At 44.5% G+C, this 70133-nt stretch overlaps 5 protein-coding genes across 7 annotated transcripts in view; 2 read left to right on the top strand and 3 right to left on the bottom strand.

Moving 5' to 3' along the window:
- The window catches only part of LOC101756996 (multiple organellar RNA editing factor 1, mitochondrial), a 4272-nt gene extending 1051 nt beyond the window's left edge, over nucleotides 1-3221 (bottom strand). The window contains exons 1-4 of the mRNA XM_004979043.4: nucleotides 2821-3221; nucleotides 956-1053; nucleotides 793-858; nucleotides 1-581 (exon numbers count right to left, since the gene is read on the bottom strand). The exon at nucleotides 1-581 is cut by the window's left edge and continues 102 nt beyond it. Coding sequence (XP_004979100.1) covers nucleotides 1-581; nucleotides 793-858; nucleotides 956-1053; nucleotides 2821-3173 — 1098 coding nt within the window. The 5' untranslated portion in view covers nucleotides 3174-3221. The remainder of the gene's footprint in view (nucleotides 582-792; nucleotides 859-955; nucleotides 1054-2820) is intronic.
- Nucleotides 3222-4872: 1651 nt separating this feature from the next.
- Nucleotides 4873-9348, top strand: LOC101756579 (methylthioribose-1-phosphate isomerase). The gene is made up of 9 exons (XM_004979042.4): nucleotides 4873-5096; nucleotides 5217-5272; nucleotides 6598-6753; nucleotides 6878-6977; nucleotides 7766-7908; nucleotides 8008-8113; nucleotides 8403-8541; nucleotides 8624-8892; nucleotides 9000-9348. Exons 1-9 carry the CDS (start codon nucleotides 5031-5033, stop codon nucleotides 9066-9068), a joined length of 1104 nt encoding a protein of 367 aa, XP_004979099.1. The 5' UTR covers nucleotides 4873-5030; the 3' UTR covers nucleotides 9069-9348.
- A 2480-nt stretch (nucleotides 9349-11828) lies between these two features.
- Nucleotides 11829-20799, bottom strand: LOC101755911 (mRNA-capping enzyme). Of its 3 annotated transcripts, none has more exons than XM_004979040.2 (18): nucleotides 20560-20799; nucleotides 19914-20097; nucleotides 19434-19566; nucleotides 19124-19275; nucleotides 17566-17649; nucleotides 17433-17495; nucleotides 16707-16844; nucleotides 16421-16630; nucleotides 16124-16237; nucleotides 15487-15536; nucleotides 14688-14853; nucleotides 14486-14608; nucleotides 13967-14095; nucleotides 13772-13870; nucleotides 13164-13253; nucleotides 12978-13062; nucleotides 12630-12760; nucleotides 11829-12367 (listed from the first exon to the last, which is right to left on the bottom strand). In XM_004979040.2, exons 2-18 carry the CDS (start codon nucleotides 20043-20045, stop codon nucleotides 12233-12235), a joined length of 2034 nt encoding a protein of 677 aa, XP_004979097.1. In that variant the 5' UTR covers nucleotides 20046-20097; nucleotides 20560-20799; the 3' UTR covers nucleotides 11829-12232. The 3 variants fall into 3 exon arrangements, with proteins under 3 accessions (XP_004979097.1, XP_004979098.1, XP_012704022.1); XM_004979041.2 differs by having other exon boundaries at nucleotides 14694-14853; XM_012848568.3 differs by lacking the exon at nucleotides 20560-20799 and adding an exon at nucleotides 20400-20522.
- A 17931-nt stretch (nucleotides 20800-38730) lies between these two features.
- LOC101755230 (uncharacterized protein At4g06598) lies at nucleotides 38731-42924 on the top strand. The gene is made up of 5 exons (XM_004979038.2): nucleotides 38731-38902; nucleotides 39317-40011; nucleotides 40782-40857; nucleotides 40946-41072; nucleotides 42236-42924. Exons 2-5 carry the CDS (start codon nucleotides 39335-39337, stop codon nucleotides 42427-42429), a joined length of 1074 nt encoding a protein of 357 aa, XP_004979095.1. The 5' UTR covers nucleotides 38731-38902; nucleotides 39317-39334; the 3' UTR covers nucleotides 42430-42924.
- A 412-nt stretch (nucleotides 42925-43336) lies between these two features.
- Nucleotides 43337-46101, bottom strand: LOC101754829 (DNA-directed RNA polymerases I and III subunit RPAC2). The gene is made up of 4 exons (XM_004979037.3): nucleotides 45970-46101; nucleotides 45738-45868; nucleotides 44194-44270; nucleotides 43337-43704 (listed from the first exon to the last, which is right to left on the bottom strand). Exons 2-4 carry the CDS (start codon nucleotides 45836-45838, stop codon nucleotides 43562-43564), a joined length of 321 nt encoding a protein of 106 aa, XP_004979094.1. The 5' UTR covers nucleotides 45839-45868; nucleotides 45970-46101; the 3' UTR covers nucleotides 43337-43561.
- Nucleotides 46102-70133: the final 24032 nt, after the last annotated feature.

The raw sequence follows: 70133 nt of genomic DNA, 5'->3' as shown, positions 1-70133 counted from the left end.
ATCATAACTAGGGTTCACACCAGGAACTCTGTTACCGCCAGGATACGCTGATGGAGGTGCCTGACCATAGTTTCCAGGCACCGATGGTTGGCCATAAGATCCAGGTGTTGATGGTTGGCCATAAGATCCAGGTGCTGAAGGGCCACCAGTCCTAAAACCTCCTCCCTGCCCTTGCGAGAAGTTCCTGTGCTCTTGGGGGTTGTTGTAACCTTGACCTTGACCAGCTGGATTTACATGCCCTTGGTACTGAGGTGCTTGACCTTGGAAGCCACCAGGTGGTCCATTGTACCCTGAACGGTCTGCATAATCATTCCTCCCAAAACCTCTAGCATCTTGTCCACTTTGTGCATAATTCTGCTGTGGGGCATAGCCTCTTCCATCTTGCTGCGAGCGGTACGTCTGGAAGTTTCCTTGCTGTGGTGGACTATTATGATAACCTCCTTGCGGAGGAGGGCGGTTCGGGTAATTTCCTTGCTGGGGAGGGCCATCCCGGTAGTTACGATTCCTGTCAGTCCTTGATGGTTTGCTATAATGAACAGGCGGTTGTCTTGGAGTGATGACACCATCTTCATATTTGTCTCCTGGTGAAATCAATACATAGTCAGAATTACATAGTCAGAATGAATTTCTAACAAGTATCATGTGCTAGATACAGTAAAATATTAAATCGTGGAATAATTACAAACTCAAGGAAATGTAAAGATCACTAATTCACTAACAAGGCACAGAATAAAATCAGGTGTTTCAAGTTAATAACTGGCAAATTAAAGAAAGAGTGAGAATTGAACAGACCTCCGTACTCTTTTGTCTCTGGATACAGGTATGAATCAGGTAAAATGAAAACTACTCCAGGCAAACCTGACCAAATACCAAAACAAGCAGGGTAAGTACTATGCAAGTCATAATCATATCAGTTGCAAGAAAACAGAAATTTAATTAGCTATAATGCACTCACCGCGGAATTTTTCTGACATTTCCTCAGTCATTACAGCCTGAAAACCATTATAGGTTGTTGTACTAAAAGCATACATCCTCTTCTTAGCCTCCTCATAACTAAAAAAATTCAAAGCTCAGCAAATGAGGTAAATTATATTATAAATGGTGATTGATTGAAATTATCTTTTTATCTCATAACAAAAGACTACACGCTTATAACAGCAACAAGTCAAAGACTTTAGTAAAGAGCTATGCCACTAAAGATATACAATAATGGCCTTGGGTATAAAAAAATAATTTGACAATTCAAATTTAAATCAATATTGCATGGGGGCACAATTAATCAAAAAAAAAGATCACTGGCATAAAGATTCCAGCTAGTAAAATGCAGAGTAATATGAGCATAAGGCTGCAGAAACTAGAGAAACACCGAGTCAAAGGCAAGAACATAGACTGTGTACACGGTTTGACAGTGGACGACCATACATCTTCGTTAACTGAAATTTATTTTCAAAAAAAACAAGATAATAATTACAAGTCCTCCAAAATGGAATCCATCCCTTCCCGTTAACTATAACTATTCCAAGGTATGACAGAAAGCAAACCGTTCCTTAAAAAAAAGAGCAATGCAACAGTTCAGATGTACTCCCTCCGTTTCAAATTGTAGGTCGTTTTGGCTTTTCTAGATACATAGGTTTTGCTATGTATCTAGACATAAGCTATATGTAGATGCATAGTAAAAGATATTTATCTAGAAAAGCCAAAACGACCTACAATTTGGGACAGAGGGAGTACACATTAGTTTCAGGTGGGCCCTTATATAATACTTTCTGGTTTCAACATAAACTCTCATGTGGACCTATGCTATTTTATGACCCCAAACTAAACCTGGTAGTATTTGAACTAATGAAGTCAAAGACTGTAAACAGGAAAAGACGTTGGATTGTTTTGACGCTATGGGGCAACTTTTTAATCCCACATTAACACAAACTAATATGTTCATGTAACCACTCCTGATGTGTATGTTCATTAAAGTTAGATTGTTTTGATGCTATGGGGCAACTTTTTAATCCTACATAAACAAAAACTAATATGTTCATGTAACCACTTCTGATGTGTATGTTCATTGCAACTCTAGGAAAAACTTGCGTACACATTGTCCCTCAAGTCACCCATGTGCAATGTACACCCTCCACAATTTAGTCCAATAAGACCTCCTTAAATTCCCCTATCATACCAGAAGTAAATGGTATTACTTCATCTGAATGGAACACACTTTAACATCATTGACAGTTACAGTATCTGATCTCCAGCACAAGCACAACAGCATGTCTTGCGAATTGACATGGTCTAAAAGGCAAATCATGGTCCCTTATTGTATTTCATATTAGTAAAACTCAAATTTTCAACATGAACTTATCATATCATCTTTTATAAATTGACACGCAGTTCTCCTATGTTGTTCGAGAAAAAAAATATTTCATATTTTATATGATGGCCAGTAAAAGATGAAGTTGACAATCTTAACTGTCCTCAAAAGAAAATATTAACCTGGAGCATTCTGACACATCGACACGTCGCTTATTTTCAACTGGAGCTAGTAAATACTAAGCGCTAAACAAAATAACAGGACTATCAGTTCCCTTTCAGCACCGCAAGGATGCCAACATGTGCAGCACTTTAGATCAAACACCTGACTCATCCCCTGCCACCAACAAGCCATAGCACAACGAGATGAAGCAATCGCACAATTCAGAATCACATTTGACCACCCAAAAGGACCAATTCAGTGCCGACAACGCGGCACCAAGCCCAATCCGTAACGAAGCCACGCATTCCGTAACGAAATCGAAATGAAAACGGGGAATATGCAGCGCGTCATACCTCCCGACGACCTTGGCGAGGGTCTGAAGGTAGGTCTCGATCATCTCCTCGCGGGATGGCTTGGGGTCCGGGAACTCCATGGTGATGAGCCAGTGGTTGTAGTCGCAGCCCTCGAAGAGGATCTCGTCGGGGGAGATCTTGCTGTCGTCCGCCCCGTAGTCCGCCCCACCCCGCGCCGCCGCCGCGGCCGTCGACCGAAACCCGGCGGCGCCGCCGGGGAGGAGCGGCGCCGCCGGGGAGGCGGAGGGAGGCGCGAGCGGGAGGGACCTGGAGACGGAGGCGGACGGGCGGAGGAGGGGCGCCGCGGTGGAGGCGGCAGCGAGGGCCCGCCGGAGGCGCAGCGCGAGGGCCATGGCGGGGGGCTAGGGTTGCGGCGGCGGGGGCAGGAGAAGGTTCTGGGGTTTAGGGGTTTATGTGGGGGGGTGGGGGAAATGGAGGATTAGTAGGCTAGTGGTTGTAACTCCGCGCCACTGACAGGTGGGTCCCGCCATGTTTGGGTGCGGCGACCCAGTTCGATTTTCCTGGCTGCGATTACTGTGAGTGCGACCGTCGGAGGCTGCCGGGTGGGCCTAGAGAATGAGGCTGGCCATAAAGATCCCTGGCAGGTGGGGCCAGAATAATGGGTGTCGCATTCCTAATTTTGTCGAAGAAAAACTTTGGAAAATTCAAAAGTAAATGAAAAGGAGATGGTAAACAATTAATCAAGTGGTTTTGCTTTACGTTTTATCTTCAAAATATTACAACCTTAACCACAATGCGCCGATTTATTCGACTATGATCCGGGACATACCAATGTTTGACCATGTGTTTTTGCGAGTCACTCACCGAGCTAGAGTCAAAAATTGAAAAGTTTCCCAAAAGTAAAATAGTTTTGAGCTAACACTTGGGATCCAAGAGTTCATAAGCACAACTCGTGTACTTTAATAAGGTGCATCAAGAAAGGAAGTGATTATTCCAATGGGGTGTTAAGTGGCAATTTGAAAGGGATGGATAATGTGGCATGATTTTAGAGTGCTAAAGCACCATCCACGCAAATACATTTAGTTATACTTACCTTGATTAGGATCTGTTTGGCATGATTCGTGTCGGTTTCAATTTCACGTTGTAGCACCATGGCTTCAGATCAAAGAAGACACTCCCAATTTATTTTTTTTGTCGTTTTGAAAAAAAATAGCTCACTTCTATTGTGGGTGATACATGTACGAGGTGGAACCGAAGCCAACCGTGTCGGTTCCAAACAGACTATCTATGAAGATTCTGGACTTTCGAAGCATGAGCCGTGTGAGGTGGGGTAATTCTCACTGAACTTTATGTGGGTTTTGAAAAACATTAATTTCCCTTGAAATAGTTCATCAAATTCATTCATGGATCTAGATCCTGAATTTTGCAAATGTTCCTGCCTTGGAGTTGAGGTGCGTGGATGGAAACGTGGACTGCAACACGTATGACCCGCGTTACAGTAAACCTCACCTTTCCAACTCATCTTTCCACCCTGCATGTGTGACATTATCCGAATCCAATTCTCTGCTCTTCTCGTGTCATGCCATCCACTTAGAAAAGAATGCTCTCTGTTCTGATGCCTGTCCGGTTCATGCATCTTCCACGATCTCACGTCACTATGCAATCGGATAATTGATCGAACGAGCACGGGCAACGAGCTGGCCTCACAGAGTCACAGGTAACGAGCGCAAAGAGGTAAAAAAAAAATAAGAAGAATTTGTAATTTGTACGCGTTTTGCATATTGGCCCTCCAGGTCCCCAACATATTGCCTAGTTCCCAGGCATGGCATGACTCGTGCCGCCGACTTAGGTTCCAAATCCATCACGAAAAAAAAAAAGCGGTAGACAAATCCAAATCCATCATGTTTCGTGCCGCCACGTCACACCTACGACGGCTGCGTCGGCGTAGCCCGGCGTCGACTACGTTTGACCGCGCCCGGTATGGACCGACGCGTAAAACAAAATACTGTATGAGGGCCTCAGTGCAAAACCGCGGCGAGACATTCCTTTCCTTCTTTTAGCCCGGGCCCCGGGCGCCAGGCCCCCCATCCGGCCATCCCGATGCGCGCAAACGAACAAGGCAACAGTTCACGGGCTCACTGAACGAGCCAAGCCAGCCGCCTCCCCTCCCCCTGCTCTGCTCCTGCGAATCTTTTTCCTCTTCCCCAATTCACGGACGCCGGGTTGGTTCCTTTCTCCCCCTTGCAAGAATGGTGGGATCCGACGCGCTGCAGTCCATCGTCTACGCCCGCGGGTCGCTCCGCCTCCTCGATCAGGTTCGGTTGTTTGTTCCGTCGATTTTCTTTTCTTTTCTTTTTCCTTTCTGCTTCGTGTGAAGTGAGGATGAGCTCTTGGTTGGGTTTGATTCATTCTGGGTTGGTGTTGATTCGGTGCAGAGGAAGCTGCCGCTCGAGGTGGACTACATCGACGTCAAGGATTCCGCCGATGGCTGGTGAGACTTGGATTCCCTCTCTTCTCGGTTCATCTCCTTGTTCTTCATTGTCATGGGTGTGCTGTGCAGAGCAACTGTTTGCTTTATCAGACGCGTTCTAGCTGGTTATATCGTCATCCTGGCCCTGTCCTCCCGCCTGGGTATCTGACGGTTAGGAGGGGAGGACGGTGGTTTCGGGTTCGGAATCTCTTTTTTTTAAAAAAAATAAAAAAGATCCGCACGCTGTATGCTGTTATTTTACTGAACCTGAAAAGCTCAGTGGTGTCCTGCAGAAGCATGAGAGACTTTCAGTGGTCGACGCCAAAAGTTTCCTTTTTAAATTGGAGGATGCTACTAAAGCTCCGAGCTTTTGGGTTATTAGCCTTCCACTTGAAATTGTGGCTTTTCAACTCTTTGGACTAGTCGATAAGTGAACTATAGGTGACCTGACAAAGTAGAGGAGGAAATTGTTGTGGATGCACAATTTATGTTGTCTGATAAAGAAACTGAACAGTGTGAAGTACTGGAGGGATTATATGAGTCACCGGAAATGATAATGAAGTAATGAACCCATATCCGTTTACAGTAATGAAATCTATCTGAATTTAATTGCTGGTCATCGTTAGACAAGAATTTGTTTGTTTACGAATCATCAGCGGGCACGATCTGTCATGCATGTATTTGTGTTCTTCAGTGTCTATGACTCTATGTCATGTCTGTAAATATTTTATCTCGAGCAGCCTTTAATTTTAGCAGTTGCTGGAAGTCAAAATCCATCAATGTTATTGCCATGGTCAAATTCCAGATCATTTTTCACCCTTCTTTTCTTCTTTTGCAACTGTAACTTCTATAGCAAATAAATTTGTGTACATTTTAACTAGTTTGGTGGAGGTCATTATCACTGATAAGTATGCTCCTGATGCTTACAATGCAAAAGTGAATTCTGCTTCTTTGTGATTATCAAAGTGAGTTACTTGTGGTAATTTCATCAATAGAGCTGTACAATGCTATCATACTGAATCTGTGATCAGTGAAAGTCCTGGTCTTCTGAATAAACATTGATGGAATTAGAGAGTACATTCCAGTAATTTTGCTTTATGCTCTCTTGGTTTCATGCCTACTGCCTCATTGAAATGTAACCAGTGATGCTTGTTTTATGCTCTCCTAGTTGCAAGCTTACTACCTCATTGAAATGTAACCAGTGATGCATATCTCAGGATAAGATTATAGATGCCAACTCCTGTGAATCTTTTCTCCTTTTTTAGTTAATAATGCTTTCTTTTATTATTCCTTCAAAAAATGCTTATTTTATTATACCGGGCCTTAAACTCCACAATGTTATCCAGGAATGCAATCAGAGACATGGTTGTCCGTGGTGCTCCAGCAATAGCCATAGCAGCAGCATTAGCGTTAGCTGTGGAAGTTTCTGGTTTAGATTTCACTGGTACGCCTGCAGGAGCAGCTTCTTTTGTTTCCAAGAAACTGGAATACCTTGTATCCAGGTAAGCATAGTTCAACTGATCTCTTTCCTACTTGCGTATGACAAGCATAGTTATCTTTTTTTAGCAGGATGCATACTTCTACCATGCATATCTAATCTAATTTTATTATATATTTCTGTATCAGCCGCCCAACTGCTGTGAACCTATCTGATGCTGCTACAAAGCTTCAGACTTTGGTGTCAAAGACAGCTGAAACTGCGAAAGATGCCAAGGCTATATTTCAGGTGCCAAGATAGATATGAAATTTTTGTACATCCTTCTGCTTGTGAATAGTTAAAAACATGCAGAAATAATCCACTATGAATACACTCTGTTTATGTGGTGAACAAAAATACTGTCTACCTAATCTGTCCTTCAACTTGTATTTTCTTAATCTAAAGATAGAAGTAACCAACCTGATGAAGTGACGTTAGGAGATGGCACCAATGTAAAGCGAGAAATTGTTGGGAATCACTCCCTCACTTTCTAGGTGTCTATCACAGACACTCTAGTTTTCCTCTATGGTGGACTCACACACAAGCGAAAGTAGCTTTTTTGGTGATGCTGGCCACACTGCCTTCGTCATTTTCTCACATATATATAGCTGGTACAAGGCTGCAACCTGCCCATGATACCCTCCTAATTAATGCAGTCAATGCCCACATGATCTGCATATTATTCTCTTTTCTCTTTTAACTAGAAGCTGAAATCTAGCTAGCACTAATAGCAATGAACCTAGACACTAGGTGAACCTGGACACACACAGAAATTATTTCCAACAGAAATTACTTGTATGGACCCACACTTTTTGGAGCTGTGGCACTTCAAATTTTCCCTCAAACTTTCACATGGAACCATAGAGTCAAAAGAAAAGGCTTAAAATTATCAAGCTGTAACATGTCTATTATAGAATGCGATGCATTGGTTCACATGACTCACTCGAACAATGAGGGAAAAAACCCCAAACTTTCCTATTTGGTGAGGCTTGGGCGGACTACTTGCTAACCTGTTTTGTATTCCTTTCAACAATTAGGTCTACATTGAGGCTGCAGAAACCATGCTTATTGATGATGTGGCAGATAATAAAGCTATTGGCTCACATGGAGCTGAATTTCTTCAAAAGCAGCTTGGAAATTCAAAAAACATCTCTGTTCTAACCCATTGTAATACGGGCAGGTAAATGCTAACCCGAGATGCATCTTTTTTTTCCTTTCTATGTGTGATGCCCAAATTCCTTATGCAATTATACTTAATTTGGCTTTCTCTCTAATCCAGTCTTGCAACTGCTGGTTACGGAACTGCTCTTGGGGTTATTCGCGCTCTTCATTCTGGTGGAGTTTTAGAGAAGGCATTTTGCACTGAAACTCGTCCATTTAACCAGGTAGATGTTCTTTTATTACATTACCATTAAACTATAACTAAACATGTCAGTTTTTGCCCCGAGATGTGCATTTTGTTTAGAGCTATTACATCTCTGGCATAAACTCAAATGATTAGATCACTGAATATCAATTTAGTTCAGTCAAACATTCCAACAGGGGTAACTAATTATTCTGGCAATGGACGTATATGTGCCAATGGGGGAAACTGCTTACAACCTTTTCAGCATCTATTTTTAAGATAAATCTTTTCAATGTTGTTCTATAAGCTGATTTGGTGTCAATTTCCAGGGATCCAGGCTTACCGCCTTTGAGTTGGTTCATGAGAAAATACCTGCAACACTGATAGCAGATTCTGCTGCTGCTGCACTGATGAAACAAGGGCGTGTTCAGGCAGTTATTGTCGGTGCTGATCGTATAGCAGCAAATGGTAAATATCCACATCATTTCTCAAATCATTGTAAAACTAAAAATTTCTACTGTTGACTGTGTTTCCTTTATAAAATTTCAAGGTGACACGGCCAACAAGATTGGCACATACAACCTTGCCATTTCTGCAAAGCATCATGGTGTCCAGTTCTATGTGGCAGCGCCAGTAACCTCCATCGATCTCACCCTCCCATCTGGGGAAGAAATTGTCATAGAGGAAAGGTCACCAAAGGAGTTGCTGAACTCTGAAGGTGGTCTTGGAAAGCAAGTTGCCGCATCCGGTATTTCAGTCTGGAACCCAGCTTTCGATGTTACTCCAGCAAATCTGATTACTGCCATCATAACAGAAAAGGTACGCTTCTTCCCATTTATGAAATGTTTCTTTGTGTCCAGCAATGTTGCAGAGAATATTGGTTGGTATGCTTAGGGCTGACTGAGGTTTTTTCGAATGATTTGCAGGGTGTGATCACAAAAACTGATGGTGATGGAGCTTTCGACATCAAAGGTTTCATTCAGTCTGCGAAATAATGCTCACTAGCGACTAGCGAGGCTCATTTTTGCATGACGCAAATGCATGGAGCACCTCATGTTGCACTCTATACAATAAAATTGCTCTGGTGAGGCTCATGTTGTAACAAGGGTGTGTCCATGCGTATTTGGGAGTAATAAAGCCTTTCTTGAGAAATCCATGCTTTCCAATAAGACTTGGATCTTTCTCGTTCTTTAGGCAAATGATAGTTATGCTCATCCATTAAAGATAAAATAGATAATGCATCACATGCCCTGGATGGGTACTCCCTCCGTCCCAAATTATAGGTCGTTTTAGTATTTTTAGATTCATAACTTTTGTTATGTATCTAGATATAATATATATTTAGGCTTAGAAATGTTAAAACAACCTTCAATTTGAGACGGAGGGATTACAACACAAGGGAAAAACTGCCAATGTATATAATACGGATTACAACACAAGGGAAGAACTGCCAATGTATATAATACTTCAGTCAAGGACTTACTTTTTTATTTTTTTAGACACAATTGAATCAAGTAATTACAAAACTAACCTCAGGATTGACGGAAATATGAGCAATAAATATAATCACCAAATTAAAGTACAAAATACGTTCTCACCAAACCATATATGGAAACGACAAAAATATCTAAGTTTCGCTATATGGTTTGGCGAAAATTAGTCCATCCTCTGGTGATTTTGAAGAAACCATACTTTTCATATAATTTCGGAGAAAACAATCTTCATGTGAAAATTGTAGCACTCAATGCGACCTAAAATTTTGCAGTTGACAGCTTTTTAATTAAGGATCTGTTTGGCAGCACTCCACCTCATAAAAACCAGCTCCACTCCACCAGCTCCACACTTTCCCAGCTCCACTCCACCAACTCTAGAAAAATATGGAACTGTTGTACGTGTTTGGCAGATTGTGACGCTCCGGCTCCAGAAATATAAAGATTTGGTGTGCATTGTCTATTATACCTTGTGTTGTGGGACCCACGCGTCAATGTCTATTGGAGTTCTTCCCGCGGGCAAAGGCGCACCCCCTTCCCTTCCATGCTCGATCCCGTGAATGGTGCCGGCGCCGCTGCCCCAAGCTACCACGTCCGCCGGAGCCTAGGCCACTAGCGCCATCTTCCTGGCCCCTCCGTCGCCGTCCATTTCCTGGCCCCTGAATGATTCCTTTCCGTTCCTCGAATTCGTTCCGTAGGTTCCCAAAAGCACAGCAGAATGATGGCGGGCACGTAGCTTGCAAGCAGAGAGCTGAAGACTCAAGTGAACCATCATGTAGCTACGTAGGTACACAAGAATCTACCTCAAATGCAATGTCACCAAGTGTCATTGCGTTTGTTCTGCTGCTCCTATGCACTGCTATGGACGGCGCGTCAGTCAAGCTAGCACATTAGCACAACTGAAACGAACTGAACAGCTGCACGAACTCAGTCTTCATGTTGCTGATGGTTGTTGAGTGATGCAGATTATTGGATGAAGACTGAGCTCGAACGGGGAGGAGCGGAGCCAGCGCTTCGCCGACACCGAGGACCGGTCCTGGCACTCGCACTCCCGGCAGGGCTCCGCCTCCACGCCCGCGTCCATCGGCTGCAATGCCGGCACCAGTGCTGGCGGCCCCGTGGCGCGGACTGCTGCGGCGGAATTGGCGGATGAAGATCTTCCACCGTGGGCCAGCCACCAGCTCCGACCAGCTCCACGGAGGAAGCTGCCCACAGCGGCGCCCAGAAGCAGCCGCAGTAGCGGTGCTCGCGCGGGGAGAAGAAGGCGGCATCCGCCTCGTCGAGGCCGCCCACCAAGACGGCGCCTCCTGCTCGCCCCGCCGGCGGCGGAATCCAGCAGTCCGGTCGGCGGCGCGTCCCCTGCGGAGGAGCTCCTGTTCGCCCGGCCGGCGGCGGAATCCAGCAGCCCGGTCGGCGGGACGGGATGGGAGTCTTTTAACTTTTAACTCCATGAGGAGATCTGAAGAGGGGGTTTTTGGAGCACCTCTTGAGGTACTTCAAAAAAACGTGGATCTACCCCGTGCTCCACCTTTTTCCTGAAGCCAGAATTGCTGGAGTTGGACGCATTTGGCTGCAAAATTTTTGGAGTTGGTGAAGTGGAGCAATTTTTTATGGAGTGGAGTGCTCCCAAACAGGCCTAAATATGTCCTTAATCCTAGCACTAGCTGTTTTAAATTGATACTGGTGGAACAAAACAAGTCTAGCCGCAAGACAAATTTGAGGTGCAATAGTAAACTGAAACCCCATGATTGAATGAGATGCAATAGTAACTCAAAACCCATGATTTGATGAGACGGATGCAATTTGCTACGAGGCCATTCAAAGTTATTATCGTTACCCAGTGCCGTACTCAGAACAATACACAAACACTAGTGTAAACAATCTGCCGAAAATGGCCTGTTTTGTTGGATAGTCCATCCAACGAGGTGCCAGCACCCAGCCACGCTAGACTTCACTCTAAATATGCTGCGCTGGCGCTGTTGCAAGCGCAAGCGGCGACTTCCCCGGAGTTTGCAACAGCGACTTCCCCGGAGAGGTAAAACATGGAGCACAAATGCTACGCCGGACAATACATGCTGCCAACCTTGCGAGTGAAAAAGCACCATCCCGTATGTCATTCGTATTTACCAAAGCACATTTATTTTAATCAACCGAAAAGAATGATAGGATAGGATGCACAAAAGACGTCAGAGAGCAGCATCCTGATCTCTATAATGCGCATGAACCACATGATATCGCCAGAAAGAAAAAACATGACGCAGCACGAGATGGCAACCCAGTACACCCTACATTTATTCTAGCACAAGGCAACACCAAGAGAGATGGTAAAGCATACACTAATATACCTAGACTAGAACAAACACTCCCTCTTGTTGAACGCTATTCTACACCCATGAAAAATAAAACCATAGGAGAGAATATAGAACATAGAATACACGATTTACATGCAACTACTCTGCGGCGACGCCTATACAGGTGGGCGGGGAGGAAGCACAAATGCGGAGGTGCAAAGAATTAGTTGGCTGGCCAGACCCAGCCAGCCATCATCATAGGGGCCCTACAGAAACCTCTACTAATTACACAGCTATGGGGACCAGCCGCTGGCCAGAGGCGGTCAGAGAGCTCTCCAGCACTATCACAACAAGACTAGCACTCTAATCTGGCGTTCTTCATCTCCGCCGATGTTGTGCCATCTTCGCATGAGCCTGCGCTATCCTATCTGCATACATCGGGAGGCGCCTGATCTCGTCAATCTCTTCAAGAAGCTTCTCCTCAGTGATGTTATCGGTGATGCTCCTCATCACCTGTGGGTATCGCAAATAAATTATGAGAATAGTGCAATAGTTCTACTTTCTCATCCCAAATGAACCCAATGGCAAAATATGATGCTCAAGTACCAACAGAACAACACAGGTCCAGTTTTAACTCTGATGGATGAGTTCGAGTGTTTTCATATTCTGGAACAACTATATAGACTTTTCAACAAGGATCAGCCCAGATTCACATGCAGCAATATCTGAAGGAAATAAATTAGCAAAAGATGTAATAAAGTATATGAGAACATGCCTTTCGGTATGTGTTGATGTCATTTGGTGTCGATTTATCTGCTCGAATACGCATGCAGACCCAACACTGCTCTTCCTTATTCCAAGAACACTCAACAATCCTCCCAGCAACAGAGGGAGGATCTATTTCTTCTGCATGAGTTTCACACAATACGCAGTAAATATACAACACATAAAGTAGAATACTTTGAATAACATAAAAAGGAAATTCATGAGAAAGAATAAGAAAAAGAAATGTTGTTAAAGGATAATACACCTAAAATTTTGTTTAACTTTGTTGAAAAGAACATCATTCCAGCAACTTAAGCTGACAACATAAAGTCATCGTGAAAGTTGAAGTGCATGCTACCTGGAAACGATATCCGAGCATGGTCCATAAGTTTCTTTTTTCCTCTCTCATAAAGGAAAACCAGCTGACGATTATCATTCGTAAGCTGCAACAGTTAGATATGACAAAACAAACCCCAATATCAAAAAATATCTTCATTGTGACTGATATCATTAAAAACAAGATAGTTAAAAACGTCATAAGAACCTCAAACAAAAAATCAACTGAATTCATCTCAGGGTATTTCCACTTTAGAAGACCCTCATGAGTACGAGTTACATATGGATCATCCCAGCCCTGCAAGAACAATTGGAGCATATCAGCCAAGTAAAAGCAAAATGTAGTCGAAAAAAAACTCTGAAAATAAGTGTTAACAAACCACGAAATAAATAAATAGTTAACAAAGGATGTTCGAGGGTGAAGATAGGGAGAGCTGTTCCATAAAATTTGGTCCAGGTTTCTACACATCCAAAACAAAGTGTTCTACCTAAGACTAGTATACCACTAAATGAGTGGACACAAACATGAAAGAACTCCGATTGAAACCACTTGTAAGCGGGAAAGAAGTTTAACAGATGCATCTTGTTTAAGAGACCACAGATGAATCGTTTCAACTTTCTAGGTGCGAACAACAAAATAAAAAGTAACACAAAGTCGAACAGAGGCATCTTGACCACGGAAAGTTAAACAGATGCATCTTGTTTAAAAGACCACAGATTACACCAGCCTCTATGGAAAAACATGATACATGAATACAGACCACAAGCTGACAAATTTACCATCTCCTTAGTAAACAAACAGAAGACAAACCTTACCTGAAATATTAGGCCATCAGCATCATGGCAAAGTTTTGGAATAAACTCCTTAAGCAACTTTTTTACTGTGGAGAGCAGCCAAAAATCCTTCCTCCTAACCTGGTAGCATCACATAATAAAAAAAAAATGAAAATTTGCTTCATAAGACTCACGAAAATTGAACATTTATAACTCGGATGTTTTAGAATCTGGTACCGAAAATAATTCCATGTCATATTTGTACAACGGATTGCTCTTGGCACCACTCTCAAACTGCTTTTTCTCATGATAACGTGGCCGTATAATTTCGTCTTCCAGCATTCTCCACCTTTCAGAAAATGGCAACTGCATACACAAATTTCCAAAGTTCAACAAAGATAATCCCAACAAGCAATAATAATTTGTGTTTTTACGACCCTACTGTACAATAGGAGCTCACATATGGAAGTTACAGTGTAAAAAATAATTTAAACTTCATTACAGTTTATGGATTGTATGGTAACATGAACATTGTAGTCCCATCTGCCGATATGGAGGATAAAAGTGACTAAGCAAAGACGATTATGACGAAGATAAGAGCAAAACATGGATGGTGGACATATCGGTCAGCTTTCAAGGAATAACTCAAGAAGGATATCTCTTTTCTTTACTTTGAAGTCTGACAACATAGTCTGATAGATAAACAAGCAAGTCAAAAACAACAAACTTTATGTGTAATATTAATGCCATATTTACCTTGGTTTTGGACACTGCATCAAGTGCCATCAGATCATACGCCAAGTACCTTCTCTTCAGTCCTGAATCTGGTACTGTGTCTATAATCATTTCTCCATCAATCAAGGTCGTATCATGCAGACCCTTTATAACAAAGAAATAATGTTAAAATATTTGCAGAAAAAGTCATGCTCAATGATTGTTTTGTCAGCACAATGGAAACCTTTACTTCGAGGCTCTTGTGGGGAAAGCGCATCTGGACTCTTCTAAAGCAGAAATTCCGATCAATCAAGAAACAGCCATATCTCATTATAAGCATCATATAACGTGTTCCGTCAGCTTTCCATGTAGCATAGTAGTATCGTTGTCTAAGTAGCTGTAGATTTTCGCTGAACAAAGCAAAAGGAGCATTTATAGATTAAAAAAAGGAAACATATTGGTTGCATGTACACTAAAATTTGGGCCCATAATGCTCCGAATAGAAATTTTGTAATAAGCTGTTATATGTGGTAAAAGGACTACTGACTATGCTGGCAGAAAAAAACTTTATTGAGCTCATGAGCTCAGTACAGGATTGATCTGATTATGTTTGTCTGGTTGAAAATCAATATGATTTGATTTCAAATGACGACTCAAGTATGTTACTATGTTAGTCTACTCATCAAGCTAGAAAAACTCTATAAAAAGGTCTGAAACTATAAGAAAGATGATACTAAACAAAAAAAATCAATTTCAAATGGATACTGTTTTCAAATGCTCAATAGCCAGCCCCAAAGATGACATCAAACAGCATTTAATTACAGGAATTTATAACAAGTGTGTGAGAGAGAATCCCCAAAACCCCTGCACTATGCAATACTTTAAGCTTATTTAATGTATCTGCCTATCCCCTAGGACCATTTATTAATTTGCATGATCTAATAGTGCCTTACAAGAATTTGTATTTACAACAGGAATAAAGAATATCGGACTGCACAAAAAAAGATGTAAGAGAAATTTGAGTTACTGTTAATGATACTCACCTGTTAAGAGAGACTGGATGTGAACCTGGAAATTGTGTGTGCCCTCTTACCTATAATCAAATAAAGGCGATCAGAGCACCCTAAGTTTAAAAAAGAATGTAAAAATAAAAAAACACTACTTGTTTGGGAGCAGCAACACATGCATAAACTTCCAGAAATTGAAGTTACAAAGCATGCACCAACACACACTGAAACAAGTTTAATCACATCGTATTGAACACCAAATATATAAGTTCCCTGCGTTTCCAAAAGACTGTAACTACATAAATGAGCTTAACTTGTCATAATTCCAGATCATGTTGGAACACATCATTAATATCCTGCCATGTAATTTAGTATGAAGCTAACACGTATCTTGCCAGCATGTCACACTGTCACATTCTCCATGTGAAATGAGCAAATTATTATTGCATTTCAATTGCATGACATGAACAAACTGTACATATTCATGGATCTTCTCAATGCCAACTTTTAACTTAGTATCTGGAGATCAAAATAGCTAGTGAAGATGGAATTGCTGGTATTGGAAAGATATTGGTAATCCTTCATGTTATCATTGTAATAACTTGTATAACATTATCAATATGAAGAGCTGAAAATTAAGACATTAGGCAGGAGTAGAAACGATAATACTTACAAGGGGCATTTCAAGCAACCGATAACATAGGACACGCAAAGCTTCTTGTTGGTCATACGGCACGGCGTCCCCTAACACATCGTCATTAGTGATGACTTTCTCCTCGGTTTCATTCTACAGCATACCAGGCGTCAAGATAGTAAGAAATAAAAGTTCAAAATAATGCAAAAATTGTTGCTTAGTAATGAAGCCAAACAGTAAGTTAATATCAAGGACACAATAAATATTTAACTCTAGGGAATTCCATAAACCTGAAGTAGAAACAAATTCTTTAGAAACTTTGAAGAAAACACATACATTTGGTGGTTCAATATCACCATTGTCATCGTCGTCGTCCTGCTTAGCTTCGCCATTTAAATCAAGATCATCAGGTCTCTTCCATTCTGGTGTTGGAGGGCATCCTATCATCATATTTTCAGGGACCTCATGGTAAAATGAATACAGCGCTTCAATGTAGTCCCTCTTGTATATGCCAGGTGGCCGCCTTTGAGCAAATATATTTATTGCCTAGAAAAAAGAAGTGGTCAAGAAACACTGATGAATTAAATCAAGTGAAATAACATTCAGGATCTAGTTTCCCTACCTCAGCAACACAAGAGACATGTGTGCGCATAAGGTAATGAATAATCATGAAACCTGTACGATTATGACCATGGGTACAGTGAACCAGGATATATTTAGGATTCTTCGATTGCTTCTGTCGATCAAGGAACATCATCGCCTGAAAGGACAGCAAAATTTGTTCAGAGATGGCTTACAGGAAGCTCTTTCAAACTGACCTAAATATGTATCAATCTTTCAAGCAGAATAAAGGGGGCTAACCATAGATATTGGTGACAATTGGGAGACTTATCTATTCCATTTGCGTGTTTTAGGGCAAAAGAAATGTGGTAACTGATATGCAGCGTCCAAATCAATTTGGCAGAGGATCCAACAATATGAAAATGAAAAAAAAAAGGTGCACACCCTGTTGAAGTTCGTAACATGATGAGCATGGAGCAGAAAACGGAAAAGTGGCACGCGTTAACAACACACACAACCTGATTAATCATCCACAATGCTATAAGCAAAAAGGAATTAAATAATGTACAATAACTGAACCAGCTTGGAGAACATAAACTAATGGTGCCCAAGAACAACAGGAAGAAATATTTGGCTCTGAAAAAGGAAAGAAATATTTGTGACAATTAAGCAACCCCCCCCCCAAAAAAAAAAAAAGACCCCGAAAAAGAGGGGGCGCAAATATATGTAAACATCCTGAGTATTTATACTGCTTCTAGAGAGGTATGCATCCATAGGCTGGTGTTACCTCATAGACAAACACGTTAACAGATTCATTGTCAGGTACAGCATCTCTTCCCTTGCATGGAATCTAAAGTAAAATATGTTAGTTAAGATTGGTCTTTGAGAAACAAGAAAACATTCAAGTTAAGTGCTCTCACCTTGACATGCTTAGTACCTTGCTTCGTCCATTCTGCTGGTGAATAATACCGAGTGGTATTTGTCAAATCAATCACAAGACCTATCTGAAAAAGGAAAACTAAAAGTTAATACAGAATGCGTGTTCTGTCAGCAATACATAAATAACTGGGAACGTATACACATAAGAAGTACTGAAATAGTAAATAAAAAACTAAACTGCTATTGTAACTGTATAGAGAAGTCCGACAACCACCACCTGCCATAGGTTGTTATCCATAGCCAGTGCGCATATGGAATACATGCCCCTATATTTATACAAGACTATAAAGGGGTGTTTGGACAAAGGGGATGATGGTAGAATTTTAGGACTAACTTCAAACCTCAGCAGTTCTATTCATTTGGGTTAGATCTAGAATGTTAGGCGGTACCCCTTCTTATCACCTGGGTGCTTAAGGTGAAGCAGCAAGACAGGCCGAGGCGGACGCTACACACATACATTAGACACATCAAAAAGTAAAAATAGGAGCATCGATGGGCCAGAAGCCCAGAACCACAAGCATGTCAGCCCACTAGTCAAGTTAAGCCCAATCCAAGCCAAAAGCCCATATAGCACCCCTCCCCTCAACCCTAATAAGCCCTAGCTCCTGATGGCACCCACTGCATATCATTGTTGCCTCCTGGTCCCCGACACAGCCCGCAAGCGTGACAAAGCACACCACCCCAAGCACCTCCACGGCTTCGCCACCCCTGAATCGCCCCTCCCTGTACCCTATCCAGATGGAGCTTCAGCCACCAACCCCTTCCAGTTGAGTGGATGGAAGGATACACTGGCAACTGTGCCAGAGCCGGTGAGGAAGCAGAGGGAGGGCTATGCTGCCAGCAGGTTCCCTTCCATGCTCCCTCCCCTTTCCTCCTACCCTCTTTTGGCTAAGTGCCGGGGGCACCTTAACCCCCACGGGTGCCTTAAGCACAATGGTTCTAGATCAACTGGAACATAACACTGGTGTGCACATCACAAAGAAGTAGATTGTTATTTTTTTTTACGCTAGTAAAAATAATTCCACCCTTTTGCATTCATTTGTTATTTAGGGGCATCCAAGGTGACTACAGCACTGGAAGGATCTCATAGCATCAAGCAAAGATGACATATCTGCAAGGGAGAAATATGAATATAGGGCAAAGGCCAGGATGTGAAAAAAAATGATGTGACGAGAACTGCTAGCATGAGAAATGAGAAGACGCAAAAGAAGAACAGAAACAAGGGAAGGCAGTTGCACAACGCTCTAAAAAAGGTGGTCTCCTGAGTCGTACCCCTGCTACACCTTTGCAGCACCAGACAACTGGCAACCCCCACCATAGCATGTAATCACCATCTAGCCCTCCTATCACCTAACGCTTTTTAGAACACTAGGGTTACAAACAAGAAAAGAAATTAACTTCTAGAGGGTTGAGGTTAATCAACCAAATTACAGTATATATCAGAAGTCAACCAAACATGGGACACCTTCACATAATAATTAGTACAGTAGGAGGGACTAGAGTATGATCCGCAAGAACAAGCAAGCAAGCAATACTTACATCGCGACCAGCTTTTCTTTGTTTGTTAACTAGTTGCTTCGAGGAGTATCGCTTCCCAGGCGGCACCGACTCATTGAATGTTTCGTCAAGAGGAACTTTGGATGGTATGATTTTATCTATTGGCTCTCCAAATGCAGGACAGTCCAACCATCCTGAAATTGCACCAAAAGATAATACATACCAAATCAACACAGGAAAAAGAATAGCGGACCAAAACAAACAACAAATAAACAGAGGGGGCAGAATGTGGAACAGACAATCAACTGTATCAGCAACCCAAATTATTCAAAAATTGCCCAATGCATCGTACCCTGAGGTGCCTCTTTTATGCGACTATGTCTTTTGGGTTGAGGAACATAATCATTCCTAATCTGCTGGGAATGTAGCCTTGACCCATCATCCTGCTGCTCTCGCTTTAATCTCCTGCGTCTCTCTTCACGCTCCTGTCAAAAATAGCCAAAAAAAAGGGGATCAATCATACCAAGCTTGCATGCTAAATATGAAAAGACTAGAATAAACTGTTTAGGCAGTTTAGCCCTATTGGATGGATTCACTATTTTCAATAACAGCATGACACGTGCACAACAAAGAAAAGAATAAGAAAATGCATAGTAAACCAGTATGTTAACATCTTACTCCCTTTGCAGAGGCCATTTTATTCAGCTAATAATGTCAACCAAGCAACTGCACACGTGCGTACGAAACATGTGTCGTAATTAATCAGCAACCAGAGATGCCCAGAGCATGGCACGTGGAACGGGCATCAACATCAATAAAGATAGCTGCGTACCCTGCGCATTGTCGCGACAGCGGACTCAACATGCTCCTCCTGAGCATACTCAACCTCAGCCGCCTCTTCGTAAGGCTGCTGCTCGTCATCCTCAGGCAATGGCGATGCGTTCAAATCCATAGAGAAGGTCATCCAACGTCCGCTACTTCATATAATTCTGTGATCGGTTCTCTTGGACTTGCACCTGGAAGCAAGAAGATTTGCTCAGACAACTTGTATATTCGGATAAAGAAAGCATCTTTAGACGCCCAAAGCTGTTGGTAAGAAATATTGTGAAGGCATTCAAGGAATTGGTGCACAGACAGTGCACGCCGAGCAGCCCCTAAGCGAATATCTGGCAAATAAAGAATGGTGGAGGCGTCCCAGCCCATTTGAAGCAAATCGAGCAACAGGCATTCCAATAATTAGCCCTGGGATAGGAAACGCCGAGCAAAACCTAAGCCATGGAGCGCGGGACCCGCGCGAGCCTCCGCGGCGGACACCTACCAGCACGGAACCACCTAGGGTTCGCGAGCCCCTCGCCCAATTCCCCCCGCGCCCGTGCTCTCCCGGCGCCGCGGAGAACCAGCGCGCGCCGCACCGCGGGAGCGCAATCCCCTCAGGAGAGGCGGGGGAAAGAAACAGAGCGGGCTGGACGGGACCCTACCTCGCGCGGCGGGCGGAGGTCGCCGAGGTCTGGCCGGGCGCCTTTCTCCCGTCGTGGGGCGGCGGAGCGGGGGCCGGTGACGCCGCGCCGGCGGGCACGGCGGGGCGGGCGGCGACCGGAGCAGCGGGGGTTGCTCGGTCAGGGAGGGATCTGCCGGGTTAGGGTTTGGGAGCCGCCATGCGACGGGCGGACAGGGGAGGGGGGAGAAGCTGGGGTCCGAACCGAATCGGGCCGAGGGGAACAGCAGTCGGGGGCTCGTGGTCGCCGGTGGGCGGAGATTTATGGGAGGGTCCGGATGGACTCGGCGCACCACGTGCGCGCGTGCGCCCGCCACGTGGCGTGGATCCGGCGGCGCCAGCGGGGTCAGACCGGAGGGAGCGGTGACGGCAGGGGGTTTCAGCAGAAAGGAAAGGCGGCGCATGGGCAGACCATGGGGCTTTTCGTTTAGGTATTTTTTTAATTACTAGAGAAATGTCGGTGCATCTCTATAACTTGCTCTTATATTATTATTCGCTTGTTCATAATTGGTTAGCTTCGCTTTACAATATTTTAGTACATTGTCCCTAGTAGTCCTCTCTTTGCAAATATAGTAGTAGAAGACATTTGTGGGTGGTTTTGATGCCATCTGTTTATTACGTAGGACCCACACATGGAACTCGTGCGTTCCAATGGAAGCGGAAACGGGCACAACTCTGAGTGGCATACCGTTGTTCGGAGTCCGATTGCTATGGCAGCAGGCGACCTACCTATGTCCCTAGTTTTGGTTTAGTCCTTAAAGAGTCTAATTGGAGTGTTTAAGGAATTTCAAACTTATTATTTGTTGAGCATGATCACATTTAAACACTCAAAGAAATATCACATTAGGAGCTAAATTGACCAGATCAAGTCAAACCCAAAGATTAAATGGTAGAAATACTCACACTAGGTTTGTTTTGCGGTAAAAATGCCAAGAACCCTAAAGGACCAGGTTGAAATCTAATCAAGCACATGAATGGACCAAAATGCCCTTAAAAAGGCTTAAATTGGGGACAATTCATAAATTCAGATTTTGTTAAATAACTCAAAGTCTTGCCAATACAAAAGTTGTAGAACTTTTCAAAACACACAACTTTTCTTATTTGAGCTTTTACTAGTTTGTAGTGGAACCCTTTCAAAAATCGAGTCAAAGATCAGCTCAATTCAAATTTCTCTTAAGTTCTGAAAAACAGTTGTTTCTCCCTACTTTGTTTGTGGTTATCTTCAAATCCAAGATAGTTTTGAACCCGAACCCTTTCTAAGAGTTGGAGTCTGAAGTATGGACAACAACTTCTACATTTGGAATCTCTCAACTTTAGTTTCAACTTTTTGAGAAAATTCAGTTTGAAGTTTGGCAAAATCCACAAAAACTGGTTTGAAATCGCTAAGACCGTAAAACCGGCATTCTGTCAAATTTTAGCCTTCTCCAAAGCCAGAAAACTTTCGACCTTAGACCCTTTGTAGAAGTTGTAGAGTTTGGTTTGGCCAGCAAGTTTTGTATTTGAACTTTTCAAAGTTTGATTCGAATTTGTGCGCAAAATCACTTCAAACCACACAGCTTCGCACGCCACGGCTTTTCCCGTGCGTGGTCACCGCGCCCAGCGCGTTGCACCACGCCACACGGCGCCGTCCAACCAGCGCTCCTGCCGGCCAACCCCCGTCGCCGACGCGACGGGTCAGCCCGACCCTCCGTCCCACCAACTCGCGAGCGCATCCCTATCCTCTGCATCCGCATCTCCCTTCGCCCAACCGCACGCCGGCGCTATCTTCCCGCATCTCGCCCCTAGCTGCCACACCCACCACGTCGCGGCCGTGGCTTGGCCGCGCCGCTGCACCCAATGTCGCCCCTGAGGTGACTACACGAGCTCAGTAACCGGCCAACTGCAGCCCACGGCACAAAGTATCTTCCTGGCTCGCTATCTTGGGTCGCCAATCTGCCAGAGATCACACTCGAGCGCTGCATCTTCGCCCGGCCAACCACCGGCCTCGCTCACCGCCCGCTAGTGGCGTTCCACCCGTTTCTCCACAGCCAATGCCCGCCCGGCCTTATCCCTTTGCCTGGAGCTCCGCCTCGCACCCCTACACCTCCCCCGGCCTATAAAAGCCGTTGGCACCCCCTTGCCGGCACGCCACACCACCACCCCTCTCTGCCCCTAGCTCCGCCACGACCCTCGCCGTGGAGAAGCACCACCTGAGCCTCCCCACCGCCCGCTAAGCTCGCTTGAGCACCACACACACACCCACACGCAACTCACCGAGCCGCCGCCGAGCTTTCTCTGACAACCACCTTGCCGGCGCAGGAGCCCGTCGCCGCCGGTTTCGTCCCCGCCACGAACAGCCACCTTCGGCCACCCTTCGCCCTTGATTTCTTCATCCCGCAGGCCCCAGGTGAGCTCCTCCCCACGCTCGAGCATTCCCCTTCCCCTCTAGCACCGCCGCTCGCCGGCGATTTCGCCGGAATCGCCGCCGATGTGCGCAAGGATCACATTGCGAACCATAGTTTCTTTCTAGAGTCCTCTGCATAAGATTTCAGGACCTATCTATGGAGGTTTTAAACTTCTCAGGGCCCCCACGTAAAATGTTTTATCCTTTTTCTATTTTAAATGGTTTAAATCGGCTAAAACTTTGAAAATGCACGAGAAAGTGTAGAAAAATGGGGAAAATGTAAAGCCAACTTTGTTAGAATATGTGTGTTGAGTAGTTTTTCAAGGAAAAATATTTTGTGTATGTCACTATTGTAATTATATCTCTAGGTTTTATTTTATGCTTAGGAAAGTAAATGCCCTGTAAATCACACAAAAATGCTAAAAATGTAAATCCACCTCTGTTAGCTTTGTTATGCTGAGCTTGTGCTGCATAAAATAGTGGTGACACAAGTTTAGATGTTTAACACACTGTTTTAGTTTAAACCTTGAAATCTGAGGTGAAATCTTACTTTATGCATAATAAATGGTTTAAGGCAGAGAAAAATATGAAACCACTTTTGTTGGGTCACAAATGCAATACACTCACTAGGAAAAATAATGGTTACTGCATGAGACCTAGTGAAACATGCTTAACTTTTGTGAAAGACTAAATGAAAGGAAAGTATGGAAAATAAATGTCCTTCACCATGAATCTTGGAAAAATCACAGAAACCTCTGTCACACTAGTGTAACCTCCTGTAAATATATGAGAGCCAAACTGCCACTGGAACTTGAGTTAAAAATAGATTCCTATAATCTATCACAGGGTACTATTTTAGTTTTAATTAATTTTGTAGAATTCTAATGCATCCTAAAATTTAACAGTAGCTCACTGATGTGATTAGGGAGTCGCTGTAAAATTTTCAGAACCATATCTTAACAAAAACTATCAGAAACATTTATGAAAATTAAACCAAGAAAAAGGAATAAAAGCAAGGTAGTTAATGAGAAGGACAAAATGGTAAATACACACTAAGGTACAGAAAAATATTCAGAAATAGAACAACTTTCGAAATGAACCTTGAGCAACCCTAGAGTGACCCCACCTTTCTTTTGTGAAGTCTAAGTTGTAAAACCTTATATGTGTCCACAATCACCATTAAAGTCAACCCTAATTTTTATACCATAACGCACCTTACTTCATGAGGATAATGAAAGTTTAGAACCTTGTTTAGGTGAATGTGGTCGAAATACAATTTACACTTCAGCAATAATGCATGAACTGCATCCTGCATGTGAAAGCATGGAAACTTGAACTATTGCATATGCATCTTGTGTAGAAGCGAATCTCACAGATGGAACGTATGAACTACTCCCGACAACTGAGGAAGTACCTACCGAGCTACATCACGTTGAGGCCGAGCAGAAGATCAGCGAAGCATCCAACGAGCTCCCCACTAACTTAGAATAGGAAGGCAAGCCTCGGAGCATAACCCAGTTTTCTAAATTCATGCAATGTCTATGATACTTATGTTTGTGCATATACGTTCATAGGAGTTGATTGAAAACCTAGTTGCATGATCTTAGGTACCTATGGTTGGACACTAGTATGATAGGCCGAGTAGCTGCAATGCTAAATAGGAATCAGTAAAACGAGTTTATAGGAGTTGATTGCTTGCTCATGCTATAAACATAAGGATGACGGACGGGACCAGGATTGGTTCCGACTTGGTGGTTTTGTCCCATCTGTCTAGTGATGACAATGCTAAGGTCGAAATGTGTCAGCATTCACAATCAAGTGTTTGAAAGTACTAATCTCATGCCTAGTATGGGATAGGAAGCCTAGTACCTGATTGAACCGAGATGTGGGCATACTCCCCGCTCTCTCTGAAACGGAGTTCCCTTGATGCATCATGTGAGTACAAGTGTAGTCACGGTACGGCGACGTTCCGGGACCGTGGGGCCTTGTATCCAAGGGAAGTGGGCCCTAGCCATGTGCTTGGGAATTGATGGGGATGACTGACATGTGTGGACCCGTAGTGGTACGCAATGTCGTGGGATTAGATTCACCTTGCATGCAAGGTTAAGAAACTCGATTCGAATCATCTGCCTCTCACAGCTTGAGACTGCTTGACTACTGTGCTGCACTGAGTAACAAGTGGAACAGAGAATGATTATCTTAATGATGATGCTTGGCATAAAATGTTTGCTCAACTTGCTTGCTTAGAACAGGTTGCTTACCTAGAATAAATAGTCTACTAGAACCTACTGCTAAAACTTGAAAGTAAGGATCTACTTAGATATTTTTGGCAAAAACAAATCCCTCCGCAAAAAAGCTTTGCATGTCTAGAACTCAGTGGAATAGTTGCCACCTTACGGGTAAGTCTTGTTGAGTATTACTTGTGGCTTTACTTTCAAGTAACTTAGATGTTAGTGCTTTTGCTGAAAGTGTGACTTGGCCGACCCAGCTCCCTCTGGGTTGGACGGTCGAGTGGGACCCGTCCTCAGTCGGTGAGGACCGTGGTAACGGACGTCATGGTTAGCTTCGCCATGATGTTTCTGCTTCGACATGTAGTTGCCATCCTTTTTCCGCTGCTTAAATTTTGAACAATTTACTTTATGCACTTTCGAACTTCTGTGATGTAATAAATAAAGTGGGACCTATGTATTAAACTACTGGAATGTTGTAATCTCTGGACTCGCCTTCATGTGAGATGCTTTTCGTTTCGGTCGAAGACAAGTGGTTTATTGGGTATAACCCGACAAACTACCAAATTGGCTTGATTAAAGTGTCAGTTCGCATGTGAGGTGAAGATGAGAACACTTTAGCTAGGTTAAATCCTAAAATAAATCCAGAAAAAAATTATTTCCTATGTTTGCTCTTGTTTAGCATGCGCATGAACATGCCCATAATTCGCCCAGCTCCCCTTATTTCCTCGCGTTTTCATGTGTTTTGAGTCGAAGCTTATAGGATGTAAAGTTTGAATTGGAACCTTTGTTTGCTTTTTTTTTCTTAAGTGCGAATTGAAAACTTTGGTTGATCAACACGACACGTGCGCTGCCTGATCGTCAGCGGTGATCGAGCGCAGTTGCATTGCATCAATCGGCGACGGACACAACAACGTCGACCAACGCGCGTCCATGCACGGTGGTGCGCCAACATGGTGGCATGCTGCCCGATTCCATTGGCTTCACGACAGCTCTAGATTCAACAATTAAATGACAAACATGGAGGTGGCTTGACATCCACGGCCAACGGTGCTCAAGGGCTCCGTTGGTTCTCGGCGGCACTCCGACTGCTTCCCCACGAGGAATGGTGAGGTGCGGCGGCAAGCTACAAAGAGTAGCGGCGCTAAATTAGGACATTGCAAGTAATTGATGGGCTACGACGATACCCTATCTGCTCTCGGCCCACTCGAGACCTGAGTCTCGGCCCAGCCAATATAATCTTGCTTGGCATCCATGGAATGCAACTGCCTCAAACCCTGACGCCGCCACCGCTAGCGCCGGCCGCGCGCCCACGCTGCTAGCTCCTACTTCTCCCTCGTAGCCGCACAACACACCCCATAACTCTGCCCAGCTCATCATAGCTAGACAGAGTCTCGTCGACATTCTCCCTTCCTACTATATTGGCGGATTTCTTTTACACAACTGATGGGTCGCGTCAAAAGGTCCAAGAAGGCGGCCAAATCCAAGAAGAAGAAGGTCCCAGATATATGCATCATGTTACCTAATTAGTCTGTTTCGAATTTCGATCACTCATCGGTGTTTCCTGACCCCAATTTCTGTATTCCCTGGCTGAAGCAACTCGGTGAGCCTTCGTCGTCATCCGCCATCGAGGCCGTGAAACGTGAAACAACCCATCCTGTTATTTTCTTCGTGTCTCCTGAACGTGTGGAGACTACACATGACTACTGAGTGCTGAACATCAATGTTCCCTATTTCATTTGTTAAGTTACAGCTGGAATCTTTTATCATTGTTAATTACAAAAAAGTTGAGGAATTTTTTTGCAAAATAATCATGACGGTTAGAAGAAACAACCGCACTTTAATATTATTATTAGGTATAGATTATAAACTTTTTCAGTAAATGGATCACAATAGAAACTTACTAGGGTCAAGTTATATATCTCGTAAGTAGGGCTGGATCGTGGCTCTCATGCATTTTTCACAATCCAACTCAACACTATTTATTTTTAACTCAAAATTATATAATATTATAGCCTGATCTTTATTGAACTTGATCCTTAAAATTTGCTAGGCTAAATTGGAGGACCCTTTACCACCCCTACACTAAGGGACCAAATCGTAAAGTGGTGATTGAGAATCTAACTAGTTTATCATCATATTGGAATTTAAGAGACCAATTGAGCCTCGGAACATGGTACTCGAAGACCATGGCTTATTGACTACAAAAGTTTGCTTTCCACATGAAATTTCCGTTACACATGTGAGTGCTCGTGCAGCAAGTCACGGCTGTTAAATCTTTTTCCTCCATGCTTCCCTTTTCCAAGCCAATTCCAATGGATTTAATGTATGGGCCCACGAGTTTTCTATTTACTTTCCATATGAAATTTCCGTTACACACTTGAGTACTCGTGGCGCAATGTGTAAAACACGGGGTTGGCAAGCATGTCTCGAATTTTTTCCTCCCTGCTTCCCTCTTCCCTAGCTAATTCCCTTGGATGACATGTATGGGACCGCGAGTTCTCTAGTTGCTTCCTTTTGTCTTCTCAGGTGGCTCAACTATCTCTCTCTTTTTTCCCTCTTTTACTCCATTCATTATATCTTCTATGATTTGTTTGTACCAACACATCATTAGAGAAGTATGAAGGTGGAGTCTCTAGTATTGCTACTGACTGACAGAGGCGGAGCTTCAGAAAAAAAAAAGAAAAAAAGCCGAGGGGCAGTCCATGTAAATGAACATTGAACATCATTAAATAGTACAAAATTATTGTGCAACCAAATAAAAATTGCATTGAGGGAGGGAGGGGGTCATGGGCCCATGGCCACTTTGGGGTGCCCTAAGCTTTGCACCTTATGGCCACCCTCCTCTACATCTAAATCTACAGTAAGGGAACACGAGATGAAGTAAAAATGTCATGTATCCTCCCCTTTTTAGTAGAATTTTTTAATTTTTTCATTAATTTTCTGTATCAAGGTTTCTAAATACTTTTTTTCCCTAAAAGAATGTAGAAAATGTCTGGTTCTTTTCTAAAAGCTTCTATACGAATTTATTTCTAAAAACTTCTCCAAATACTCTACTTTGAAAATCTTTTCTAATTAGAAATTCTTATAGCATTAGTAGCACTCGATACAAATGGTTTTGCTAACTTAACACTCTTCACATAGTTTCGAGCTCGAGCTTTTCTCGGGTTTGGCTCAGGCCGCACAAACATTTTTAGTGTTAAATAAATGAGAAAATTATTTGGGCCTGACCAGCACGGCCATGCCCAACCCTATTAAAGCCCAAGGCCGGGCTCAGCCTAGGCCTTTGGGAAATCGTCATGTTATCTCTAGGTAATACTCACTTCTTGGGAAATCATCATGACTTCATATCATATTTATGTGGAAGTACCGATTCCCCTTTGCCCAGCTTCTTGGAGTTGATATGACCAAATATGACTGCCCTAATATTATATACTCAATCCGTTCCAAATTGTAGACTGTTTGTAGGTTATTTGGATTTTCTAAATGTATAAATTCTGCTATATACCTTGACAGAATATGTATATTTAGGTGCATGAAAAAAATTATGTATCTAAAAAAGTTAAAACAACCTATAATTTGTATAATCCATAGATGAGCCCACATTTTAAAGTAAATTTTCTAAGTGCAGTCATCTTTACAAATACGGAGTATACACCCTAGCGGCAGTAATGAAAAAAAAATTCGGCCGAAGAATAGCCCAAGAGCAAAACTTGCGCTCTAGCTAGGGGCAAAGAAAACAGCCCAAGACAAAGACCTTTCCTTTCTTTTGTTGTCATAGGTGACTTCTATCATTAACGTGGGCCCATCTGCGTTGGGCTCCCACAATCCAGCCCATGCAATCTGTGTTTGCCGCTCATCCATCCACTTAAATCCCCTTGATAAATGTAAATGTAAACAAAACTAAAAGAATGAAAGCTTGTGGATTAAATTACTTTTTTTGCTTATGTATTTTGACGAAATGTGGATTACATAGTCCAAAAGGTTAAGTGCAGATAAATCAACCTTGACTGACAGAGCCTTCAACCGAGTGGAGCATCCAGCTCAACTACAAAAAGGGATAAGTGGATATTGTGTTGTTGTAAATCTCAATCCTCAAATTAAGGGATAAATAAAGCCTATGAGATAAAACTAAGAGTAGAAAATTTAGTGCTTTTATAATAAACTATCGCAACATGTCCTGTAGAAATTAAAGTAATATATATGGTTTAAAAAAGTGCAATGCTGAGGACTTGAAACCGACTCCTTACATGTTAAATAAAATGAGAACCAATGAAATTGTTCAGAATGGAACTCGAAGATTTTGGAGTACTATTACAGCATTACACCCATTGTTGTTAGGTTAATCAACATCACTGAACAACACACACAGTGTCATTGTCAAGTGCTAGCCTGTCAGGTAGAGCGCTGTACCCGGTTTCACATCAACGTCTCTGACCTGTCTGCCCCTTGTATTTTGTCCTTTCCTTCCATGAAAGCAAAATATAGTCATTAGTTCATCACACTAGAGCCACTTGCCGAATACTTGATGTCTATTGATCGGGCATGTTTTAGTCTAGTCATCGTGTGCGTCGACCAATAAGCTCCAAGTGACAATATGCTTGACATGTACTCTCAACGGTCACAATATGCTTGACATTTTGGATATGATCCGACCAAACATATGAAACGTTGACTACCGAAATCGAACATTTAATATGTGAATATTGGGTCTGATCAATAGTTTCGTGATCTTTTAAATTTGATAAAAAGTTGGTAATCAAGCCAAATTAATGTAGAATTATCGATCGACTCAATCGCTTTGACAGAAATGTTCGTTTTTTAAGGGAGACACGCACTATCACAATCAAGCCGTTACGCTGTTGTCCGCTACTTGCCGATTGACAGCAGCCTTGTTGTCCCATTCCCACATGTAAGGTGGTGTTTGGATGGTATATATACCAGTTGTGAATAATACACGTGGAAGATTGTGAAAAGGATGATCACCGAGGCAGGTCTTCAAATTGTATAACAAGTAATTTTACTAAAAGTTCATAACTAGATGTCGATCAGTTTTAATTTAGGCACCAAATCTCAAATGAGGGAATTAATATTGCTATTTCTTTCCATTAGGCATGAAAAAAAACTGCGTTCAGTTTAACACCGAAAGCCTGTATGGCTGGGATAAATTTCGCAATTATGTAGTCGGTATTGCTTTTTGAGAATAACACCCCACTTACAATATACGGTCCACAATATTTTCTAGTTGTCACAAATCAGCGAATTGACCGATAGGTATACATAGGAGAACAACCCCACACAACTCTTCAAAACCATCCTTCCATAGAAAATAAAAAACGGAGCTCCCGGTAATTGAAGTCAATATATGCGCGATTGACACCGTGCTACTGATAGCAGCAACTAGAGCGCAACTTGTGTCTTGTGTGAAGCTCCCAAGGAGAGGGCATGCAAATCCAAGAAACAGAGAGCTGGCTGTGATGCTGGCTGAGAACGGCATCGCAATCGTGTTGGAATAAAGACTTGACGCCCAACTTGAGTGCTCCAAACCAACCGTCCTGAAAAGGGCATTCCACCATGGTTGCAACACGGGTTATCCTCTCATCATGCACCATACACCCATTGCTGCGCGTTCGTGGACTTGTTCCACAATGGAATGCTGTGGACTTTGTTTCTCTATCTAGGCAAGGTATGAAAATGCGGCTAAGAATCATTTATTTATCCCCTAAATTTGCAGCAATGGTTAAACAATTATTATCTGCGCTTATCTAACTAGCCGGAAATTTTCTGAAAAATAATTGAACTATATAGTGCACGATAGATAATTCCTAGTAGCAACATTGATATACATTGTACAAGCATCAAGTACATAAGTTTTGCGATATCAAAATAAAATCATAATTAAATACCCCACTAAAATGCGCGGCATGTATGTGTGTGGTTGGATAACTATTTGTGATATGTAACACATTTTATTTCACTCATAGGCTCCTAGCTCAGTTATTTAGGCCCATATGTTACTGTTTCTTGTTCTTTATTTTTTTCAATCCAATATAATTCTCTTTAGGATCTCATTACATATTTCTTTTACATTTACATAATTAAAGTAATATGTTTAATATTTGCTTATCCATAGCTTAAAAGAATTATGTTTGAATATTGCGGAATTGTGATTTCCATTGTGGGCTTGTGGCCCACCATGGAACCAGTCTATCAAAGAACAGAAAGCAAAACACTAGCTAAGGCTTAGATATGGGCTTGTTGCTCAATCTGAGATGACACTTGAAATCAGAAGTGGGTCCTAACCTAATCCACTTCCCTTTTCCACGTGTAAAGAGCGAGCCGAGCAAACAGCCAATTGCACACATGACATTTCCTATGCAAAATCTTTGTAGGTTGGTTATAAAGGACTCTGAGCCAATCTAGAAATATTCAGATGACGGGTTTAAGGCTTTAAGCCAGTCACTAAGACAATAGCCAAGGAACCGAGCTAGATTGTTACATTGCTGTGACACTGATGAGCCAACATACTCCAACGGTGACATCCAACCAAATAACTTGCCCTCATCTTCTTCATACTGATTGGACTTAAACAGGCTGTAAATTATGTTCATATGTTTCCCTCTCTTGATACACAGTTACAGTGATCCCAAACACAATCTGCTGATCGGATCGCAGCCTGGTAAGATCTACCGTCCAGCCTTTAAAAGTGCTCATATGTGTCGAGTCAGAATCCATCAGAACTTATCTCAAACAGATTTGATCAACTTCCAAACGGTCCTAGTTCCTTTTTTTTACAAACCGCATAAGATTGTGCGAGTTTTTGATATAGCAGAAAAAATATAAGACTACAGCGGAGGCTAGGAAAAAGAAAAGAAAAGGAAAAAAACAGCTACCGGTTGAATTGCGATATCAACGTGGGTAACCACTAAGCTCAATAAACAGTCAAATCCGATCGGTTGGATTGTGATATCAACACGGTCGCACCACTCCACTCAAACAGCGACAACAGAGCACACAACATCACTCGACGCGTAACAAGGTACCCCCGACAATCTCACACTCACGTAGTTGCCGAACCTGCAGGTGTGACTGCGTCGACAGGGAATCGAAAGGAGTAGACTGCACTGCACCAAGAAGGCCACCGTCATACAGGACCCTTCGCCGTAATGCCGCTGCAACACCACACTCCACCCAATAGAGTGAAACCACCAGATCCGGATCTCTCGTAGGCTGCCTCGCAATCGGCGCTATGAAAACACAACATACGAGGCCTCGCCACATCCGCCGTTGGACTCCACCTCGCTCTCGTCACTTCGAAGACACACCGCGCACGGGGCCTCGCCACGTCCGCCACAATACTCCATATCACGAATCTGTTTCTTTAGTCGCCGTCGGAATGTTGAGCAATGTTGCCCTGCTTCCCAAGGTATCCATCAAACCGCCAAACTGTCACCGCATGTCGACTTTGCTTTGTTGCTCGTGCACAAAACCTCCGACACCGTGCCAACAAGCGAAAAAAGTTGTTTGCGCTGTCTCCCTAAAAATGACGCCTTCAAGAAGGGCACGACGCCAATGGCGCCGCCATCACTCGTCCAGAAACTGGACAGGTTTTTCATCCAGAAAACCCCGTGCAGTAGGAATAGAGCTCCAACATGGCGCCTCCAAAGGGGACAATGACGCCTAAGGGCTGCCGCCATCGCCACTAGCAAGATTGCTAGTAAGGGCTTTCGCCCGGAGCATCACATCCCTAGTCGTTGCACGCCCTCAGCCCGGTAGTACCAAGACCATGGCCATAGGAAACCCACCTGGGGTGGCGTCGCCACCGAGCCTCCTCACGTTGCGCTGCACTGCCACGCCTCCTTGCTTTCTGTTGCCGCCGCGCTGCCTCTGCGCACCTCGCCAAGCCGCCGCAGCACGGCCCCCTTGTGCGTGCAGCTAGGTCGCCTCCACCCTGCCTGCTCGCTGCCGTGGCCACGCCACGCGCGTTCCACGGCCACCACGCCGCCCGACCGAGCCGCTGCTGGACCGTCACCGCACTGCCGCCACGCAGCCGCGTGCCCCTCTCGCGCAGCGCTAGCTGCCATCGCGCGACCTCCTCGCGCCAATCTCCGCCGCATCGCAGCCGTCCCTGAGCTGCCGCCGTAGCAGAGGTGAGCCGCGCTGCTCATGGCCGAAGCTTCCCCCGGTCGTGTCGCTCACCCTGGCGCGCACTGTCTCCACACGGTCATCGAGGAGCCACCTCCTCACCGCCCTCTCAGCTGCCGCTTGAGCAGGAGGAGGGGCCACCCGCGCCGGCTGCTGTTGCGGCGCACTCGACGCACGTCGCCGTACCACGACGCGCCCGGTGCATGACCTGCCTCGCCGCCCCCAAATCCTCCCAGCGTGCACCACCAGGCCACTCCGTTCGGCCACCGCCGCCCCCACATAAGCACGCGTAGCTGGCCTGCGCCACCACATCCCGCCAAGCTGCTTCGCCACCCCATGCCAAGCCGTGGCAGCCGCGTCTCCACCGACCGCCATGGACGCAACTCCACCCAAGGAAGGGACATACCCGGCCGAGGGATGGCAGGTCCACCCTAGGGGATAGCTAATCCGGCTGCCGTAGCATCGGAGAAGACACCTCCTCATCGGAGAAAAGGGCGGTGCTGCTCGCTCGACGCGCATCCGTAGCTTCATCCGAAAAGCCCCCCGCCGCCTTCCTCGCAGGGGTTGGGCTTTCGGCCAGCGGCTCGAGCGACGGCAAGGTGGGGAGGAGGAGGAGGAGGGAGGAGACTCGGCGGCGGTAGGACAGTAGGAGCCCCCAAGCCACCTGCGGGAAGGGGGAGGCAGAATTGCAACAACCCTAGTTCAAATTGGATCAGAAGGTCCGGAACTTCTTATGCCTAGCCGGACTTGGGTTAATTATCTGTTTGGACAAAAAAAGTTTAGCCGGAAGTTCTGTTCCCACACTGAAAGGTCGAATATACGGAATGCTGATGTTCAAGCAGACTTTAGCTCTCTTTCCGGGCCAAAATTCAATCAGACATTCCGATTTCGATATCGGAAGTTCTAATATGTTAATTTTGGTTGTCAAAAATAATATTTTCTCGTGGATAAACCAAGGCTACAGCTACAATTCTGCCATTTTACAATACTGCAGGAAAGTATAGGATCACTTGCATTAGGAAAACATATCTGCGAGCTTTCTTTTCATTATCTTTACACTGAAGCAGCACAGTGATTGCCTCCTTGATTAGTTGGGTCATCCCAAAGGAACGGAAGCAGTTGGTAGGCCTGGGCATAATTGACCGAGGACCGAGAACCGAACCGAAAACCGAGGACCGAACCGAAAGAACCAAAACTGAGAAATTCGGTCCTAGGTTCGGTTCTGACTTTCAACTAAGGTCCCGTTTGGGTCCAAGGAATTGGAATCTATTTAATGGAGTAGGCTAATTTATGTTGGAATGTGGCATTCCACAACTTTCCAAAGTTTAGATATAAGCCTATCTTAAATTCATGGGGTGGGAGATGGAAATTGATTCTATAGATTATGGTTATTAGATGGAATTCAATTCTTATAGCACGCTCTTAGACTCGCTTCTCTATAGTAGAAGTGCAGCATACAAGTATCTCTCCCATATCACCAACTATAATATACAACTATATTCCACATACAATTATATTAGCTTAATTAATTTGTGTCTAAATTATGATTATTAGGATGGAATTCAATTCCAATGATCCAAACGGGGCCTAACTGAAATTTGATCGGTTACTTCGGTTCTGGCCCTCAGTTAACCGAAATAACTCAGAAAACCGAAGTATACACAATAGTAGTCCAACAGGTCCAGCCCAATTATATCCACAACAGGCCCATCAGCTCTCCTATCCTACTCACCCACACCCCTACCTTCCCGAGAGGCCGAGACCCCAGGCAGCAGTACGTCAGATTTTTTCCCCTCCACCTATACTCGTGACTTGTCTCCTCAGTATAGTTATTAGGATCGGACCGGTAATCGAACCGATAAGGGTGTCGGTTTAATAGTTCATTGGTTCAACCGTTAGGAAACGATTGAACCACCGCTCCAATAACTTTGGACCGTTGAAGTGAACCGGCACAAATAATTTGAACCGGTCCAATATACCATTGATGATTAGCTATACATATTATATTATATAGCTCATAAATGACACAATATATAACTATAGTAGTTGCATTCCAAGTTCAAGTGTTCAGCAAACGAACCACAAATTCAAATAACAATTTATTAAATTATTAGGACTAGCCCATCTACTGGAAATTGCACGTATTCACTGAATAATAGCCTATTGACTATTGAGCTCTCACGCAGTGGTACTGCAAGTGTGCTCTATCCATTCAGTATACTACTCAATAGCCTATAGAGTTGCGAACAATTTTGAGTCTCTAGATTCGTGAAGTCTGAAGTCTAATCATTGCACAACTTGAATCATTGTAATCTGGAACCTTGGGTGCTGAGTTACCAACCGATAGCCATGTCAGGCAGGCAGGGAGAATCGCGGGCAGATTCCTTGTGGTCTTGTCGAGCGCCGAGCAGGGAGAAGTCGGATAGGATGACGACGAGGACGAGGTAGTGAAGGACTGGACTACTGGAGGCACGGAGCAGTAGAGCGCAGCGCTGGCCGCCGGCCCCCGCGGACGTCACTGGGGTGAAGCCGTTGAGCCGCAAGGAGATGAGAGTCCACCGTCGAGGGTCCGCCGCCGGCAAAGACGAGCACGGGACAAGCTCGAGCTAGCGAGGTGGAGGCATGGAGCGGCCGCCTCCAGAGAAGAACAGGCAGCAGATGCGCCGCCGCTGCCGCCATTTGTGCCAGATGCAAAGCCAAACAACCCCTTGTTTACTTCACCCCCAACTCCTAACTTTGACACTATGCAAAAAGAAGATTCCCTATCACATCAAACTTGCGGTACATGCATGGAGTACTAAATATAGACGAAATTAAAAACTAATTGCACAGTTTTGTTGTACTTTGCGAGACGAATCTTTTGAGCCTAATTAGTCAATATTTGGATAATAATTCACAAATACAAACGAAACGTTACAGTGTGCTACAGTGCTGTAACAGTAATTTGGCACCTCCCAATTTTACCAACTAAACAAGGCCCAAGTGTTGCTCGTAAGAAAGAAAAGTCTTTCCGTTTATACGCCTAGGCCGGTAAGATTGAACTGAATCGACGGAGGGTTCGCATCCGTAAAAATCAAAATCAGTCAGGTTTGTGCGGAACCGGCCGGTTTTTAAAACCAGCCGGTTCATCGGTTTTTACCCGTTCAATTGTATGGACGGTCTTTTAAGCAAACCGGACCGGTGGAGGCTCTGGTTCGATCTTTTACCGATCCAACTGCCGGTTCGGTCCTTAATAACTATGATCCTCAGTCCTCCCCATCGCGCCTCCCTACATCTCCTCCTCTTCAATCCTCGCGGTTGCCCGATCCTTACGTCCCACGAGCTACTGGCCGCCCTCGCTTCTTCCCCAATCCCCCATGTCTGTAGGTGAGCGTCGCCCGATGGGCTGGCAAGTGGCAACACCTCCTTTCCTCCTCGCGGGTGACACTCTAGACGCTGGCTTGGCTCTAGAAGACGGCAGATCTGATGAGGTCTGCCTCTGGAGCTCCACCTCCACCAAGCTCTACAAGATCCACAAGCTCTAGATGGGCAACAAGGAGGAGGTGACATTGGTGCTGTAGATAGACAAGGAGGGCCACTGTGGGCAACAAGAAGGTGACGTTGGTGCTGCAGATAGACAAGGAGGGCCATTGATTTTGATTTTTGTTGTTGATTCTTGTGTTTGTTGATTTCAGATCGGTTAGTTCGGTCGGAACCGAGGACTGAACTGAACTAACCGAGACCGAAGTTGTCGGTTCTCAGAAATTTGAAGAACCGATCGGTTCACGTTTTTAGTAACCGAATTTCGTGGAAGACCGAAGAACCGATTGGTTCGGTTAGGTCTAACCGAATGCCCACCCCTAACAGTTGGGGCCATTAGCCTCAGTCACGGACTATGTTAATGGTATTTGAGGCACAACTAGGATTATTGGTAGGAGAACAAACCAGCCTAAACTATATTGGATACCAAATCAATATAGTACGCTTTACATTTTTTCTTTTTTCTATAGTTAGCAGGTTACCAAAATTAAATTACTATCACAAAGATCGTGACTTGTAGGTTTCAATCATTGTAACCTCTACACATCTTGAGGCATTTTACATGGCTGAGATAAAACACGTTACATGGCTGTGATAAAACACATACGCGCACATAGGTACAAATGGACAGCAGCTAGCGCGCTCTTTTTCCTGCATTGTTGGCTATTTTCCCCATCCAAACCTTTAGTGTGTGTCTGTGTGTTAAAATTATTGCAAACATAAACAAATTGCAAAATTCCTTGCTCAATCATGTTGCAATTTTTCTAGTGTGCTGCGTTCTCCCTTTTGCAGCCAACATGGGCTTCTTTTTGGGCTTTCTCCCAATGAGGCCAATGCGATGATCTCTAGGATAAATGGCCAGAGGGAACAAGAGGAGAGAAAACAAGATCAGGGGGTGATAATAAATAAGGATATTATCATCATGTCACGGAATTAAAAAGAGCAGGGCACCACCGAATCATGTTGTGGTCGCAGCTGGATCCCTGAGCTGTCTTGCTGTTGGCACTGGCTGTTTTCTGGTTGCTCACTCACGCTGCTGCCCCACTACCCAATATGGGCTGCATAAACAAGGACACTTTTATCTGCTTCGTTACATGTACCAACAAACGGCTCTACCAGTTCGTAAAAAAGAGAGAGAAAAACAAAAATAAAAACAAAATGGCTTTGCTATCTCAAACTCATGGACTTTCACACTAGCCCCTTTGTGCCAACTTCCAAGTGGATTTATATCATGAAGTTAGAAAATACTAGCATCCATTGTGTCAAAAAAGTGCCATTTACCTTTGCATCCGCATAATTATAATTTTACGATGACACATTGAACTTGTAAATTCTTTACAAATTAGTGAATCTTACAAGTAATATATTGGCACTTGTTTGTAGTTTGCAAGAGCATGGAAAATTTCATTTTTAGTATCCAAATTCGCCCACTTAACCCATAAATGATTGTGACCTAACTATTTAAGCTAGGACATATGATAAAATCTAATCTTTTTTGTATCAGAAGATTCAAAGTTCAAACTACTATGAGATCTTCCCAATCAATAAACAAATCATTTTCATAAATGGAGCCTACATATACCCTTCATGTTGAATAATGCAAGGAGCTCCAGCATTCATTTCTTGGTAGGTCGATTTTGCTAGTGGAGGCGGGCAGTTTCCTCTTGTGTACACTCGGGGTATCCATAGCCTTTATCTCGCAGCTGGTGGGGACCACCAGCATCCCCGCACTACAGAATATCCGTATCAGCATCGCCCACCGTCCGATCATCAAATCCAACGGCTCCTACTCGTCGAAAATTAAGGATCCTCCCGACATTTCCCCAAACACGATCCACCCCGAATAAAGATGCGCAATATTTATTGATTTTCTCGTTCCCCCACCACTAAACGATTTCTCTCCATTCTTCTCCCCCTCCCCTCTTGCCTTCCTTCCTCCCCCCCTCCCCTCTTCTCTTCTCTTGAACACTCCGCCGAAAAATCCGTTTCGTTCGAGATTAGTATCTGGTCCAGTTCGAGGAGGGGTGATTGGAGGAGCAGCCGCCGAATTGGTAAGTGCTTTTCATGGGTTTTTGGTTGTTTCTCCCACTGAATTTCGGCCAGGTATGGCCCTGTTCTTGATCCGCTCCAGTTTGTCGTGCGGTTCTGTTTCGATTTGCTTCTCGTGCTGCTTTCCTTCGCGCAGCTTTTGTGTCCCTGCTTGTTCTTCTGTGGATCTTGACCGTTTTCTTTCGGCGATTTGATGCTTGTGCTAGGAAAAATCGAATCTTTGACGCGAATTTGAGCCGACTAATTTACTGTTTTTGCACGGGCGTTTGCTGAGATCTGTAGGTAGTTTACTGCTGAGCTTCTGCGCCAATCCGCCTTCCTGGATTGGATGCGAGCTCGCGGTGGTTCGGCGTCGAATTTGCTCAGAATCTTGGCGTCGGGTCTGAGGTGAGCTGTGTCCTGTGTTTCCTTTGCAGTTTGGTCGGCCGGAGCTCATGATGATGGCGAACGCGAAGCTCCAGAAGCAGGCGCTGCTGCCGCCGCGCAGCCCGTTCCCGACGGCGGCGGCGCCGTCGCCGTACGCCGACCGCGGCCCGATCGCCCGGCCGCAGGGCGCCGCCGCCGCGCACCACCGGCACGGCCACGGGCACCACCAGCGCACGTCGTCCGAGAGCTTCATCGAGGAGCAGCCGCCGTCGTGGCTCGACGACCTGCTCAACGAGCCCGAGACGCCCGCGGCGCGGCAGCACGGCCGGGCCGGGCACCGCAGGTCGTCAAGCGACTCGTTCGCGCTGTTTGACACAGGAGCTGCCAGCGCTGGTGCTTACTCTAATGGTTTCGAGGGGATGGGGGGAGGAGGCGGGCAGCCTGCGCCATGGGGTGGTGTTCAGGAGTACTATGCCAAGTCAGGTTCGTTTGGGAGGGCACATGGCCGGCCATGGGAGCAAGGCATGCCACATTTGGCTGGTTTCAGGCATGGTGGCGGGCTGCCAATGCCGGCGAAAGACAAGGTTGGGGGGCATCATGGGCCACCTAACGCGTTGAGGGATCATGACCATGGCATGGACAAGAGAACTCCTGGTGATGCTGGTCATGATCAAAAGGTTGGGGCGAAGGAAGGTGTGCTGCCGAAGCATGCACAGTCAGAGGCGGACAACAAGCGGGCTAAACAGTGAGTTTGATAACTGCTGAATGTGAATTTTATGTTTTCACACTTGCATGATATTACAATAATAATCACAATATCACTAAGATAATCTGGAAACAGCAAGTATTTTCACCGTAACTTTAAGCACAAATACAAAAGGATCACCCCTTAAATAGACATTTTCTTTATAGCACACACTAAGAATAGTGGAGCTGTTGTTATTTGATGTTTTCTTGAACTTGAGAATACAATTTTCATCCTAAGGAAGTCAGCGGCCTTTTTGTTAAATTTATTCTCTATGCAACAGAGCATTGAATTATTGTGGGCACAATATAGTGGGAATTGTATATTCATTTCTTATGTTTCACTGCCCACATATGTGTTGTAACTTAGTGAAAAAGTGGTATTGAGCAGGCCTACAGATTGCAAATGTGTATGTGCCGTGAATCTGTGGTTTCTGTACATGCATGGTCAATGGACAGTAGTTTAGAATTGACCCATGGTAACATAATTGAGAAACTGGCTGTTGAGGTTTTCCAGACTGCAACTTGAGAAGTCTTGGATTAATATGTGTCCTCACTTGCCAGTTATAATGGTAGCAAGAATGTGGCAAATTTTATTTTGCACTGGCTGAAAGCAAGGATATCCTAATCTAGACTTGTCAATTGGAATCTGGAATCATACAATTAAATATTTAAATTAGGACATCATGCAATTCAATCAATCCTATTTGTTGAGATTACAATGATTGTGTGTTTTTTATGCATTAAGGTGTACTTTTCAATTGGTTGCAGGCAATATGCTCAGAGGTCCCGCGTCCGCAAGCTTCAGTATATTGCAGAGCTGGAGGGTCGAGTTCAGGCATTACAGGTGAGCTTACTGCATGAATGGATTTCATTTCTCTTATAAAATGTGGTGTTATATGTCACAAAAAGAAACCAATGTTTGAATGATGCAGTCAGAAGGGGTAGATGTGTCTGCTGAAATGGAGTTTCTTACCCAGCAGAATATTATCCTAGACCTGGAAAATAAAGCTTTGAAGCAGAGATTGGAGAGTCTAGCACAGGAGCAACTAATTAAACGCTGTAAGTATTCTCCCTTGTAATTTGTTTCTCTTATCTTTGAATTCTGCTCTCCACCTGAATCATTTCAGTATGCATTAAGTTTTCCTGAGATATTAATAATGTGACAAGATATACATTCTAGCTTAGGACATTGAGTCAAGCTTAGGACATTGAGTCAAATATAATTCTTCAGTTAACTGGATAGTGGCTCTAGTTGTTTTTCTTATTTTTCCGTTTTATTCCCATGCTGCATCCTATGATGCTGAAGAGGACATGTAAAGTAATTCATATTAAGCATCTACAAAGAGGACAAATATTTTTTGGAACAATGTCTTATCAATTGAAGCAACCAAAAGAATAAACTCCCAACTCCAAAGTGAGGCATATGATTGACTTGTTTCCTCAGTTAGATGAATGATGTCTATGCATCTATGGCTGAACCTTCGACCGAGCTATTCTGAGAATTTTTGGTTTTAACTTGTATTGGATTCAGTTGACATACCACGCTTGTTTGATTAATTCAAAGACCCAAGGAACCTGTAACTAAAAGCTGGAAAACTGAACTACCTACTACCTAGCCAAGCTAAACTTGGCTAACCCAGTTTGCAACCTTTACCAAGATGTGCAAGGAATCATACAATTTGGAGAAGCATGGTGAAACCAATAACAGCTGAAATTCTGTATGCAAGTATACATACAATTTCTTTGTGACCTCTCAATAGCCCAATATGCATGCTGAGCTTAAGGTCATAGTTCACGGTGTATACTTAAAAACCAAATGAGTAACTGTTGCTTGCCAAAATGAGTAACCGTTTCATATATCCAATTATCCATGCATATTGCTTTCTACCCGTCCATTATATGGCCAGTCAAATACATAATCAACATGTCAGTGGTTATATTTCATATGGCCTTCAATATGTTGTTGACTTGTTATATCCACTTTTCAGTCAAACAGTAATGTACCTTGGAAATTTAATTGGCTTCAAAACAAAAATACAAGGGCTTATATTTAGCAAAAGTGACTAATTAGCTGGTATCCAATCAGAACTAAGTATCTTTCTTTCATTGATTTTCATTTCATCACGAGCAATGCATTGCTTTGTTGATACTGAATGGCAGCTAAGAATTTTTATTCTGATAAGAAAAATCAGTTGTCTGAACATTCTTTCTCAATTTCGCAGTTCAACAAGAGATGTTTGAGCGGGAAATTGGTCGTCTCAGATCACTATATCAGCAGCAGCAGCAACAGCAACAGTCTCCTGTCCTTGTTCGTAGTAATAGCAGAGACCTTGATGCCCAGTTTGCCAACTTGACTCTGAAACACAAAGACCCCAACTCAGGCCGGGATGCTCTCTCTGGGTCTCTTCGTACTTGATTCTTTTCATCCTTCCGTTCTTGTGGGTTCTGTATCAGTTGCCACCACTGTGTGGCTGTCATCTCCATCAAGAAAGGAGAAGTGCGCTTGGATTGCGTGAATAACACCGGAAAATGCTAATAGCTATGGATCTGATCTTTATTCTTTCGGGATATGCACCTGGCGGTCATCCTCAGCTTGCGTCCATTGTTGATGCTCGACCAGTCGGCGGTGTTTAGGGTTTTATTTTTAGTTATTAGATGCCTTTCGTGCATCATTGTACCATTACGCATGCTAGGGTTCTAATCTTCGTGCATCGTAGCCGTGTTTGGATTAGTTCTGTCTTATCAGTGGAATGTGGAGCACTAGTCAGCATCAGATAAGTTGCTTTGAAAATGTGCCACATCTCTGATAAATGTATGTTGTGTTATTATTTATCAGTACTCAATAAGCTAGTACGAATGAAGTATTAGCGTTTTTCAGATTTCATGTTGTCCTTGATGTTGCGAGTCTCCTATGAAAATCCTGTCAATTGCACAACCATTTCAATTTGTGCTATGCGTCTTCAGTTTTTTTTTCCATTTGCTCTCAAGGAAACATTGTTCGTTGTTAAAATTTGGTCTCATACCATTCATGACAAAACTGTATGTTCTCTCTGCAAGAGCTGTTGTAGGTATGGTTTTAAATTTTAGAAACTAAAGCAGAGGCAATAATCAAAGGCATAATTGAGTCAGTTGCACAAACCTAAATTTTCCTTTGATTCAATTCGTTGGCAGATTGTAAAATTTAGTCTGTAAATGGCTATAACTGTGTTGTGTATGGCAAAGCCCATCATGGTAGCTGGTGCTTTTACTCCATTCGAGAAAACCACAAGTATATTTGTTGAAGAGTTTGATATTGGAGCATCCATATGACTCAGCAACAGAAATGTGTGTATCCAGTACCCTTCTGGAAACTTATACTACACATTATTTAAGTCGTGATAAATATCGGTGAAAGTAGTTATGCAATAAATTGCAAGAGTTTTAGTGTTACACAAAAGGAAGCCCATGCATACAGCAATTACACACCTCTCAAACTGACAATGAGCTCCATAAAGCTTCAGTGTTTGGAGATTAAGCAAATCGGCATAAAGCCTTAAAATATCGCTGTTCTATTTCTGATCAATGTCCATTTGTTCTGCAGGTTCCTTCGCTCTATGGCTAGCCACTGCGTTGTCAAAAGTCCCTCTGACATGCTGGCACATAACCATCAGATCCTGCAAAGCATCTTTCAATACATCCTTTGCTGGATCTCCTGCCAATAGAACAAACATGCGTCAGGAGTCTGAGCATCCTCTTCAGGGAAGCAACAAAACTGTTGGCATCACTTTGTCATCTAAGTAGAATGTAAACTGAAGCATCAATATTGCATTAGCAGGTGTTTTAGCAAATAACCAACACCTGGAACGAACAGCATATTAGATCTGTAGTTTCTGGGAATAAACATTCATCAAGTTCCAAACACATCTTAGTGTCGAATATGACAAATGATTCAGCGCATCATGGCTGCCATACTAATACTGATGTATTAGGAAAAAGTAAAAAAACCACCTATGCAAGGTACAGGTACTAGAGTACTAGACATTATTGTTGGAAATAGCCAGGACAACGAATATGATTCTTGCAAATTCACTAAATAAGCATTAAGTTGAGAACATCAATACAGTGGCTTCAGCCTTCAGTATATTCGACAATGACCAAAGGAAACACCAGAATTCCAGGATAATATTTCACTTCATGGTACCTGTTGTCTGAACTCTAATGTTGACCTTCTTGTCAGCAGGATGAGGGATACTATATCCACAAAATGCTACCCTTGGGCTGTGAAGACAGAAAGAATGTCAGATATACATTACTAGTAGCCTTGAATTACAAAATATACAACATTTCTGGTATCCATATCAATTTTTTCTGCAAGGTTGACTGAATGTTTTCCATCACAATTCCTAATAATAAATTACAATGCAACAAATGGTTTAATGATGACATCATTTTGTATGTATGTTTCTTTGGAGTTGACTTGAACGTTTACATGTCCTATATTTAGTAATGAAATTTGAACATTGGGCACTAAACATTGCCGTGGGACTTAGTGTATGTATGGAACTTAAAGAGACCTGGCATATTTATGAAAAAAAGTATAGCCTTAAGGGTGTCTTGGGACTCGGGCAATGCATGAAAGAAAAAAAGTAAAACTTCACGTCTACCTTACTCTATGCTTGAGATGTCCAGATCTTTAAACCTTAGGGTGTGTAACTTGTTATGGAACAAAGCACAGTAATGTGAATATGAAAACTCATCTAAAATTGGTGCAAACACAAAACAATACAAATGATAGTTGATAACTATATCAAGAGACCAAGAGTAATTCACAAATTAGAACCATGTGCACCTTTTCTAATATTTGTGATTTCTAGTGATCAGAACCTGACAAAGAATTGTAATACCATCATTTTGCATAAATACCAGTTTGCAGTATGACAAATACATCCCAATGTTATTACTACTTTTCTTCTTGTATTGTCCCCCTGAGCATCATGGATTAAATGGCTGCACCAAAAATCCCTTAACAACAAATGGTTGTTGTTTTCATCTGGTAATAACAGTTGTTTGCCTGAGCTACATACTCCAAAGTAATGGCAAAGTTTCAGTCATGATCCACTAAGACAAGTCAACCTAGTTTTTGAGTCCCAAAACTGGGAATGCCAAATTCTGGCAGCAGCTTATTCTCCCTTCCAACTAAGTTTCATATCCGTGAACCACAAAGATAGATCGATCTGGCTTGTGAATACCAAAACTGGAAACATAAAAAAATACAAAATCTGGCAGCACCAGAAGTTCTCCCTTCCGATACTAATATAAGTAGAAATAATGTAGCCATAAATTTGCTAAAATCAGGTCACAGATCAGGTAATGACTGACCATTCTAGTGCCTTATGCCAGAATGTAAATGTAAAGTCATATTGAAGTCCCAAAGACAGGGAATCGCTGATTATGGCTATGAAGAATAAAAGTCATGGTCAGCTACTGGAATTTTGTACCCGGCTCTTACTGAGATGGGTGTTAGATTTCCCTATGCAACCGAGCTACAAACACCAACAGGCCTTGAAGACAATCTACTGACCGTCCTTCCATCCACCGTTTCCAACTCCAAGGACGCTGTTTTGCCTCTATCGGACTATATGGCAACACAAACTCAGCGTTCCACGTATCACAAGCGGGATAAATACGGATTGTTCAGAGACTGGATAATGACGAAGGGGGAACAAGACAGCTGGCTCCACTTACTCCTGGTTGAGGACGAATCTGGCGGAGTTGGCGAGGGTGTGGTCCTCCTCCATGATGGAGAAGGTCGACGCGGTCGAGTCCGTCGCCGACCCGTGCTCCATCGCCGCCCCGCCTCCCTCAGGTCCGGCGAGCTGCTCGAAACTCAATTACTCAAACATTGGAAGGAAAAGAAGTACAAAAGATGTGAGGAAACGAAACCAAACGAGAAATCAATCAGAACGAAGAGACTCACCGGTGGTTGAGATTTCAGGGAGGATTTGAGCGTGCGCAAGAAATTTCTGGCGCGGGAGCTGGGACGGGGGGAGGGTGGCGGGTGGCGGCGCAGTGCTCGAACAGATGACAAGGCCGGGGGCGATTGGCAGCCGCGCGGCCGCCGATGATGGATGCGTGGATCTCTATTTCGTCATTTCGCACGGCCCACCACGAGCAGCCCACAAGAAAAGGCCTGGGGGAGAAGCAGGCCACGAAAGGGCCCATTAGTAGGTTCCGTTGTTTTCTTCCCCCCTTTTCCCCTGATTATTATTTTCCCCAATTCACAATTGCTACGATCCAAGAGTTTCCAAAAAAATTCTTCCCTAAAACTATATATTGGAACTCTTCTAAATTTTTTTTCCAAAAATATATTAACCCATAGCAGATCGCTAATAACTAGCTCCAATATTTCAAAATAGACTATATCATCATAATTGGACCTATTAATTGGGCTGCTCACTTGCTCCTCACGCATGCACCTGCCCCTCGCGACCTCCAGCGGCTCTCATCCTTCTTGTTCACCTGTTCTGCTTGAGGAAGCCTCACTGCTCGAGGAAGCCTCAGCCCGAACCAAGATTCGACCTATCCCAGTGATAGAAACCGTGCATGGCCATCAACTATCTTGCGTAGTTGCTTCATGTTTACATTTCACTAGTTAACTGTTTATTAGTCCACAAGCAGCTTCGGGTAGCTCTTGGCATCGCACGGGACTATAGCGTCGACCCCTCGTTGATCTGCGTGGCCGCCGCTAGCGCATCGGCGACCTCGTCCATCCCGCCACCTCCCCTCCCCGCGTTGCTCCCCATGGCCGCGGCGACCTTCTCAGCATCCACCCACGTGGCCGCCCTGTTGCTTCCCGCCGGCATGACGGACGCGGTGCCGCCCAGCACGTCCCTAAGCATCACCACCTTCTCCACCTCGTCGCCATCGCGCGCATCGGTGGCAGCGGCTTCACGTACGTTCATTCGCCTCCACGGCTAGGTGCGCCGCGGCGGCGATGCCGCCGGGACAGCGCGGCCCAACCCCGGCGTGTGCGGGAAGACTGATTGGGGGAGGAGAAAATCGCGCAAATATGCGGCTCTGCTTTAATGTTGCCAATAGTTTGGGGAAGTTTTGGAGGAACGGTTGGAGTTCTTTTTTTTTTCCCTTTTTTCTCCCTAAATAAGGTATTAGAGCAACTTCGAGAGTACTTCAAAAAATTCTTCCTAAAAAATATGTATTAGGATTTTTTTCAAAAAAATTTTCCCCCAAAAGTATATCAATCCACAGCAGATCGCTAATAAATAGCCCCCAATATTTTAAAACAGGCCACGTCATCGTATTGGGCCCATCGGAAGGGACGCGCGAGCGTGTGGGAATCAGGATTGGGGGAGGAATACCAACGCTAAAATATACGCGGTGGTAGGCTATTTTTTAGCGTTGCTAAAAAATTAGGGAAGGTTTGGATGGACTGTTGGAGTTTGTTTTTTCTTCTTTTTCCCTTAAAAAAAGTATTGGGGGGTAAGATTAGCAGCCTCTTGGAGTTGCTTTTAGGGGTAGGATATAAATTCTTTTGAAGTTGCTCTTAGCACACAATAATTAATTTATTTCATGAAACATATGGAAGAAAATTTGCAGTGTACCAAAACAACCTTACTTACTCTCTCTCCATTTTGAAAATATAAATTGTTTTGATTTTATCCTTGTCAAACTATTTAAACTTTAATCAAGTTTAAAAAACATATATTAACATCTATAATACCAAACAAATAAATGCACCAATTTGATATTTAATATGTTGGTGCATTTTTTTAATAAATTTGATAAAAAGTTTGACTTAGGACCTACGTTTCAAAACAGGAGAAGTATTCATTTTACCATGGGACGAATAATCCAAAACATTGCACACAGCATGGTGTAGACCAAAACAATTCAATTATCCCTGTTGCCGGAGCTGCCCATCGACGGTGGTAGCCGCAAGAGGAGTGCGCTTGTTAGCACGATGGCATTGCATCGCTGGCCATTGCACGGTGGGTGCTGGGCGGCCTACGGATGCATCAGGAGACGGCGAGACGACGTTTGGATTGGCGCCCGCGGTTGCCCTGCCAATTTTTTGGAGTTGACCCTTTTCTGGAGCGCACGTTTGGATTGAAGCCAACTTTTGGCATGCCAAAGCTCACGTTGCATTCGCAAGCTTCTTTCTCGCCAAATCACTGGCGGAGCTACGGCGGCAAAAACTACCGCCAAATAATTGGCGTGCCGATGATTGGCTGGGCGTGGCGTGGCTCAAACCAAATAGCCCGATGGGGTGTCCCATGAAGGACCTCTGTGCCGAGATCCGGAGCTGTAGTGGGAACCTGTGGCGGTTACCAGATGCAGGCCCGCTACAATCTTTTCTTGACAGTTTTTTAAAAATAAAAGAAAAGTTGCCAACTGTTTTATTGCTTCTTACTATTTTTCTCGAATGACCGACATTTTTCTATTTTAATTTACATATTTTTTAGGTAATGCTACAGTGAAGACGTCCGAGCGGAGGGAAAAAAATCGGACGCGGGTCCCACCACCCAACCTTATCCACCACACCTGTCGGTTCTACGTCTCCTTATCCACCACACCTGTCGCATCCCCACAGCTGCCTCTCTCTCTTGTGCCCTTTCTTCTTCAACCACACGAGCTCTCTCTAGCTCCCTCTCTCCAGAGCTGGCTGGAGAAGCTGCTCTGCCGTGGAGGGAGTTGCTCCGTCGTGCGGCCGCTCGAGCGCCGGCCGCTGCTCCTCCGCGGCTAGGGGCGAGCCGCGCCGGCCGCCGCTTGCCGTATGGCCGCCGGAGGAGCTGCTCCACCGTGCGGCCGGGCGAGCCGTGCCGACCGCTGCTCCCCAGCGGCCAGAGGTGAGCCGCACCGGCCGCCGCTCCCCCCACGGTCAAGGGTGCGCCGCACGGGGGCTCCCGCTGTGCAGTGCTCCGCCAGCCCGCGCGTGTCTACCAGGTTTCGCTGAGAGCGCATGTTGCAAGTATATGTTTCAAGTGTTTCGGGAGTACGTTGCAAATGTTTCATATGGATGTTGCAAAGTAGATCTAGATGTTGCATATGTTGCAATGGCTATACACGTATGTTGCAAGCGTATGTTCCAAATGTTTCATCAGTTTTCAGACGCATGTTGCTTTTTCAAATTTTTCTGGCGTTTACAAGTGTTTTCAAACGGATGTTGCATGCAACATGAGATCCATGTTGTGGCGGTAATTTTTTTGATTTTTGATTCGATGATTTATTTAGCCCAAACGGACGGTGGATGGTGTGTCCGATGCTAGACCCGGACGTCCGACGTCCGGGCGCTAGCAGTTCCCTATTTTTTAAGCTTGACAATCTTATTTCTCGCAGTTATGCTAGGATATTTTCTAAAGGTAAAAGTCCTATGCACCCTTCAACTATCACGGAAGTTTGTTTTTTCAATCTACAACTACAAAACTGGATAGGAAGGACCATCCAACTGTTAAAAATTGGCAAATTTCACCCTTTGGGTAGGTTCAAGTGGTTTTGCATTTTCTAGAATTTTTAAAAAATAAGTTTAATTAAAAAATTTATAACTAATTCATTTAAAATTAAAAAATATCAAATTGGTGCAATACTAAAAATGCAACCTGTCCACTGGTGTTCTATTTGGCTTCATATTTCTTGTATTTTATCACGAGTAATAAAACTTAACAAATAGATGTAAACAACTCCAAATAAAGTACTCAACAAATAGCCTACATATTTAGAAAAATTTTAGTACCTAATTCAAACTTTTTGGACTTGAAATGAATTAATTATGATTTTTTGATTAAATCTAAACTTTTAAAATTTCTAGAAAAAACGCAAAATGACCTTCAAAACCAGGAAACCATCCAAAAGGCTAAATTTACCAGATTTTGATAGTTAGATGGCCCTAGTTATTGGTTTTGTAGTTGTGAGTTGGAAATTGGACTTTTGCGATAGTTGATGGGTGAAAATAGAACTTTTCCTGGTACCTGAAACTGTCAGACATTTATAAAGAAAACTGTTAGAAAAGTTAGTATTCTTGTAGTGTACATGGCATGATTCCAGTGGTTCAAAAAATCATTGAAACAAAATTTCAAAACATTTTTTTTGAGAGGGTACATACATATTACATAGAACTCACACCACACGCACACACGTGTGCATGTCCATACACGTGTTAGAGAAGAGATTGGAGAGACTACTGTCCTCAATATGGGGGATTACTAAACACGCACACGTGTGTACCCATAGCAACCTAGGAATAAATCCTGAAAAATCCACAAAATTTCGTCCCACTGGGGAACGAACCTGCAACCTATTAGGTCGGGTGCTACTGAGATCCTGATGACCAGTGGTCACATGCCCGTTTGAAAAAAAAACACTCAGATTGTTGCTTAGTCACTTGCGTTTAACATGGGCGAGGCAGTGCCAGAAGGGTCAAAAAACAAAAACAATGACATATGAGGCATACGAACCTTTTCCGTGGTACGTAGAACAGAAATTCTATTTCTTTTAATAGCCTGTAAAGGCACCTCCAGTGTGCTGTTTTTAAGGGTGCCAAGAAGATCAGAGAGAAAGAAATGAATGTGGTGCTATACACTGGAGCTCTCTCTTTAGCAGTGTCACATCGGACATTCGGATGCTAATTAGAAGGATTAAACATGAGCTAATTATAAAATCAATTGCAGAACTCCTATGCTAATTCGCGAGACGAATCTATTAAGCCTAATTAATCTATCATTGGCAAATGGTTACTGTAGCACCATATTGTCAAATTATGAACTAATTAGACTTAATAGATTCGTCTCGCGAATTAGACTCCATCTGTGCAATTAGTTTTGTAATTAGTCTATGTTTAATATTCCTAATTAGTATCCAAACATCCGATATGACATGTGCTTAAACTTTAGCACGGGGTATCCAAACACCCCCTAAGTGAAGCTAAAAAAGCACCGGGTGCAAAAGTAGGCACCCTTGCTAAGCAAAAAACTGCGCACAGAACCCCCCACTTGTCATTCACCTTGACACAAACCAAAGAGAGCGGCTCCTCTTTAATACGTTGGGTCCCATGCATGGTGCTAACCAAGCCAAACACTAGGGCCCGTTTGCACTTTTAGCCCCATTTTAGCACTTGGATTACCAAACAGGGGTGCTAAAGTTTAGCCTCCCCATTTTCTTTAGCCCCTCCAAGAGGTGCTAAAGGGTGCTAAACTTGCTAAAAGTGGTCCCCTGTTGCTCCCCTCCCCGCACTCCCTCTCTCTCCTCTCCGCCACACCCCTGCCGCCCTCCACCCGACCCCGCCGCCTCCGCCCAGCCACACCTCCTCTGCCGGCCCCGCCTCCTCCGCTCAGCCCCGCCGCCTCCACCTGGCCACACTTCCTCCGCCGGCCCCGCCTCCTCCGACCGGCCCCACCACCTCCACCTAGCCCCGCCTCCTCTGCCTGGCCCCGCCTCCTCCGCCCGGCACCGACTTCGAGTTCCTGCTTGGTGGATGCGCGGCCGCGTCCATGCTCCCCGCATATGAGCTCTTCTCTGGCGGCGTAGCAGCCGGAGACGCCAAGGGCGGCAGAGGCGAAGACCGTGGCCGTGGCCGGTGCTGAGGAGCCTAAGATCCCGGCGCGGAGGTGGCGGGATCTCCTCCGGCTCCGCGTCGTTGGCGACCGCGACCTCCGAGCCCAGGCCGCTGCGCCGGCTCCTCCGCCGGGCGTCCAAGCCGCCGGAGCCGGAGCCGTCCCTAAGCCTGCCACTCCTCCGCCATTCGTCTTAGAGCAGGCCGTCATCTTGAGGTGCAGCGGCGCGTGCGGCGAGGCCCGCTGTTGCGGCTCGGACCCCCTGCAACGGAATAAGAGCACCGATGTCTATCAGAAACCCGTGACACCACAACCATTGAGATGGCTTGGAACATGGACTCGGCGCGCACCTTGACCTCATCATGGTCCTCCGCGAGCTCGTGGTGGTGGTGGCGGTCGTGGTCGAACCTGCCTTCCCCTCCCTTTGCAGCGTGCGCAGGTAGGTAGTCGGGCGGCACATCATCCTAGGATCAGAAGAGCAGAAGCGAGAAAGACGTTGGGGTCATGAAAAGGCGGAAGCGAATGATGCACGCAGACAGAACAACGGAGGCTTTGGGCGAGCGAGCAAGCGGAGGACAAGGGAATTTGTTGGAGGAGTAGCGGGAGAGGGGCAGAGCCGGCGTGCGGGAAGAGGGAAAAGGAGGGGTACCGTTGTCTTTTGCCACCAAAGGTGCTAAAGTTTAGCACTCTATCCAAACACCTAAAGGTGCTAAACTTTAGCCCTGGGCTAAACTTTAGCACCTGGTTCCCAAACAGGGCCTAGAGCGCATCCTGGCTTGCTAACTTCTACCTGGTGGGTCCCAGCTTAGCACAACACCACGCATCAAACACTAAAGCTGCCCTAATGAAACTAAGGGCCTGTTTGGGAGCACCTCACTCCACGAAAAATTGCTCCACTCCACAAACTCCAAAAATTTTGCAGCCAAACGCGTCTAGCTCCAGCAACTCCGGCTCCAGAAAAAAGGTGGAGCAGGGGGTAGATCCACGTTTTTTGTGGAGTACCTCAAGAGGTGCTCCAAAAATCTCCTTTTCAGACCTGCTCGTGGAGTTGGTGGGTATTTACCCACCATTGCCATCGGTTACAGATAACGATTCGATCTAAAAAAAAGAACAGAGCTCCTTCTCCCCGTCGCCCCTTCTCCTTCTCCCCATTTTCTTCCTGCGCCGCCCTAATCTAGCGCGCCACCCCTTCCTTTCTCGGCCGCCGCCGGTGGTCCTTACCGGCAAGATGGATGGCGGCGGCGACCCTCCTCCACCTATTGCTCCAATTTCATCCTCGGCTCATCCTTAGGGCTCAATTTTGGCAGGGGCCCATGCCGCCCAGAGGTTGTGCCCATGCCGCCCAGAGGTTGCTTGCCGGCGCCGCCGGCCAGGGGAACTTGGGCGGCGCGGCCTGGGCTGGCATCGCCGTGCAGGAAGAATGCGCGCCAGCCCTGGGCGCCGGCGGTCAAGGGCCCCTGGGCGCCGGCGGTGAAGGGCCCCTCGGCGCCGCCGGTCAAGGGCCCCTGGGCGCCCGCACCAGGGGTGGGTTGGGGGGCGAGGAAGAAGGCGACGGGGAGATGGCCGGCGGCGGACGAGGTGGCCTGGGCGGCGGCGCAAGAGGTGGCCTGGGCGGCGGCGCAAGAGGTGTACTGGGCAGCGGTGCAAGAGGTATAGGTCGCAGGGGCGCCGCAGCCATGTTGGGCAATTCCAGGGGTCGTGGCCGTGTTAGCCAGGGCGGCGGCCGTGGCCATGGCCGTGTGGCCGAGCTTGGCAGCGATGATGTGGCCGGGCTAGGCGGCGAGCCCATCGGTGGATCTTCATGGTGTGTTGGTGGGAAGGTATGGGCTGCAACCTTCTATGCACATTAACACAAAAGAGATGCTTGCTATGTTCCTATACACATGTGCTGGAAACGAGTCTAATAGGAGAGCTCAAAATAGATTTAAGCATTCTAGCGAAACTATTAGTAGGAAATTTGATGAGGTTCTAAATGCTTTGATGGCTATGGCGAAAGATTTCATTCGACCAAAGAATCCCCACGTCCCCACAGTCCATAAAAGGATAAGAGATGACAAACGTGCATATCCACATTTCAAAGATTGCATTGGTGCACTTGATGGCACTCATATCCGTGTTGCTCTTTCACCTGATGAGCAAGTGAGATATATTGGAAAGACCGGGGTAGCCACTCAAAATGTACTAGCGGTATGCGACTTTGACATGCGTTTCACTTATATTTCCACGGGACAACCTAGAGCTATGCATGATACAAGTGTGTTGTACAATGCACTAAGAGTGGATGAAGAATTTTTTTCACATCCTCCACAAGGTAACATGTATTCAATTTGATATATGAATGTGATTAACATGTAGCATTAATCCATAACTCATATTATTTTTATGTGAATATAGGCAAATACTACGTTGTGGACGCGGGATATCCTAATCGTCCTGGCTACCTCGCTCCTTACAAGGGTGAAAGGTATCATTTACCGGAATGGCATAGAGGTATTGAACCTAAGACGCCTATGGAAAGGTTCAATCGGGTTCACTCATCTATCCGCAATGTGATTGAGCGATCTTTTGGACTATTAAAAATGAAGTGGCAAATTCTTTGGAAGATGCCACCATATCCCATGTACAAGCAAAAGATGATTGTTGTGGCTACCATGGTCCTTCACAATTTTATTCGTGAGCATGGAGGTCAAGATGAAGACTTTGCTCGGTTTGATCGTGATCCTAATTTTGTTCCTACAATACCGGAAAGATATAACAAATATGCAGTTTCGCAAGCGGCGTCAGATGGGACAACTTCCGCACTCAACGCGCCAACTATGGATGTCTTTCGTGATGAGCTAGCCACCGCACTCTCTCTTGCTTGGAACTAGTTTGTATTGGAAAGATTGACTTTGTACCGTATTTGTTGCGACCTTTCATTCGGTACAACGTTATTTGGTTCAATATTTTTTGCCATGGGAAAAAAAACTGAAGAAAGTATTGTACACTATTTTACCGTAGCACCGGAAAAAAAATCAAAAACACCCACGAATGGTACTGACGGCCTGGTTACTGTAGCAGCGGGAAAAAAATGTAAACCATGCTAAAAACTCAACCGATCCAACCACCAAGGGCAAAATAGAACATTCCCACCAAAAACTCATTTTCCTGGAGCTGGAGCACAACAATATGCCAAACACGTTCAACAACTCCACAGTTTTCTGGAGTTGGTGGAGTGGAGCTGCAAAAGTGTGGAGCTGGTGGAGTGGAGCTGATTTCTGAAAGGTGGAGTGCTGCCAAACACCCCCTAAATAGACAGTCATGCCTTACAAGTCACGAATCCAACTCGTTCCTAATCGCAAATAAATACACGTTTCTTTCCACGCAGTTTTGGAGCCCCGTAATACCGGCCACACAACATGGCGTGTTAAACAAGGAGTAGAACACCATTCAAACATATGCCAAACAAATTTAGGCCTTGTTTAGTTCCCAATTTGGGAGTGGCAAAATTGGCATTTTGTCATAAATGCGCAACTGTAGCGTTTCGTTTGTATTTGTGAATTATTGTCCAAATATTGACTAATTAGGCTCAAAAGATTCGTCTCGCAAAGTACAACAAAACTGTGCAATTAGTTTTTGATTTCGTCTACATTTAGTACTCCATGCATGTACCGCAAGTTTGATGTGATGGGGAATCTTCTTTTTGCATAGTGTCAAAGTTGGGAGTTTGGAGGGAACTAAACATGACCTTAATGCTCGCTCTACGCAAGCAGAATTAGCTTACACTGAATATAATTTGTTATCGCTGTTAGACCAATCTTAGTGGGAGTTTTATGGAGAGTTTTATTAACATTAATTTTGATATCACATTAACAATTTTGCTGACTTGGCAAGATTTTTATGAGGAGAAAGAGGATGGAGTTTCATAAAATGAGAGAGCAGTTTTATCCCCATGAAATCCACCATCACAACTACATAATTTGCAGTCTCGGTAATAGTGCAACGAAACTGTGCATTGAGACTGGCCTTCGGTGGCACTGGATGTTCACTATCGAGATTATTAATACGTGCAGGTAGGAGAGGAGTTTGGAAAAATGAAGATACTATCGCCAATTCAAAATAGATGTTGTTTCTTCCTTCCCGAATTCAATGAAAATACATGTCGTCCTAGCTAGAACTTCCGGGCAATCTAGCTCTCCTGATCCCTCCTTTCTCACTCCTCTTATCACAAAAATAAGACTATTTAGACATCCATAAGGTCTTCAAAATGATAGTTTGACTAATAACATCTATAAAATATATTATCTTAAATAGAAATAATTATAATGAAAGTCCAATAAAAATACCAATCTTGTGTTCATCTACGGTTTCCATCGGGTTTAGCTGGTTTTACAAACCAGCCCGTAGCTGACGGTTTATACCGGGCTGATTTGGTTTGCACGGCTTCACGATTTTGACGCAGTCAAATCAGAAGGAAACGAGATACAATACACCCACCACAGTACAATACGGCATGCGGTGGCGCACAGCCACTCAGCCAGCCTTGATGCCGGAGGCAGCTGTGCTCAATTGAAACAACGTGAGCCTCTCCATGCTCCTCCAGCCAATTCAAACAATCGAATCCAAAACGTTTACACGATGTAACCAGCATTCTCTAACGTACTTTACAATGTCTATTCCATAACATAAAGGCGCTGCTGTGTGCAAAGACTTTCTAATTTGAAACATTTCGTCTGGCTCTCCACTAACCTCAGTATCACCAGTGTCTGCAAAGGTTCTCCCACTTTCCTTGCCCCTGGCAACTGTCAAGCCAGCAACAAACAACGCATGTCAGTGAGGCCTTCTACAAAACAAAGGTTCATGGGAGTACTGATATGATGCTTTCTTAACATCTCAAGAGCTATTTTTTAAACATCTCAAGAGCTATTTTTTTCTAGACATTAAGTTTTCAGATGTAGGGAAAAAAATAGATGTGTCAGCTCGATGGGAGACTTCCACGATCATGAAGATTACGATTCACATCAACCTAAGTCAAACTCAATAATCTAAGTGTTCAATCAGAATCCAGGATCACAAATTCACAAACATCATGGTTTCATACTTGCAGGAATCTCCATGATGCAACAAAATACATGGCAGCTCAATTATTGAACAAGAATGCTGAATTATTGAAAAAGAAAGCTGAAGTTGGAGAGATAAGCATACCTCTTGCTTCAAATGACAGGAAGGAACTCTAACCTCCACAATTCAACTCTGCAAGCTCTACAGTTAGATGATTAATGTAAGGTAACAAGTTATAATAAAAAACCTTGATGACAGATGAATATGATTAATACCTTCTTCAAGTGCTTCACAATTTTTTATATCTCTTATGATTTCTTCTAGATCCACATTCCTACACTACCAGAATCGTGAATTGCCTTGGTGGCCTAAAACCGCCAAGGAATATAGGTTTACCGTCAAGGTAATTGTTCTTGACGGCCGACCACCAAGCAAAGCCCGCCAGGCCTAGAGAGCCAAGGAAAAATGATATCCTTGGCAGCTGACTGCCAAGAATTATTTCCTTGACTGTTTGGCTGCCAAGGTGAATAGGATGCTGATAAAACTTTCAATGCGCCAAGGAAAGGGTACATCCGCCAAGTAAATTTATTTGCTTGGCTGTCGTCGACTGCCAAGTAAACTCTTTTCGTTGGTTGCCTTCGACTGCCAAGTAAACTCTTTCCCTGGCTGCCTTCGACAGCCAAGAAAAATTCTTTGCTTGGCTGCCATCAATAGACAAGAAAATTTCTTTACTTGGCGGCTTTGGAACAGCCAAGTAAATTTGTTTCCTTGGCAGCAACATCCGCCAATTTAAACTATTTGCTTGGCCGTCCAAAACAACCAAGTTAATACATTTCCTTGGCAGCCTCCAAAATAACCAAGTTAATACATTTCCTTGGCAGCCTTCGTCAGCCAAGGAAAATAGAATACATTGGCCAAGACAATTCTAATTTCCTTGACAGCTTACACTGCCAAGTTAATTTATTGTGAGCAATTAAATTAACCAAGAAAATGGTTGCACAAAACTAGGAAAATACAAAAAAACTCAATATTTTGGTAGCCACAAACTTGATAGCAACAACAATACAAGTCATATGTCCAACATCCACTTGCTCAGTACCAGTTCTTACTGTCCACTTTGCATAGGGCAAACATGTCAGCACCACATGCATCCCGCCTACATATAATCTAGATGGAAGTATCTTATGTTGCCTACATGTCATCATCACACATTCACAAAAGACTTTGCAAAAGCTCAGCCACACATCATATGTTAGCTATACCAAAATAGACCAAAAGAAGTCAGCATGACACGGTAGGTCACTAGGAGTTGTTGGCATTAGTTGGTCCTATGCCAAATCAATTTGCTTCCTGCAGGTCACTGTCAACAATGCAACTTTCATCAATGATCGCCTTCGAAGGCTTCCTCATCAGCCTCCGTTTCTTGGTCAGGATCGCCGTCACCATTTCCTTCAGAGTCGGAATCATCACCATCTTCACCATCAACATCTTCATCACCTTCATGGAAGCTATTTCCATCATCATCTCTTTCATCAATGTTCTCACTGTTGCGCCTATCATCAACTGAGTGGGAGCATCCATGTGGGGAACTAAGGAGGTTTTCTTTTCAACCAAGGAGGTAAGGACCGCACACCCCCACTAGGAAAACTGCCGTATATGGATCACGGGATTACCACTCGACGCACTGGTGCGGAAGATGTAGAATCGCGTTGGGGCAGAGAAGTCGATCAGCATAGTCGAACACGTAGTCGATCACGTCGACGTCGAGCAGCACCTCAGCAGCTCGTCCACGTGCAGCAAGGTCTTCCTCGTGCCGCGGCTTGTCGTCGGCTCATCGTGGCTCGTCGGTGGCTCGTCCAAGTGCTGCAGGTGCAACACCTCCAAGGTATCAACACGTGCAGGGAGGAAGCGTCGCAAGCCGGACTGCTAGGTCCATGAGTTGCAATAGGGCGAGGGCGTGGGAGGCGCGGCAGATGTGTTTTCAGCCAAAGGGGAAACCCTAGGGCACCCCACCCCTTTATTTATAGAGGTTCCTGATGGGCCTCTAGGTCCGAGGCCCATTAGTACTTCTAAACCTGATCCAACTCGGATCATATCCGAATTGGGCTTCCAGCCCCTTAAGTGTATGACCCTATGGGTTCGGATACATATAGACATGGCCCGAGTACTCCTACTCGGCCCAATAGTCGGTAGCGGCCTCTAGCGAGACGTGCCAACTCCTATACGCACACGAAGATCATATCAGACGAACCGTCACAACATCACGTACACGCTATTCCCTTTGCCTCATGATATTTGGTCTAGCTTCAAGTCGACCGCTCTTTCTCGATCCTGTGATTCGGAATCCCTTTGTAGCTTAACTCTTAACCGTACGTAGCATGGCCATGCATTTTTGGATCCGATCTGTAGACTCAGGTTCATCAGCCGAGATAATCCTAAGACAAGTTTCCTAATCTGCCGTCTGCATCAGCCGACCCTTGACACCCAGCTTAACCGCCGGTTCCCCTCTAAGTCTAAAAAAAACCAGTGTTCCTCCAAATCTTGGAGCTGTGGGAGAACCAGAGACTGAGTGGTGGACCCACAACCAGATCCCCCGGTTCTCTCGAGTCAAACACGCTAGAGTAGCGTGCGCCCCGCTTCAGAGCTTTCCCGCCACATGGCTCAACTTCTCCGACGCATGCCGCCTCGCCCAGTCGCCGGCCGCGACAAGATAGATCAGCGCGCCTCCCTCCCAATCGCGCGTGGAAGCCCCTGCAACCCTTTCTGCCTCACCTCGTCTCGCTCGCACCCTCGCCGGCCGCGCCAAGGCGCCCTGTCGCCGCCGTGGCAGAGGTTTTGCCGCTGCCGCGCCAGACCGCCTCGCATCCCGCACCCATCACCTCGCCCGGATCCCCGGCCACGCGCCCTGATGTCTTCCGGCTTTCCTACCTCTCCACAGTCGTGCCACCCATAAGCACGCTCCACGACGATGCCGCTCTCGCCAACCACGACTCCAGCAGAGACAGCTCCTTTTTCCGCCTCGCTAGTGATGTGCCCCGGCAAGCCGCTGTTTTGCGCTCGCTCGTGCCACCGCTCGCCCTGTCACCTCGCCTGTTGCGACCTCGCTTGTAGTGCTTTCCTTCCTGCCACACGCCAGTCAAATCGCCGCCCACAATCCACCGCTTGACGTGACCAGACCCTGCTCACCTCCGCCAACTCTAAATCCCGGCAAAACCGCGCCTGCGCCGGCTTTATCTCCAGTGCCCAATGACCAAAGACCGTGTCCCCGAAGCTCTGCTCCGCCGCCCATCGCCGCTCAATCACCGCCAAGGCAGAGCACTCCATCCTTTTCTTCCTGATCTTCACGCTGCTCAAACTCTCTCTCTCTCTCTCTCTCTCTTCCGCGCAGCTATAAAAAGGAGTACCAGAGCCCCTACCAGAGTTTCCTTCACCATCGCTGTTTCACCGCACCATACTCTGCTCGCACTTGAGCACTGCCACTTGAGCTCTTGAGAAGTTCCCCTCTCCGCTCAAACCCGCTTCTCCCCAACCCACCAGCCGCCTGTTCCTCCGCACGGTGCTAGAGCTTGCTTGTTGTCCACAAGAAGCACCGCCACCGCCGGAGCACCGTCGAACCTCACCGCCGCCCAAGCCTTAGCGCCTTAGTCCTTATGCCCAAGTCTGTTCCTTCCCGACCCCAAAACTTCACCAGTAGACCTGAAGGTAAGCTGCTGACCCCTTCCCGGTTCGCCCGACCCCTTTTTCCGTCTTGCTCGACCCTGTCTATTTCGCCGACCCTTATCCGCCTCGCCCGAGGGCTTGGCTATATCTTTTCTTTGACCTGAGGGTATCTGTGTAAAATTTCGGGGACTTCTCCGTGTTAAGTCTGAGGATACCGCTACAGTTATTCCTTAAGTTTAAGGGTCAGATCATAAGTTTCTTCCCATCCGACCCTTTTATCCTGTTCTCCACCAACTGAAGTTGGACTCCCCCACCTTTCGTGTAGCTTTGCTACAAGTCCCGGGCTAAAGCTTGCAAGTGTTGTTGAAATAACCGTCTAAGTGCTAACTCCTGCATTTGCATTCGTGTAGAGCTACATCTCTCCGATGGCACCTATGAGCTGCATCCGGCGCTAGAAGACGGAGCAGTAGCTGAGCCGCCGATCGCAGGAGCTGAAGCAGAAACCACAGAGGACCAGTTTGCCTCCACCCCGCTTGAAGGCAAGCTCCGGAGCATGAACCCAACTTTCTAAACTTGCACATGCCTTCCTTCTTATGAATGTGCATTTACGTTATAGAAGTTGTTTGAAACCATAGATGCATGAACTAGTTCCCTTGATCTGAACACTAGTTTGTTGAGTCCGAGTAGTTGCAATGCTTAATAGGACTCGCTAAAAGTCGAGTGATTTCCTGTCACTCGCGAGTTATAGGAGTTGTTTGTTCTCCTTCTGGTTACAACTATAAGGACGATGAACGGGGCAGGGTTTGGTGAACTCTTTTGGTGGTCGGCTGATCGCCCCGTCTGTTTACTTGAATCTGTTTAAGGCCCGACAGTGGTGGTGTTCGTGATCAAGTGTTTGAAAGTACTAATCTCATACCCATTATGGGATGGGGAAGCCTAGTACCTGATTGAACTTGGACGTGAGCGGTTCGATCCACTGTCTCTAGAACGGAGTTCCCCTGTGGCCGCATGTGGTGGCAAGTGTGGTCACGGAACGGCAGAGGCCGGGTCTGTGGAACCTTGCACGAAGGGAAGTGGGCCCAACATGGGTCAGGGAATTAATGGGGACGGCCGACACAGGAAGCGACCCTCGGTGGTGCGCGGATGTCGTGAGGTTAGGTTCGCCATGCATGGTTAAGGAACTTGAATTGATTCGTCTGCCTCTCACAGTTTGAGACCGCTTGATCGCTATGCTACACTGAGTAAAGAAGGAATCTGATGATGACATGGACTTGATGTTGAGCTTATACACATAATGTTTGGATCTATGCTTGTTTAGTATAAGTTGCCAATGTAGACTGGTTAATGAACTTAGAATCTGACCTAAAACCTTGAAAGTAAGGACCTAACATAGTTGCTTTAAGCAAACAAAACCCCTCAGCCAAAGAGTCTCGCATGTCTAGAGGTGGTGGAGTAGTTTTTCCCATTGGTCGATTAAGTCTTGTTGAGCTTAGAAGCTCAGCCTTGTTTGTGGCATCTCTTTTCAGGTGAAGTTGAAACTTCCGAGCTTGCTGCTGTTGGCACTTGGCCACCCCAGCTTCCTCCTGGGTGGATGGTCGAGTGGGATCCTTCCTCGGACAGCGGGGAGTGGGATCATTGATGTCTTGTTTGGCCTCACCAGGGACATCCGACCCCAGCGCTAGCTTCCGCTATGTTTTGTCTTCCGTTGTTTTTTTTGAGCCTTGTAAAACTCTGATTTTGAACCAGTGTGTAATGAATTGTTGAACTAATTAATTGATCTATTGTATTCTCTGGAACCGCTCACCTTCGTGTGAGCTATGCTAACTCGGTCCTGTTTAAGTGGTTAAATCGGATGAAATCCGACGGATCGTCGAGTTAACTTGGTTAAAGCATGGGATTCGTGTGTTAGGCGACTTAACCGTGCTTTAGCTAAGTTAATCCGAGGTGTTCCGCCACACGATCACTCGAGGGGCCCAAAGATATCACTCTCAATCAGAGAGGGGCAAATTCCATCTCTATTGACCATGCCTCACAGCATGCTTCCTGACAAACCCGAAAGCTACCTTTTTAACTACCCTATTACGGTGTAGCGTTTGATAGCCCCTAAGTAAGTCGATTCACATCTTGAGTACATGAGACAATCTCAGGTCTAAGGACAAAGCGTACTTGTTGTGTAAAGAGAGAACTACTTCTCAAGGTGGCTCAGTCCTAGCACATGTCTCTACATACGCCTACATTATTAGTTTGACATCTCCATGTCCATGTCTTGTGAAATATAGTCATCAACTAATACATGTACTTATCTAATATTCATGTGTGTCCACACATGAACTCCGACTAGGGACAACTTTTAGAATAACCATACAAGTAAAGAGTTTCACATACAATTCACATAATTGTAGATCAATTCAAGTAGCCTTTAATGGATATTCAATGAACACAATATAAATCATGGATACAAATGGAATAACATCATCTCTATGATTGCATCTAGGGCATACCTCCAACAGTATTGTGATTTCAAAGCTAGCAAGTGTGCCACGACAGAAAGAGATGATTGTGTTGTGTTCTCATGGACCAGTTGATTAGCACTAGCAACCATCCTATAAAAGGCCCGGGCCGAGGGTGTGAACTCATCGTCACTTGTAGGTTCATGGTTAACACCTAGGTCAACTAACATATCATCCATGCGATCAGCTTCCTCAGAACTCTCATCACTTCCAACTTCAACATGACTCTCTCCATGTGATGTCCATATTTTGTAGTCAGCCCTAAACCCATGTTTACACAAGTGCATCTCTACATCAAACCTTTTATGCCTAGCATAGTTTTGACACAAGGAACATGGTCACTTAATGGTGTCACTTTCAACCAGACTCAACATAGAGAATGGGCGGTCTAGAAAGTTGTTTGTGTTTTCAATCCACTCATGAGAAGGAGGTTGCCCACGAGACTAACCACTATACATCCATTCACAGTCTACCATTATTATTGTTCTGTTTTAAAAATAAAATATGTTTCAATGTCACAACTATCTGACACAAATAATAGTCACAGAACAAATAGGCAAATAGAAATAATTTGTCACATACCAACTAAAAAAATTGAAATAGCAGTAAGATTATTTTTTGCCAAATTAATGATTGAGTATGCAGATTAACAAACAGGTGCATTCTAGCCAATGTCTAAAACACTACTATTCAATCAAAATGCATTAGTCAACTGATATTTACTGCTATTCAATCGGAAAGGTCTGCAGTTCGTGTGGGAGGGAAGCAGTGCCTTCTTCAATTGTCCTCGAATCTGATCAGCAAGGTCCCTAGTGTATAGTGTGGTGTCAGTTGTTCCTCTCCTCAATCCAGTTAGTGTTGATGCACGACATAGCGAATAGATGATTGGCTTCTCACATGCGGGGACCCTTGCAAAAATTGTGAGCGAGGAAATCAGATTTAAACATCTCTAGTTCACCCTTTTGCTTACCCAGCTACTCGAGGATTCAAACCTATTTTTGGAATAAAAAACTAATCCAGCCTCGATCAATAGAAATCAATCAAGAATCTATCTCATGTGGACTTTATTTTTTCTCACATCGCAGGGAGTAAGATGAACAAACTAATTCAAGAAAAAGATGAAGTGTACGTACCAAGCAAGAAGCAAGCAAGGCAGGTAGGGGGTCTTGACCATGGCCCAGCCACGAGCACCACCATGGTGGTGGCAGCCATAGCACTGAGGCATGAGGGAGGGGGCGGCGGCAGGAGTGTGGGAGGGGGAGGGCGCCGGGAGGGAGAGGATCAGGCGGCGGCGGGAGCTAGGGTTTCTTCTTATCCAGACGGGTACGCATGTGGGACTGGTGAATTTTTGGCCCCGTTGGGCGGGAGTGTGATGCGGTAGGCTCGCTCGCGGGCGTGTTGCAGTCTTTGGGCGATGGAATATTTGCTCGCGGCAGTGTTTTGGCATTGACAAGGAAGATCAGGATCCCTCAACCTGCTTGTACGTGCCACCAAAGTGTTTAGAGTTAAACTAGAACCAATTCCATTCATACATGCTGTCATACACATTTTGTTTATGTATAGTTTAAACAGTCTGTATCGGTAGGGATGCAGCACATGAGAAACACGCACCCAAACAAATTAACCTATAAAACAATATTTGCATGCTTTTGTTGGCATGTGGCCTAGCCAGATTGAGTTTATGTATTAGAGAATAATTCATTATCTTCTCACTGGTGTGTTTGTTTATTTAATTGTATGATTCAAATTCAGTTCATTAGTGGCCCAAATAGGTGATATTGTGCATCCTTTATATGTGGTTGCTCCATCGTGTAGTCATCTTTTGATGTCCAGATGCAATAGACTATCATTAACGATTACGTCAGTCGTGTTGCAAATCTCACCCTTGTTCCCTTCATGAGTGTCATGTGCCCCTCGACGAGGGCACAACCAACTTCCTAGTACTAGGCAACTGCACGTACGGTGAGGTACCAACTGCACCTAAGTGGATGACCGTATGTGCAAAGATGTGTGCCGATGGGCATGGAATCGGAGGGTGGAGAAGTGGAGGACATGCAAACAATTTGAGGTCATCGAGCAACAACACAGGGTAGTGGATGTATATGTTACATTGAGTCTGGGTGTATATACTTACGAGACAATGACCTCGTAGCTATTAAGCAAGATCACCACCTAAGAGTTTAAGACAAACTAGTCATACTAACATACAAATGCATGTATCATAAGAAATATCCCACCAATACAATCGGCAATTAGCTTGTTGGCTTAAAATATACATAAGAAAATATTAAATTTACTTGGCGGCTCAATAGAAACTGCCAAGAAAATGAATTATTAACTTGGCAGCTCATTAAAGAATGGCTAAGGAAATACCTTGTTTACTTGGTAGCAGATGACAACAGCCAACTAAATGCATGCTTTTCTTGGTGATTCCTAAAAACAGCCAAGGCAACCCATCCTTTTGCTAGCGGTTCGTGGAAACAGCCAAGAAAACCCATCTTTTTCTTGGCGGTTCGTCAAAACAGCCAAGTTAATCCATCCTTTGCTTGGCAGCTTGCATAAACAGCCAAGGCAACCCAAGTTTTCCTTGGCAGTTTATAATAACAACCAAGAAATTACATTCTCTTGGCGGTTTTCTGCCACTGCCAAGGAAACGTTATATTCCTTGGCAGCTCAATTTTGGCCGCCAAGTAAAATCTTGGCCGCCAAGGCAAATCCAGTTTGGTGTAGTGCTAGGTGAGTTTGGTGTAGTGCTAGGCGATGAACGTAGCCAGCTTTGTGCACATATTAGTGCCTCAATCATCTTGGATGACAAAGAGCTCCGAAAGGGAGAAACCACTTGACCACTGGTGCTAAAAGCAGACTCTAAAGCTACCGTAGACACTTGTACTACAAGAACATCTTTGGCTACTTTTGACAATACAAGATATTTACTGGAGTTCACTTTCCACCAATTCAAGATGTCAAACTGTTCCGTGTTCTTCTCGCAATTATCTTTCAGATATCTTGATAACTTTGAATTGATTTCCTTGGTTTCGATCTCTGCGAGGTGAAGAGTAAACTGTGACACTAAGCTGTGAGAAATGTCATCGACATGCTCTTCAATATTGATTGGAAGCTGATGACTGTTGTTTCTAGCACCATATGATTAAGTACCAGCAGCAGCCTCAACATAAAAAATCATATAAGCGACTGAGCCCTGCTTCAATTGCGCTACAAAATTCCTTTGCCTTCACTTTGTCATACATAATTTTAGAGGAAAACTCTATAAATTTCAGCTTGAACCTTGGGTCCAAAGCAGCAGCCATAAATAACAATGGATTCATGATGGCAATATTTCCCCAATATTTATCAAATTTCTTTTTCATCTGTACAACCATCATACTCCAAGCATGGTCATTTATTCTAGATAGTTTGTCTAGCTTGTCATGTATGGAGATAAAATCATGGGAAAAGATACTCGATGTCACATATTGCGAACCAGAGAGTCTTACCGTCACATCGCAAAATGGCTTCATAACCATAAGGAATTCCCTTGCATATGCCCAGTCCACTGCATCTGGAATACCATCTGCACCAAAATGATCATAATAGCTTTTGTTGTCTTTAGCTAATCTAAAGAATGCCTTCTCGAATTTTACGGCAGACTCCAATATGAGGTAAGTGGCATTCCATCTAGTTTCTACATCTAACAAGAGGAGGTTCCGCTCAGAAATTTTCTCTTTTTCCACACACTTCTTGAACTGAACTAATCTTCCAGGAAAGGATCTCACATATAGAACAACATTTCTTATTTTTGTCATAGAGCTACTAATGAATTTTAATTTTAGTCCACTTTTAACTATCAGATTAACAATATGGGCTCAACATTTGATATGCAGGAACTCATTCTCTAAAATGACCCCCTACCAATCCTTGCTAACTGTCTTCATATGAGAAATTGTAGAATTGTTTGAAGAAGCATTGCCAATGGTAATAGTTAATATGTTGCCAATGTCCTACTCTAAAAGGCATTGTTCAATCTTTTCTCCAAGTGTTTACCCCTTGTGATCAGGTACCACACAAAAGTTCAAAACCCTTTTTTGAAGTTTCCAGTTATCATCCACCCAATGACCAGTCAAACTCATGTAGTTAAGATTTTGATTTCACGTCCAAGTATCTGTTGTGAGACAAATCCGATGTCCATTCAAGCTTTTCTTCAACCTTGTTTTCTCTTCCAAGTAAACTTTCATGCAATCCCTTGCCACAGTAATTCTCGAAGGTAGCTCAAATCTTGGTTCAAGTGTCTTCGAGTATTCCTTGAATCCTTCACCTTCTTCGACATTAAAAGGCATCTCATCAAGTATAACCATCTTTCTAAGTGCTCTACGGCAATCTTCTATACGAAATGGTGATCTTGTTGTTCAACTATCTTTCTTCGCTTTTCTGGGTCCCAGAATGGAGACGATGTGCATATATTGATCACATGTCTTCGAAGTGTGCTTGTACCATGGAAAGATTGGTCACATGTATAAACTTGATGACAATAATTGAATACTGCGATTGGACCATCTTCTGTTTCATGTGGAGTAAAATGATCCCAAACATCAGAACTTGCTTTAGAACCATGCCTTCTCTTTATCTGCACATGCTTTGTAATTTTCACTGATGTGGTATTGGGCTGCCTATATACCTGCTGTAGCAATAAATATTAATAAATTATCATTGTAGTTTTGACCATATGCTAAGAATAAATTATCAGTGTTAGCTAACAATAATACATAAGTTAGAAAATAGAATAATACCTCCTTTGTTTGCCCCTTGCGTCCAGTGTATGAAGGTTCACTCCTCTGTTTATCCCTCCAAGCTTGTTTTTCTGCCTTGATATTCAGTCCTTGACCTTGCAACCACTGGAGATGGTGGCGTTGATGCAGTTGAATCGAGTTCATTTTGCACATTTACCTCATCACCATTCTGCAAGAAAGGTTTTAGTTCAGATATTACTGATGCAGCTACTTAAAACTTAAAAATAACAGTACTGCTACTTCAGCTACAGAAAGTTGAAATGATAAATATCATACAGACATAGTACCAAAGTACAGATAACTATGGGCTCTAATCAACAGCTAGGCTGATTAGGGTTCATCAGAGAATAGGACACAATGACTACTAAGGCAGTTAGTGCCGCATTTCCATTGCTGACCATAAAGAAATATCCATTTACTAATATTAATTTCCTAAATTCACAATGACTAGCACAACTGAATCCAACTCTGACTGAGCTAATCCAACTTTGACTGAGCTAGCTGGCTGTTCATCCCATACCTTGTGGTTGCAGCGAGTGTACATTTCAGAAACCTGATGGTTGTTCACTCATAATGACTATCACAGAATGTTTGGAGAATCACAACCACAAAGTTTCTGATATAGTGTCATACGGACACACTAAATTATAGCTCACTATGCGACATTCATAGCACGAAACATCAATCAGTAAGGTAGCAAGAAACATTGAAATCCCTCAATTCCAGGATGTACTCACACAACCTGTCCCTAATCACCCTAATCCTAACCAATCGCCCCCACATTTCTCATTTTCCACATTTATCTCATCATCATTCTGTAAGAAAGGTTGACAAGAACCAAAAATCGTAATGATTCATCCTGTCCTAATCACCAAAATCCTACCCAATCGCTCCCTAATGTTGACAAGAACCGAGCAACAAGAATCAAGCGCTACTATGGATTGAGCAGCAGTTTACCTGTCCTTGGGTTGCCTCCATGAAAACTCCACTGCGAGGAATGGATCTCTGATTTCCTTAACTGCTGTGACGACGAACTTGGGTCACAGGGATGTCCTGATCTCTATGTCCGCTGCCTAGAGAAGGCACGACCTCCTCACCTTCTGCGGCCGCTGCACGGAGAAGCTGCGATTTCCTCGTCCTCGTCACCAAGGAGGCTTCACTGCGTGGAAGGTTGGACTTCTGCCTTCCTTCATAGCTGCGGCGGGGAGCCCACCACAGGGGCGTCCTTACCGTTCGTGCCAGGAGAAGCCGCGGTCTCCTCATCCTCACCGCCGCCCCCCCCCCCTGCCCCCCCCCCCTGTATGAAATTCCCCATTGGGATTGGCCTAAAACATCATGTTTTTTTAGTTGGAAGGAGTATACTTTGTTCAATAAACCTAGTAACCAAGGAAAATAATAAATGCTTACAGCTACCTTTGAGGCAGATGGGGTGCTCAGAAAGCAGCATTTCCGCGCGCCTGGAAATGTGGCGCCTGAAAACGTGGTATTAAATTTTAAGACTTCTAGAAGTCAAAATGCTTAAGGTATACAATCTGCACAAGATTTATCTAGATTGGTTGTTGGATTTAGTAGCCTGGCAGTCCACCAGGGGGTTATCCAAGTTGTTGATTTGTAGGTGAGGGCGATTGTGGAACAAAAACTCGAAGGTGATTGCGAGAACACGAAGGGACACGAGAGTTTTAGACAGGTTTGGCCCTCTGTAGAGTAATACCTTACGTCGTGTATGCTAGTTTGTATTGCTTTGCGCTGGTGCGTGAAATTTTTTGGATCTGGGATTGGATTCATTGGTTTGCCCTCGGGAGGCGCCGTTGGCCGCCTTATATAGGCTGACAACCAAGGCTTACAAGTCAGTTTAAATCTAATCTACTCGGTAGTTACGTGGAAGGTAATCTGAGTCGTATTGCAAGTATCCCGCAATATCCGGGCTGATTTGAATCGCCCAGCCTCCTTGGCTTGTACTCCAAGTATCTTCATGTCCTTAGCCCGCACGCCCTAGTCGGGTGGGCCCACTTGTCAGGTTCGGCCAGTATCCTGGTCGGTAGGGACCTATGGGGTACCCATATGCCTTAAGCCCCCAAGTGATGTGTAGGTGAACAGGAACTCTGAGGTCATCACAGCGAAACTTGAAATGAAGTCAGCTGAAGCTATGAAACCGATTTCTCGAATGTTGGTTGATGGAGGAGCAATTGTAAATTTGATGCCCTATTCTTTGTTCAAGAAATTGGGAGGTTCAAATGAGGAGCTGATCAAGACCAGCATGACTGTTAGCGGTGTGGGAGGAGGTGAGCCTATGGGAGTTAAAGACGTCGTCTCTATGGAGCTCACCGTTGGGAGTAAGACGTTGGCTACTGCTTTCTTCATCACCGAAACACAAGGTAACTTCAGCTTGATCTTGGGTTGTGATTAGATACATGCAAATCAATGTGTTCCTTTTACGTTGCATCAATGCTTGATTCAGTGGATTGGCGACAAAGTGGAGGTCGTTCATGGTGATACGTCGGCTTGTGTTGCTGTGGCCGATAGTTCTACCACGAGTGCTCATGATAATGCTAGATGCTTATCTGGTGTAGATCTTTCTAATTG

The sequence above is a fragment of the Setaria italica genome, chromosome VIII (assembly GCF_000263155.2).
Source record: "Setaria italica strain Yugu1 chromosome VIII, Setaria_italica_v2.0, whole genome shotgun sequence".
NCBI lineage: Eukaryota > Viridiplantae > Streptophyta > Magnoliopsida > Poales > Poaceae > Setaria > Setaria italica.
This window is presented reverse-complemented; position numbering and strand designations above follow the sequence as displayed.

What these genes read in the sequence shown, in the direction of transcription:
- LOC101756579 (XM_004979042.4), top strand. Translation starts at nt 5,031, where the DNA reads ATGGTGGGATCCGACGCGCTGCAGTCCATCGTCTACGCCCGCGGGTCG. An exon ending in ATGCCAAGGCTATATTTCAG is followed by an intron (nt 6,978 to 7,765) that starts GTGCCAAGATAG and finishes TTCAACAATTAG; the next exon opens with GTCTACATTGAGGCTGCAGA. An exon ending in ACCCATTGTAATACGGGCAG is followed by an intron (nt 7,909 to 8,007) that starts GTAAATGCTAAC and finishes TCTCTAATCCAG; the next exon opens with TCTTGCAACTGCTGGTTACG.
- LOC101755230 (XM_004979038.2), top strand. Translation starts at nt 39,335, where the DNA reads ATGATGATGGCGAACGCGAAGCTCCAGAAGCAGGCGCTGCTGCCGCCG. An exon ending in GTCGAGTTCAGGCATTACAG is followed by an intron (nt 40,858 to 40,945) that starts GTGAGCTTACTG and finishes TGAATGATGCAG; the next exon opens with TCAGAAGGGGTAGATGTGTC. An exon ending in GGAGCAACTAATTAAACGCT is followed by an intron (nt 41,073 to 42,235) that starts GTAAGTATTCTC and finishes TCAATTTCGCAG; the next exon opens with TTCAACAAGAGATGTTTGAG.
- LOC101755911 (XM_004979040.2), bottom strand. Translation starts at nt 20,045, where the DNA reads ATGACCTTCTCTATGGATTTGAACGCATCGCCATTGCCTGAGGATGAC. An exon ending in AAAGAAAAGCTGGTCGCGAT is followed by an intron (nt 17,650 to 19,123) that starts GTAAGTATTGCT and finishes TTCCTTTTTCAG; the next exon opens with ATAGGTCTTGTGATTGATTT. An exon ending in ATGTCTCTTGTGTTGCTGAG is followed by an intron (nt 16,631 to 16,706) that starts GTAGGGAAACTA and finishes TCTTTTTTCTAG; the next exon opens with GCAATAAATATATTTGCTCA.
- LOC101754829 (XM_004979037.3), bottom strand. Translation starts at nt 45,838, where the DNA reads ATGGAGCACGGGTCGGCGACGGACTCGACCGCGTCGACCTTCTCCATC. An exon ending in AGATTCGTCCTCAACCAGGA is followed by an intron (nt 44,271 to 45,737) that starts GTAAGTGGAGCC and finishes CTGTCTTCACAG; the next exon opens with CCCAAGGGTAGCATTTTGTG. An exon ending in CATTAGAGTTCAGACAACAG is followed by an intron (nt 43,705 to 44,193) that starts GTACCATGAAGT and finishes TTCTATTGGCAG; the next exon opens with GAGATCCAGCAAAGGATGTA.